At 44.7% G+C, this 72,089-nt stretch overlaps 4 protein-coding genes across 4 annotated transcripts; all 4 read left to right on the forward strand.

The window, feature by feature from the left end:
- The first annotated feature begins 6,944 nt into the window (after window positions 1–6,944).
- On the forward strand, window positions 6,945–7,876 carry LOC123346188 (olfactory receptor 8S1-like). The gene is given in 2 exon segments (XM_044983443.1): window positions 6,945–7,848; window positions 7,851–7,876. Coding segments are annotated over 2 exon segments (930 nt in total).
- A 19,107-nt stretch (window positions 7,877–26,983) lies between these two features.
- Window positions 26,984–27,772, forward strand: LOC123346753 (olfactory receptor 14A16-like). Its single transcript, XM_044984215.1, has one exon. The coding sequence runs from the start codon at window positions 26,984–26,986 to the stop codon at window positions 27,770–27,772; it is 789 nt and encodes a 262-aa protein (XP_044840150.1).
- Window positions 27,773–37,712: 9,940 nt separating this feature from the next.
- Window positions 37,713–39,358, forward strand: LOC123346169 (olfactory receptor 14A16-like). Its single transcript, XM_044983418.1, has one exon. It carries the CDS (start codon window positions 37,713–37,715, stop codon window positions 38,694–38,696), a length of 984 nt encoding a protein of 327 aa, XP_044839353.1. The 3' UTR covers window positions 38,697–39,358.
- A 24,421-nt stretch (window positions 39,359–63,779) lies between these two features.
- On the forward strand, window positions 63,780–64,715 carry LOC123346344 (olfactory receptor 14A16-like). Its single transcript, XM_044983677.1, has one exon. It carries the CDS (start codon window positions 63,780–63,782, stop codon window positions 64,713–64,715), a length of 936 nt encoding a protein of 311 aa, XP_044839612.1.
- The last annotated feature ends 7,374 nt before the right edge of the window (window positions 64,716–72,089 follow it).

The raw sequence follows: 72,089 nt of genomic DNA on the forward strand, positions 1-72,089 counted from the left end.
TCCAGGGGGAGAAGAGAAGCCCTGGGATCCTGGCTCCGAAGGAAGGGTGTACCCAGAAGGGTGATGGAGCGGAAGCCTGAAAGAGGCAAAGTAGGAAAAGGCTCAGGGAAATGGCAGCAAGGTTTGGGACAGAGCAGCCCCTGGCTGCTGATGAGAGGGTCCCTGAGCAGGAACCTGGAGTAGAGGGCAGGCCCGGGTTCCCCTACCACCCCCGGGGGAAGTGGCATTGCCTTGGATTGCAATTTTGAGGGATTTAAGAAATCAAAATCCCCCTATACTGACTCTTGTTGACTCTTGTCCTCAACAAGGACAAGTGTAGAGTCCTGCACTTAGGACGGAATAATCCCATTCATTGTTACAGACTTGGGACCGAATGACTAGGAAGCAGTTCTGCAGAAAAGGACCTAGGGGTTGCAGTGGACGAGAAGCTGGATATGAGTGTGCCCTTGTTACCAAGAAGGCTAGTGGCATTTTGGGCTGTATAAGTAGGGGCATTGCCAGCAGATCAAGAGACGTGATAATTCTCCTCTATTCGACTTTGGTGAGGCCTCATCTGGAGTACTGTGTCCAGGTTTGGGCCCCACACTACAAGAAGGATGTGGAAAAATTGGAAAGAGTCCAGCGGAGGGCAACAGAAATGATTAGGGGGCTGGAGCACATGATTTACGAGAAGAGGCTGAGGAAACTGGGATTATTTAGTCTGCAGAAGAGAAGACTGAGGGGGGATTTAATAGCTGCTTTCCACTACCTGAAAGGGGGTTCCAAGAAGATGGATCTAGACTGTTCTCAGTGGTACCTGATGACAGAACAAGAAGTAATAGCCTCAAGTTGCAGTGGGGGAGGTTTAGGTTGGATATTAGGAAAAACTTTTTCACTAGGAGGGTGGTGAAGCTCTGGAATGGGTTACCTAGGGAGGTGGTGGAATCTCCTTTCTTAGAGGTTTTTAAGGTCAGGCTTGACAAAGCCCTGGCTGGGATGATTTAGTTGGGGATTGGTCCTGCTTTGAGCAGGGGGTTAGACTAAATGACCTCCTGAGGTCCCTTCCAACCCTGATATTCTATGATTCTATGATTCTATGACCATTCAAGCTGTAAATTCATTCTAGATGTGGCTATGGCAGTATTATAGCCATAGGTATCTCCAGCTGCCGATGTGCCTCTGATTTATACAATGTGAAAGAGCTTCATCAGGAGACAAGGAGACAGGCCTGCTCCAAAAGTGAAGGCCAAAATATAAGTGGGCTCAAAAAAGAACTAGATAGGTTCATGGAGGATACAACCATCAATGGCTATTAGCCAAGATGGTTAGGGATGTAACCCCATGCTCTGGGTGTTCCTAGCCTCTTACTGCCAGAAGCTGGGACTGGATGACAGAGGGTGGATCATTCAGAATGTCCCTGTTCTGTTCATTTCTTCTGAAGCATGTGGCAGTGGCTAAAGTCAGAGACAGAATACTGGGCTAGATGGACCATTGGCCTGACCCAGTATGGCCATTCTTATGCTCAAAATACCTTAAAACCCAGAGATTAAATCACTTTCCTTAGAGATGGGAGACCTAACTTCCCATCTCTGCTCCCCGTCAGGCAGAGAGGGAAACTAATCAACGGTCTCCCACATTCCAGGTGAATGCCCTCACTGCTAAGTTAAAGGTACTGGGGAGGCACTAAGGTTCCCTGAGCTGCTTTGTGAATTTACACTTTTGTTCACCTCCGGGTGAAACCATTTGTTGAATTTCTGTCCAATTCACAAATAGTATGGGGTTGACCAAAGCTGCAATTTTCGGCTATTGTCTGAAAAATGTCTCCCAGCTCTATACAGGGTAGCTACTCCTTTGTCTCATCTCCAATTCTGTCCTGACATCTTACAGAGTCTATCTGCTCTTTTCACATCCCTTAACCTGTGTATCCACCTATCAGTGATGCCTAAGGATGGCCTGGTATTTCCCATGCTGTCTCCTCTGCTGCCCTCTAGTGGTTATTAGATAGTATGGTTAGGCTCTTCAAAGGAGTGTCAGGGAGATGAAATGATTTGCTATTTGGGTTTCTAGCTCCTTAGGCTGCTTTGAAAATCTGAGCCTAAATACCTGCCTTTGTATTGACTGTCCCTGAGATTTGAATACCCAATTCACTCTGGCTCTTTTGAGACTCCAAGCCTCAGTGATCTCATTCTTATGCATTACAGAGTGTTGCTTAAGGGCTGACACAGTGCAATGTTACTAGGAGCTTTTTACAGTGAGTGAACTTCAGGGATCTTGTCCCCGGGGAACAGGACAACATTTAATCAGCTCTCAAGAAATCAGCTTTTTGTCTTGGAGCCAGCCAAAGAAAGGCTCTTTGCTTCACTCTCACTGATAAACTTACACACCCTGAAGGGTTTCGCTGCTCTGGGTAAAGAATATTGGATCTCCTTGGATGCTGTATGCAGAGGCAGAGAGAGAGAGACAGAGAAAGAGATTAGACAGAGAGATCAGTAAGAAGGTAGAAAACAGACTAAGAAAACAGAAAGAGGAGATCACAGGTCAAAATGATCTCACCAGATTTATAATCCACTTTTAAAGGGAGGTGAGTTGATTCACATCTTATTCCTTCTTAATCTTTTTTTTTTACCCTTTCCATTTGAAAGGGTAAGATTCTGCTCTCCTTATCCAGGGTGAGTCTCTCTGCAGAGTCCCATTGACTCTATGAGTCTATGAGACTTCTGCCTGGATGCAGCAATGTGTTCACAGGACAGGGAGTCAGTTGCCGCACAGGGGCCCTGGTTGGCAACACATTGATTTGAATCATCCATCTCTCTCTCGGCAGCACTGAGACAATTGGGATAGGTTGGTGCATGTAGCAGTATTATCCATTTGTGTGTGTGTGTGTGTGTGTGTGTGTGTGTGTGTGTGTGTGTGTGTGTGTGTGTGTGTGTGTGTGTGTGTGTGAAGGTAGTGTTTCTCAACCTGTTTGATATGAGGGACCAGCTTGCTACCTTCCTAAACTGTGTCAGGGGGATCTTAGGGACCAGCGCAGGCCCACAGACTGGTCATTGAGAAATACTGTTAGGAGGGGGCAAGGTTAGGGGCAGGACATTCTCTGGAGCAGGGGTTTAGCTTTAGAATTCACTTTGCACAGAATCTGCCTCTGTTGACATTCAGGTTTTAGCACAAGGTCCGTCGCTCTGCTTAGGCATTTGTTTGATTGGCTTCATTGCCATTTTCACTAAAAATCAAGTTCAAAATAGCCACTCACTTCCATGGGGACAGGATAGAATCTCTTCTGTATGAACAACCTGATATTCAGACGTGCAGGATACTGAGTCAAAAGTCCCATTGGGTGAGATTTTCAAAGGAGCTGAACTGATTTAGTTACAAAAGTCCCATTAATTTTCAAACAGACCCCACTTTCCAATTTAGGTCACTGTACCCAGAGGATGTTTGCTAGACACACACACTTATTATGATTTTTATTATTCTCCTTCACTATTACATAATGGGGATTTTCAAAAATAAAATAGATTTCAAAACATACAAGATCTTTAAGCTTAAAAAGGGGAAGCTACTGTCTAAAATGTATCCCCAGGAGTCATCAATAAATCCTGATGCCAAACTGACTCTGTAGGTTTGGATAGTCTGGAGTTTTGTTAAACCCTCCGCAGAATTTCTGCTTTTTAGATGCTCAAATACATTTGTTCTCTTTGACATTCCTTAAAATCCTCACAATGCCGGTGATTGCTGTCTGCTGGAGGTCACTGACCATGATGTCTCGCATTCCTAACATGTTCTTGTGCTGCTCATTCAAACCCTGAGGGGTCACTTCAAGTGCTCCAATAATCACTGGGAACATTTTTGTTCTACTTTTCCAAAATATTTCCTCTTCATGGCAAAGTTCTTGATACTTTGACATGTTCTCTCCTTGTTTCTTTTTTATGTGTCTGTCTGCTGGTCTGGCAATATGAGTCAGCATGGGCTTCTTTGTCTTCTTTTCCACAACTATGTCCAGCCTCTTTGCTTGCACTGTTCGGTCTGTGACAATTGCCAGATCTCTTCATTCTCTAGAGCATTTTCAATTCGGTGGTTGTAATAGCGCATGATTTGTTTAAATCCATACATGCTACCGAGGCTCCAAGGGAGACACTTGGCAACCGCATTGTATCCTTTCATATCTTCTCTCCCAGCCAGGCTCCTGCAAGTGCTCAGCACAGTCTCCTCTGTCTCTTAATTTTGGAACACATTCTGCAGTTTTGTCATTCAATTTTGCTTTGTGCATCATTAAGCCATACGCATGTGCTCTCCTAATCATGTTCTCTGTCTCTCTTTTGAGGTATTTTTTTTCAAGCCGCGAGTTTGTTAATCTTCTCTCACTAACGGGTTTGATCCCTCTCTACCACTGGCTGTCCATTCATTTCTTTGTAAATCTTTCAAACCTTTCTTTGGCAATTAGCTTTCTCCTTTCTTTCATGCTTTCTTGGGCTGCGATGCAGCTCAGTCATCGCTTGTTATCGCGACCAGATGATCTTTAAACTGGTTGACTCTGCATATAATTTGATGTTATATTCTTCATTGTCAATTGCTTGCTCCACAGATAGCAGACCATTTCCTCCATCACATCATCAGATGTGAATCCTGTCCAAGTCTTGATTGATATTCAATGCTCTGTGCATCACCAAGAGCTTGGTTCTCCCTGTCACAATCTATCCTGGACATCTGTTCTTCAAACTTTTACTAAGGTGTTCAAGTGTTCTTAGACCTTTCAGACAGAATCTAGTCTGGGTGCTTTCCAAGTTTTCATTCCTCTCTGTACTTCATCTATTTCTTCCTTTGCTATACCTATGTATTCCTCTATTGTGTGCTTTCAAAGTTTTTCTCTCACATTTTTATCCAGTCTGCTGTCTGATTATGCTGTACATCCTCAGACCTGATATCATTCCAATAGCTCTGAAACTCCTTCACATTATTCATTGACTCTCTATTTTTTCCTGATCTGCTTTTTAACTTTCATCAGATCAAAGAATCTCCTAGAGTCTCTCATGAAGAGTATGTTCTCTTGCTACTGACAAATTTGTTCTGAATATCTTCAAGCCGATGACTCTGAGCAATCAGCTTCTGTTTACATTGTTCCCTCACAACTCTCACATCCCTTTCATTCAGCTGATATTTCACCTCCAGGGCTATTCGCTTGTCTTTTCCCTTCAAAAATCAACACGAATACTTATTTTTTCTGGTTTATCCTTCATTTCCATGGAGCTTCTTGAATATAGGAAGTTTTCTGGTGGTTCATATCCTCAGATGCTTGATGTTAAAAGGAAGAGCTGCTATTGGCAGCTGTAGCATAAATGATAGAATTCAGTTGGCTAGTACTTGTTGGCCTTACTCCTTCCTTGAGCGCTTCATTCAATACATGCATGATATCAACCAGTCTTTGCTGGTCTACAGATTTCATCCTTGGTAGCGTTGCTCAGTGCTCCATGTCTCTTACATTCTGTATGATCTCAATCAACAAATCATTTATATTTCCTGTACTTTCTTCAGGTGCTGTTTCACTCATATTTGTCTTCAATATTTCTTTCATTTGTGGCTGCTATTTGTCCTGTATCATTGCTTCTACCAAATGTTACACACCACTAATCTCCTTTTTCAGGCTTTCAGTCTCCATTTGTGTAGATTCTCCTATTTGGAAAAAGCTCTCCGCTGTCTGCTGAATCTATGTTTGGTCATTTCTTTTTTCTGTATTGTTATTGTTTCTCTCATTCCAGGTTGGAACATTCATTTTCTCCAGCTTCTCTCTTTCAGTTTTGCAAAAATCCATCACGATCGTCTTTCTTTAAAAAAATAATAATAATAAAAAAAATTAAAATATCTGCTCTAGGAACAATTTTGTGGATGTTCTATGGCCTGTGTTATCCAGGAGGTCCGACTAGAGGATCACATGTATCCCTTCTGGCCTTAGAGTCTATAAATCTATGAGCCATCGGATCCCTTCTTGCTTTACACTACTAGGCCATTTCACTTTTGTTGACAATGATCTCCTATTTCTTAGGTTGTTTTGGCCATTGTATGACATTGACTTGGGGTAACCCACCACCACACAACAAACCCTGCTGGGTAACAAGCATGTGGACGAGCTAAGTTCTGATGATGTCCCTCTTTATGCTGTTCATAAAAATGATTGATTTGCCTGTATTCTTCATATTGGCTTCGTTTGGCAGGCTATACCAGCTGGGTGCCAAACCAGTATGTCTAGGCCTTGGGTTTATTATTAATTAATTATTGTTATTAATTAATATTATTATTGAAATCCTACACATTTTAATAGGGATAAATCAAATAAAACAAAACAGATCTTCAATAGGATTTTCAACAAAATCCTCTAAACAACCCCTACAAAATCTAACAGACAAAGAGATTGTTTTTATAGAATTGGTCAGATCCCCAGATTGTGCAAATTGGCCATAGCTATGCTGGAGTCAAAGGTCCAGGTCCCCAGATGGTGTAAATCAGCTGTAGATCCACTGCAGTTAGGGGGGCAGATTACAGAGCTAGCAGGCCAGAGAGAGAGAGAATGACTTTATAGCCTGATAGCAAAAGCACTTTCCCCCAATACCGGAGACCCAGAATCCAGTCCCCCTGCTACAGTGCCTCTTTAATTATTTAACCCCAGGGGAACAGCTTCAAAAGGAGAGACTGAGGGAGCCCCATATCACACTGTTCCATTCTCCCTGCTGAGCAGGGTTTTTGTGAATCCCAGTGGGGCCTGATTCTGGGATTTAGTCACCTAAAGTGGCAGTTAGGGGCCTAAATCCATTGTGACTCTAGTCTATGTTGTCCATTGAAAACATGCATTTGGAGTAGGGCCCTCTTTACATTCATCCTACTAATCGGATATTCACCACAGGCCACTTCAATTTACCTTTATGATATGTGTTCCTTTCATTCTTGCAGGTCACAGTTTTCCTGAAAAAATATTAATGGAAAATCAAACCACAGTGAGTGAATTTATCCTCCTGGGACTTTCCAGTGACCCACAGATGCAGATTTTCCTCTTCCTGCTGTTTTTAGTTATTTACCTAGTCACCCTAATGGGGAATGTAATGATCATGCTGGTCATAAGGGCTGATCCTCACCTACACACCCCCATGCACTTCTTCCTCTTCCATTTATCCTTTGTTGATATCTGCTATTCCTCAGTCACGGTGCCTAATATGCTGATGAACTTCCGAGCAAAGCAAAAAACTATTTCTGTTGATGGATGCATTGCCCAGATGTTCTTCTTTTTCCTCTCAGCTGGTACAGAAATTTTCATTCTCTCAGCCATGGCGTATGACCGCTACGCTGCCATCTGTGACCCATTGCATTATGTTCAGACAATGAGCAAAGCGATCTGTGTTCAGCTGGTGATTGGTGCATGGACCATGGCCTTCTTAGGTGCCACAATTAACACAGTTTTTGCCCTCAAGTTGCATTTCTGTGGGCCAAATCAAATCAGCCATTTCAGCTGTGAGCTCCCTCTACTATTACAACTGTCCTGCACTGAGATTCTTATCAATCAAGTGCTGCTTCTCACTTCTACTGTGATACTTGGGTTGAGCTCCTTCCTCCTCACACTGATCTCCTACATTCACATCATATCCACCATCTTAAGGATACGCTCTGCGGAGGGCAGGCATAAAGCTTTCTCCACCTGCAGCTCCCACCTGATTGTGGTCAGCTTGTTGTATCTGACAGCTCTTTTCCAGTACATAAAACCCAGCTCAGTCTCCTCTGTGGTTCTGGATGAAATATTTTCCATCCAGTACAGCGTCTTGACCCCCATGTTAAACCCCATCATCTACAGCCTGAAAAACAAGGAGGTGAAAAGGGCTCTAGGAAAAATGTGGGGAAATTCAAGTTTCTCAAGTAGCGATGATGTTTTTATTTTTTATAAATAAGAACGCATGGAATGATGGATAACCATTTTTCTGGACGTTTTTCTGCTCTGATATCTCACTGACACTTTGGACCAAATCCTCAGTTGGGTCTCCTTCATCCAGGGTGAATGCTATAAACACCAGACTATACAGTCATTCACGCCTTCTCGCTCTTTCTTTCTTCTTCCCATCCCAATCTCTCTTTAATCTGGGACACTGACCACAATAGAGGTATGACTGATTGACACCAGCTGAGGATCTGGCCAAATCTGTACATAGAAGATCTTTGTCTATTACACTCTGTAGTTCTTCTAGGATATTTTCTTAAAAACCCTTATTTAATATCTGTAGCATCTTATTGGATTGATCGCTGTTAAAATCTCTAGGGTTTTCTAATAATACTAATCACTGGAGCCAATGGGTGTAATCCCTAGCTAGGTCTATATTCATAAAGGGATTTAGGCTTGAACAGGAGAGATTGAGAGAGATCCACATCAGGTATCCTATATCCCAGTGGGGAGGTCACCCACATGGGAAGGGGCATATCCCAGGCGACTACCCTAACCACTGGGATAAAAATTATGAACGGTCTCCTCCTCCTAATTCTTTCTTGTTCTCTCCCACCCCCTGCTTCTTGTAACAACACCTTAGATCGGGTTAGAGGGTTCCCAGCTGAGAATCCCAAGCAGGAGGTGCCTCCCCCCAGAGGATACAGGAACTGAACTCTATGACAGCAGCAGGGTTTTCAATACACCTCTCTCCTCACCATCTCTCATTGGCTAGGGAACCACTTCTCAAGCTGGTTTTTTAAAATCCCATTCTTAGGTACTTACCTCTCCCCATTCATTGTGCAGGGAGTCCGGGCACTGAACTCAGGTTTTGTGCATCTCAGTGATTTTCTAGGCACACAAAATTAGCTGATTTAATGCTCAGCATCACAATACCTACATCCCTTTGGGAATCTAGCCCTTGGTATAAATTGACTGAGACCCATTCAGGCAATGAAGCTAGATGGATTTACATCAAGTGGAACTCTGGCTTGTAGTGTTCATATTCTAAAGTGATTTTGTTCTCCTCAAATTTCACTCACTGTTGAGCTGGAAAGACCTTAAATTTAACTTAAGCACTAAACACAGTAGGAAATGGTGCTGGAGCTCTGCACACAGCTGAAATTCACCCTTAGAGGCAGATCTCCAGCTGGCAGAAAGCAGCATAACTCCACTGAAATAAACAGGGCAACACTGAGGTATGCCAGCTCAGGATCTTGCCTAAGCAAATAAAGATATGATATGACTCAGAATCCATCTCTTGTGAAAGTTTGACTTAAAAAGATATGGGCTGGGCTAAATGAAGAGTCAACCAATAGGCTGAGATTCTTAAAAGAGCTTAGGGAGTTAGGTACCCAACTCCTATTTGATAGGGAAAACTTAGCCCCAGCAATGTGCCAAAGGTGAGCCAGAAAGTCTGTGGAGAGGAAGACAGTGAAGCCTGATCTCTTCTGTCCCTGTCCAATGCTTTTAACCACAATACCGTCCATGTGTCCACTGGGAGTCCCATATCTCTGCCCATACCAGCCTAGTATTGACAAAATGCACTGCCGGCCCCAGTTAACAAAGACACCACCCTCTTCACCCATTTTCACTGGGATGATTTCTTTTCACATGCTTCACATAAAACGAATAGAGCTGGTTGAAAAATGGGAATATTTTCATGACATGTCCCTCTTTCTCATAAAAATTCAAATCCTTTGCAATCAGATCAGTGAATGAAAAATAGCATGACCTAATTACTTTCACCTCCTGGTTTTGCAGAGTATCCTGCCTACTACGCATCACTCCATTGGACTCTAATTTCTTTAGGACAGGAACCATGAATACTTCCATGTTTGTTAGTTCTGGTGATTTTTTTCCACATAACATCTTTTTCCAATCTGAAAGTGTGGTTACATAACAACAGACAATTTCTGTCGGAGAATCTGTATTTTAACGAAAAATATTTTTCTATGGGGGTGGAGAGCTTTGATTTCAAATTGACCTCTCAAAATGAAAGGAAAGTTTTTGTTTTAAAATGTCAAACAGAAATGAAGTGTTGTTATAGCCCTGTCACAGGGCCGTTGTGTGGGTAAAATCCATTAATGTTTGGGAGGAGCTCAGATAGCACATGAGGGCTGCAACCCAAAGACAGTGCTCTGCACTCCATTGTATTCCACAATATAGCTCTGAGGCTGGGACGTTTCAGCACTGAGCTGGATACATACAAGAGTGCGATTTTCCAAAAGCCACTAAGCTATTTAAGAGCCCAAGTCCCAGTGACTCTAGCAATGAGAGTTATGCTGCTAAATCACTTAGGTGCTTTTGAAAATCCCACCCTAAGGGCCAGATTTCCAACAACCTGGCACCCACAACTGAGGACAGATTTTCCCAAAAAGCTCCCCTCCCATTTAGGCAATGAAAAGAGCCACTTTTTCAAAAACGTTCATCAGCCAGCAACTCTTAAGTGGCACTTAGAGACAGATTTTTGACACAGCTCATCACCTACTGTGCTGAACTGTTTTGAAAACATGGTCCTTAGTTTGTGCCCTCCCTTGGCCATCAGCCCTCAGTTCATGAGAACTAGCTGCTCTCTTTCTTCCTCTGCTCTGCCTCTCCATCCTGGCCTGAGCATTCAGGCCTAAATATACACATTATCCATTCACCAGCTCCCTCAGCTCTATGGGAAGACACATTTGTCCTCTCTGCCTGAGCCTGCAGACAGCCTGAGACAATAACTCTGAGAGACAGGAGTTGCCCTGAGAATTACCAATACCACAACGCTTGACTGAGTCTGCACAGAGCCAGAGACAATCATGCTCAGAGGGGACATCTGCCTTGAGTGTAATCGACGCAGCAACATCTGCCTGAATCCGCAGAGAGCCCGAGATAGTAGCTCTTAGCGGAGAGAACTGCACCATTCATCTTAATGGAGTGTTGCATCCACTGGTTATGGGCGGACCCCACCACCCCCACCTCAGCAGGGGACACTGTGCTGCATTACAAGAGTGTTCTATAAATGAGAGATGTCTGTATCTACGTCAATAGTTAATGACTGAGGCGTCAGTAGGTGGCGCTCCTGAATATGCACCTTTGTAGGAGTGAACAAACTTCTTGTTGTGGGTGTACTGCAAATGGCTTCCTCTCTGCAGCTCTCTCCAGGCAGCTCTTAACAGCCATCACAGCCGAGGGTCTCCAGTTGATTGTAATGTGGACTTGGATAAACCACTAGCAAGCGATTGGCCATGAGTTAAGCCCAGGATTGGCTGGGTACGCAAGCGGTAGGCAGTGCAAACTGGTGGTCCATTTCCTCATTGCACGTAACATTGCAAGTCCTAGGGGAGTGCCCCCCACCCAGGCATGTGACGTACATGCTTTCGAATAGCACAAAGTCTCCAACCAATAAGGCCGGCATATGTGTGTAACTTAAGACCGCACGGTAAAAAAAAAAGAGGGGGGAGATGTCCTCATAAAACTTAAATCTGTGTAGAGTTGAGACCATAGCATAAAAAAGTGGGAAAAGTAACTCCTCATAAAAGGCTGACAGGTATTTGGGGGGGAAGACATAATTTCTCCTCAAGGTCAGCAACCAGGGTGACTAAAAACCCATGGCATCAAAAGGAGAGGCAATAATCAGGCCTCGAAAGTACTTGGAATATAAACTTGTTAAAACTCGGCAGGCAACAGCTAAAAAAGCAAACTACTCTGCAGCCGGACCAGAGACAGATCTGGTTACTTGGTGGAATCATCAGAAAAGTGACAAAACAGACAAAGCAGTAATAGTTATACTGGATATTCTTAACATAAATAAGAAAAAATTGCAACTTTAAGATCTCAAAACCAAGCTCTGAAAGATAAGAGCCTGTGCTCTAAAATATGTAACTGTCTGGAAACTGGAAAAAATCCCAAAGCAAAAGAATCACCATGCCTGGGACACACCTCCAGACTGGGAGGAGGAGAGCACACTCCTGGCATTTGCCAGCCAACTGCTCCACCAATTAACTATCTGTGGGAAAACTCAGCAGCACAAAACAAAGGGGAGGAATCAGAACCCCTTGCATACATTTCTTCGCATAACAGGCCAAATTTGAGCACCCACAGAAATAATAAAGAAGCACCACAAGAATTAATTGCCCCAGGGAAGCAAGTACAGCATATCGCTTCAATCAAAACACAGCTAAGAAGGTTCAGAAATGTTAATGCGGAGGGTGAACCAGTAAGGGGACTTAAAACAGAAACAACTGAAATTTACCATCCCTTCACCCCCAGGAAAAACAGGCACTACTGTCTGATTTACCCGAACTCAAGCATAATAACAAGAATACTAAGTTCTGGGACAAGCTGGATGGCCTGATTGAAATACATGGCATCCATAGGAAGGTAGCAGCAACCACACCCTCCAAGGAAATTGTAGCAGTTCATGCAGTCAGAACCACTACCTGCTTCACTTGCAATAAGCCTGGACATCTGGCACTTGACTGTAAAAATAAAAATAAAATCAAAATATGCAGTAATTGTAAAAGGAGCTCGGGGAAGTAATCAACCCCAGAGCAAGCTGCATTGAATGGGCCAAAGGGTCCAAACAGGAAAGATCATCTCAAAATATAGCCATGACTGCCAGTAATAGGGTAATAATATCAGAGTGGGGGTGAGGGGGGAAGACCAGTAAAAACCCTGTGTTCCCTTCAACCTGAAGTGTGAGCAACAGATAAAAAAATTTGTGGGCTAGTAAACATGAAGCCTATATCTGTAGAAGGACCAACTCACAAAGCCCACAGGCAGTACCCAATTAAACCAGAAGCCTTGAAGGCAGTTAAAGATATAGTCACTAATTTGAAATCTAGAGGGATAATTAAAAAAAACCACCTCCACAACTAACTCCCCAATTTAGCCCGTCAGGAAGCCAGACAGGACCTAAAAATTAACTATAGACTACACCCACCTTAACTGGGTGACTCCAAAGGCATATCCTATTGTGGCAAGCCCTGCCACTATTCTGAATTTGCTCACACCAGGACACTCGGTATTTTCCATCCTGGATGTAGCTAATGGATTTTGGAGAATTCCCCTTGCAAAAGAGAGTCAGGAGAAATTTGCATTTACAGTAGGAGACCAGCAGTACACTTGAACCTGAGTACCTCAGGGGTTCCATAATTCTCCCTCCATATTCCACAGGGCTATGGTAGAAGTAATAGCACGAGTACCTTTGGAAGGGGATACTGTGATACTGCAGTATGCAAATAATTTGCTAATTGCCAGTTCAAATGAAAAGGACCATCTAAAAACCCTAAACAGACTGTTCATGTATCTTTGTAAGGCAGGATTTAAATTAAGCCCTAAGAAAGCTCAATTGCAACAGCAGCAAGTTTTATACCTAGAGTATAACATTTCCAAGGAAAAAAAAGCACTCACAGTAGACAGAAAGCAGGCAATTAGAGGGTTAAAAAAACCACAGACAGTTAAGGAAGTCGAGAAGGTCCTGGAACTCCTTAATTTCTGTAGAACATATATAGCGGAGTACTCAGAAATGGTGGAACCAATTCAACCCTCAATAGAGGGGGAAAGCCTGCAAATAAGTTAGTAATATGGGGCACAAAGCAAAAAATGGCATTTATAAAAATAAAACAGGCTTTAGCCTCTGCCCCCAGCCTGGGCTTACCGGATATGGGAAAGCCGTTCCACCTTTACTGCAGACACAGCGGGACCCAGTACTCAGCTGTTCTAACCCAGCTTCAGGGAGACAGACAGCGTCTGGTACCATATACCTATATACTATAAAACCCCCTGTATTCCAGGGATTACCGGTGTGCGTAGCAGCTCTAGATTGTGCTACATGATCTGTGAAAGCGTGTGAATCATACACTCTCACAGGGAAATTAGTGCTCCATACACCCCATACACTTATTAATCCCCTCAACACCAGGTGACTAAGATCTGTAAGAGATGCCCGCAGAAGTCAGTGAAAATCAACATTGTGCTTGCAAAACCCTAACTTCTCCATAGTAAAAAATAAGAAAATAAATGTAGCCAAATGTCTGAACACAGATGGAGAGGTACACAAATGTCTTATAAATAATAAAAAAAAAAGTATGAGGGTCCTTCTAACTACTAATACATGTGCAAAAATTGGGGGAAAATTGGGAACATTTTGGTGTCACCAAAATCAGTTAAAATTGTTTCAATCAGCATCTGTCAATACTAAGAAAGTTTCCACAGATGTCTCCACAGGTAAACAACAAAAGGTAAAAGAGAAAGGACTGAAGGGTGACCAGGACAACCAGAACGACCATGGGGAGGCTTCTGCTGTGGCTCCTGCTGTCCCTGTGGTGCATGAGGAAGGACACAAGTAGTGTGCCATGTGTGACGGGAACTACAAAGTCTTGAGCTATCACTCATTTGAACACAGTTACATGGCATATTGCCATGATGGCTTGAGAGGAAACACACAGACCTTGATACTGGAATTTGTGTGGGATTTTGTGAAAAAGAAACCAAACACTCATGAAAAATTATGTGCCAGTTATACTGACATAGTACCAGTTAAGGTTGGGCCTGCTGAATCAGGATGGGGCTTACCACTTAAAGCATGGATGGAGGTAACCCCAAAGGCATGGCATACATTTGTTAAACGATGGCCCAAATTAGAATGTCCACGACTGGTAACAATTAACCGGGTTATCAGGCACAGAGTGGAACCACCCGACTGTGTGTCATGCCCTGAACAAATCCCTGTTCCAAAACCAGGATTGATAATGATAGGACCAGTACTACTGGTCCTCACTACAGGGTAGAGGTGCATATTCCTTTAAAGGAAGTGAACAGAAAATGTGCAAAGATCAGGCCTCCAATGAGTAGAAACATCACTAGCTTAACAAACCAAATTGGCGAGCGCTTAACTAGACAGAAGAGGAGATTACTAAATACCCTTGCAGGAAGGATTGGTGCAGGAAATTCTGTGTACTTGCCCATATAATTTTCTAACAAATCTGTCTAGGTTCAAAGTGGCCATTACTGAGAAACTGGTGCACACGGAGCTGGTCCAGATGAACGGTACCTACTGGTGTGTGACTGCCCTGAACCACTCCATTGAGATAAATGGAAAGCCCTGCCTCTCGAGACATCCATCCATGTGCATGACGGTTCCCTGAAGGTCAACCCTGACTGTTGACGGGACGCGACTCCACTGTACTCCGCCAATGATGGGTGACCTAATATGGGATCCAGAATGGCACTACGGCAGTAAGTATCTAGAGGAGGGTCTACAGGGCCTGCAGGCGAAGATCAAGGAGTTGGTGGCCGAGGGCCAGAGGCATATTGGGGAAGGCCGTCTGAGGTACACTCAGATAGGGGAAACCATGGACAGGCCCGATGTGAAGTACTCGAAGGCAAGGAACCAGGCAGTGGAGGTTAAAGCGATGATTATGGGCAATGCCATCTCAGGTGACAAGGTCCCCTAGGGATAGATCTGGGTGCTATTTTGTCAAATTATGTGGGGAGTGTCTATCCTGACATGCTTGATGGTACTGGTGCTTTATCGGCAACTCAGCAGTAGGCTGGGTACATTAAAATTGGTATATTTAACCTGGCGGGTTAGGGAGCCCTAGGGTCAAGAGGAGGGACTGAAGGGTTAAAATCCATGTGCATTTTATATAACAACCTGGTATATGAATTGTGCGAGCTCTTTCTCAGACCCAAAGTCCAGAGTTTGGTCAAGAGACCAGAGGCCTAGCAAATAGTGATTAGCTAAGAGAAAACTGGGGTAAACACATAATCTTGTTTATCTGAAATAGGCCTGGTCAGCAAATTGCCAGGTGTTGGAGCTAAGAACTAAATAATTGTGTCTTATTCAGAGTTGCAAATTAAACAAAGGATCCCTGTTCCTATTGTGTCAGTCTCTTCTGTAGGGAATGTTCTTCCCACAGATCCAACCTTGAGTTTATGAAAAGTTGGCACGTCAGTATAAGACATGGCAGCCTTCCACCTCCCTTCCCAGGGACCAATGCCTGCCTTAAGACATAAAGGGGACAATCTTTATTGCCATATACTTTCACTGTTTCTTTGCTTTAACCCCTAGGAATGTACCTGTTGGACAATCAAAGGAATTGCTCCATTTTTATGGACCCCAAATCAGAATTCAACATATATATTTTATACTAATAACATTTCATCAAAGTATTAATTAAATGTTAACTTGCTAACTTAAGACCATGGGCGGAGACATTATGTAACCTTTTAACCATTGGTTAATGTGCTATCTTGTCTTGCTGCAAAACCTATCCCGGGGTGTGGAACTGCCTACCCTGTCACTTTCCCCAGCCCATGGAAAATCTATATATTCTATTGTAATCAATTGATTGACAGTGTCTCTGAGCCTAATAGGCCAGGTGACAGTCCGCCAGTGATGTGTGTAATAAACTCCTATGCTTGGCCTCTACACGGTGTGAATTTATGTCCTTCAGCTTGTACGGACATTATCACAATAGTGTGTAGAGTATGAACAAAGGGATATATTAAGAACATAAGAACGGCCATACTGGGACAGACCAAAGGTCCATCAAGCCCAGTATCCTGTCCTCTCACAGCGGCCAATGGGAATGAACAGACAGGTGATCAAGTGAGCCATGGCCTGTCACCCAATCTCAGCTTCGGGCAAGCACAGAGGCGAGGGATACCATTCCTACCCACCCTGGCTAATAGCCATTGATCGATCTATCTTCCATGAATCTATCTAGCTCCCTTTTGAACCCCCTTATAGTACTGGTCTTCACAACACCCTCTGGCAAGGTGTTCCAGAGGTTGACAGTTTGTTGCGTGAAAAAATACTTTCTTGTGTTTGTTTTTTTTAAACCAGCTACTGATTAATTTCATTTGGTGGCCCTTTGTTCTTGTATTATGAGAAGGAGTAAATAACACTTATGTACTTTCTCTACACCACTCATGATTTTCTAGACCTCTATCATATCCCCAATTAGTCACCTCTTTTCCAAGCTGAAAAGTCCCAGTCTTATTAATCTCCCCTCATACAGAATCCCTAATAATTTTTGTTGCCTTTTTCTGAAACTGTTACTATTCCAATATATCTTTTTTGAGATGGGGTGACCACATTTGCAAACAGTATTCAAGGTGTGGGTGTACCATGAATTTATATAGAGGCAATATGATATTTTCTGTCTTATTATCTATCTCCTATTTAATGATTCCCAAGATTCTGTTCACTGTTTTGACTGCTACTGCACATTGAGTGGAAGATTTCAGAAAACTATCCACAATGGCTCCAAAATTTCTTTCTTACGCTGTAACAGCTAATTGACACCCCATCATTGTATATTATATGTTTTCCAAGGTGCATTACTTTGCATTTATTGACATTAAATTCATTTCATTTTGTTGCCCAGTCATCCAGTTTTGTGAGATCCTTTTGTAGCTCTTCGCAGTCTGCTGGGACTTAAGTATGTCAGAGAAAAACACAGTTCTTGCTTTTTCTTTGGGTGCAGCAGTTTTCTTTGATTATCTGAAAGACAAAAACAGATGTCTACCCTTCTGGGCAGTCAATCATTGCTTAAAATATACAAATACCCTTGTTGATTTCAGGCAAAACAGAGGAATTACCCCATGTTTTCTTGTATTTGTTTCATAGGCAGCCCATGTTTCAGTGGCTTCTACCTTATCACTTAGATAATTTGCATTAATACAGTTGCTTTCTGGCTTGCTTCTGGATCCAAAGCTATTCACAGCTTAAAGATTCTTACCTTAAAAGGGACATAATTAACTTTACCAGTTTTCAAACACTGAAAGAAAAGGACTTCTTATAGTGCCCCTTAGAGCCTAATAGGATTTCAATTACGTAGCACTGTATACATTTCTTTAGCTAATTCGACTAAATTATTCATAGCCAAATAATTGCAATCTAATAATTTCTTTGCCTGGATTTATTTACAAACATTTCAAAGACACCAAGAACTTTCCTCTTTAGCGTTTTTACAAAGTTCAACTGCTGTTCCCTCCAGCAATACAGAGTTAACTTCTCACTTCTTCCTTAAATCACTTGCTTGTCTCCCAACAGCCACTTTTATCAACTCAAATCACCATTCCAAGTATTGTCCTAGGTGTTTGAAATCCCCATGCTTATACTTACTTACTTCTTCCTTCCACTACACCCTAAAAATTTTCCAACCTGTTTTCCAATCTCTCTGTCTGTTGCCTGCCCGCTTGGGCCCGATCCTGCTTTTCTCGCTGAACCGTCCCTTCCATGGGCACCGGCTTGTTCCAATACCAGTTTAGCTAGGAGGGTGGGCTTCTCAACTAGCCCCCACCCTTCCTGGTCTCTTCTCTTAAACATTCTTACTCACAAGGCTACCCGAGTCCTCCCTCGTGAGGCTTGCCACCTGGGCAAAAACGCATGGCCCATTGGCGTTTAACTATTCAATTTCCTCTTGTAGCAAACACACTGCTGTTACGGCATATGCTGAGCACAAATGGTTAAATTTTAACAAATCCCTGAAGGACCGGTACTTGCTTAGCCAGGGCTTCCTTTTCTAACTGGAAGTCCTGTCTCAAGGCCTGCAACTTGCCCTGGGCGCAGGTTTGAGTTGCTGCCTGGTTCATGATCTATGATCTTAATTGCTCAATTCTAGTTATCAAGTACACATCTCTTCCCTTTTCTCCAACTACTCTATTTCCCAGTCCTGCTACGACTGGGGGTAGATCCACCTGCCACCCTTCCCGGTCAACCAGGGTGGAGAGAGGAATTCTAAACCCTTTTCCAGTTCTCAGACCTACTGCGGCTGAGAGTGGGCACACCTTTAATCATGCAATCCTCAACATATAACACCAACAGTACCAAACAAAGCAAACATACAATAACAAGGGTAAACCAAATAGATGGTGTAAATTCTGCAGGGCTCCCCCATTCTCAATTGCTCACCAAAATGTGACAAATTTCTGTTACCAATCTATCCCTCATGTCAGGTGATCAGGCTGACACTGCAGGACATTGGGGGAAGATAAACAAAACACACCATATAACCGAATTTTAAAGCTTCATTAAAAATAATAAAACAACAATTGAGAGTGTTGGGAACGCTCCCACATCACTCAGGAAAAACATGAATGCCCCAAGCCCTAAGCCACTTTAATACTCACACATGTCTAGACTGGCCACGTCTATGTATAACATTCAGAGAAGGGGAATAGGTGGACGGGAGATTATCCTGTATACAGCTTGTCCAGAAATTCCAACATGCTTCCGCTCTTGGGAGGGCTGTTCTTTTACACCCTGGAATCTCCTGCGGTGTCTCTTTCAGAGATTCCAGTCCAGGTCAGCTGCCTGTGGCTTCTCCAGTGTCACCAAGCCACACCGGCTCCGGGGTCGCAAAGGCACACTGTTGGATCTCACTGGACAGTTAAGCTTTGCAAATGTAATCTCAGTTCTGTAACTTGTATTGCCTTTGGTTTGCATCTGTCTATATTTTTTCCACAGCCAGCTGGGGCCGAAAGCAGTTTTTTCTTTGTACTTAGCATAGTCTGCATTGATTCTTGACCTTGAACGCAGAGCAACTTTCTCTTTATCTCTGGGCCAAGCTGAATTTCAAATTAACCCATTCCTTTCCTCAATAGACAAATTGCTCACACTGTGTCAGAGGCTCTTCTTTGGTGATTAAAAGCTCCTCTGAGATGTATGATCTTATCTAGATTGAAGGTACCTTCTAATGGGCATTGTTTAGATTTTCACGCGTGTAAAGATTCCAATTCTCTAAATACCTGCAGGTTTTAGGACCATAATGTACATACATGTAATATGCTGGGGTACCCTTGGGGGTGAGGTTCAATGTTTAGACTGTCCCTCACCCATTTTCCACATACACACACGGGGGGGGGGGGTGCCCTGTCCGTGCTAGCGGCCCATAAACTAAGGATCTCTCCCTACAGGGTACTCACACAGGAGAGACTAACGAGGATGACCACGACTCTCCTACACTTCCCTTCAGCAAAGAGCATTGGCTAGTCTCTGGGAGACGGCGCTGCTTACTCTGATTGCGTCCAATTAGATGATCAGACTGTCAGTAGCCCACACAGAAAGGAAAGAGGAGGGAAGATGGGTTCACACGCTCCTAGACCCAGGTAGCTTCCTCACTGGACGATGCCAGGCCGAGTCAGCCCACCGTGGGTCGGATCTCCTAAAGATCCACTAGTTACCGGGTTTGTGTTAGAGTAGTCCTGGTCACGAGCTTTCACTTCACAGGGTACTATGGGCGTCTTCCAGTAACAGTCACTCACACTGGTGTACACACACACACACACCAAGGCCTTTATTTCCTATTACCCCGATGCATCTTTACCTTACGTCCGGACCCAATACCATGAGGCAGTATGACAACCCCTCTTGAGGCGGTAAAAACCCCTCAGCACCGGTGCATACCTAATGCATTTACCTATGCATTAACTTTGTTGGCCAACCCAGCAGTTCCCCAGTACTGCTATAAACTAACCTTGTTGGGGACTTTCCCCAATACCACTCTGCATTTGATCTTGCTGCACAGTCAATAAGTTCAGATGGCGTGAGCCCAACAGAGACAGACGTCCCCATGGACAGTCCTCCTCCGATATCCCAATAGAGATTTCAAAAGGTCTCATACCTCTCATGTGGCGCCATGGGGTTTGAAGGGGAATGATCCGTAGTAGCCATCTGTGGGTCCATGGGTGTTGCCACCCTGGACGAGCCCCCAAATTGTCGGAGAAAAACTCAGTTCTCACTTTTTCTTGGGTGCAGCAATATCAAATACTTTATTATTTCTCCAGTAATTACAATAGAGGGAGGGAGTGCCCTAGGACACAGGGTCGCCCCAGTCCCGGACAGGTCTCTCAACAGGTAAACAATTACAGCAAGCCTTTATACCTTTGTTACAGACAATAACAAGCAATAATACAGACAATAATGAGCAACAACTGCATTTTGTTTACACATAAGCCATCCTGCTATCTTATTTTTCTCACTTCTAGGAGACGCCAATCTACATATTTGGTTATCAGTTGCAAGGTCCTAATAACTTCTCACACAGTTTCTTTCCCTCTTGCCTCACACCATCCTCACTTCTACAAGTCTCACGTCATTAGGGTTACAGTGTGGCCTAACTCTTGCTAACTACTAGCCTGACTTTTGCTAACTGACTGACATGCATTAAGATCCCCTTCAAATCCTTGTTAATTCTTTCCCTACTTCCACAACTATCTTGAGTAGTTTTGTATCATCTGCAAATTTTGCCACCTTACTGTTTACCCCATTTATGAATATATTCAAAAGGACTGGTCTCAGTACAGATCTTTGGGGGACACCACTATTTTCCTCCCTTCGTTCTGAAAACTGACCATTTTCTCCTTTCTTTTGGTTCTTATCATTAAACCAGTTACCAATCCATGAGAGGACCTTCCCTCTTATCCCATAACCGATTACTTTGCTTAAAAGTCTTTGGTGAGGGATCTTGTCAAAGGCTTTCTGAAAATCTAAATACACTATATCCACTGGATCTTGTTTGTCCTCATACTTGTTGACCCACTCAAAGAATTCTAGTAGACTGATGAGGCATGATTTCTCTTTACAAAAACCATGTTGATTATTTCCCAAAAAATATGTTCATCTATGTGTCTGAAAATTTTGTTATTTACAATAGTTTTAACCCGTTTGCCTGGTAATGAAGTGAGGTTTACTCACCTGTAGTTGCCACGGTGACCTCTGCAGCCTTTTTTCAAAATTGGTGTCACATTAGCTACCCTCCAGTCATTTGGTACAGAAGCTGATTTAAATGATAGGTTACAGATGACAGTTAGTAGTCCTGCAATTTCACATTTGAGTTACTTCAGAACTCTTGGGTGAATACCATCAGGTCCTGGAGACTTATTACTGTTTAGTTTATCAATTTGTTCTAAAACCTCCTCTAATGACACCTCAGTTTGGGACAGTTCCTGAAATCTGTTAACCAAAAAGGCTCAGGTTTGGGAATCTCCCTCACATCCTCAACAGTGAAGATCGATGCAAAGAATTCATTTAGTTTCTCTGCAATGGCCTTATGATCTCTGAGTGCTCCTTTTGCATCTGGGTTGTCCAGTGGCCTCACTAGTTGTTTGCAGTCTTTCTGCAAGGTAGGTGAGGTAACATCTTTTATTGGAGCAACTTCTGCTGGTGGAAGCCGCAAGCTTTCACACTTCTCAGAGCTCTTCCTCAGGTCTTGAGAAGAGAACCAGAGTGTCCAAGCTAAATAGAAGATGGGACAGATTGTTACACTAAGGAGATCACACGTGTTGTAGGAGACCACTTAAAATGAAATGGATAATTAACGTGAAGTAGGTGATTAACACTCTGCAGAGTAGGCATCATGGACGCAGACTCCAAAGGAGCTACAGCCAATTTACACATGCTGGGCAACTAATACGAATTACAGGTGTTTAAAATGTCATGCAGCGTTGCATCTGCAGCCCAATGAGCCTTTTAGTTTAGTGCTGTCTGCAGTAAGAGGAAAAACAATGTAAATGTTGAGAAAGAAAGAAAGAAAGAAAGAAAGAAAGATTCTGGGCCATTCATCCCAACAGAAGTTGAAGATCAGATACAGAAAATCTTAGCAACGCTGAATTCCTCCAAAGTTCTACCCTGAGTAGAAATGAATCTGTCCATTGCCATTAAAAGTTTCACTAGTAATTAAACCCAATGGGCAAAGAGCTAAGAAAGCGCAGACAGGTTAGAACTTTGGAATCAGCTTTAGATCAACTTCACATGCAAAGAATATGGTTTTGAAACTATGTAGTGGGCCAGATCCCCAGCTGGTGTAAACAAGCATACCTCCATTCAAATCACAGGACCAGATTCCCAGTTGGAATAAATAGTCCCAACTACTCTGAAGTCAATGGAACTGTATCAATTTCCACTGGCTTTGTACCTGGCCCTTAGTTTTTAGTCTTTGCCTCTGGGTACCTCCTAGTGATCAGCTTCAGGTAACCAGGTCAGCCTGAGCAGCAGGTACCTCTGGTTGCAGCATCCCAGGAGATGCTGGTGCAATGCAAGAGAAAAAAAAATCTCTCTGTTGGCCCAGAGGTAATTATGTGGGGTTAATGAAGGAACAGGCTATTCTACGCCAACTGAGGCTCTGCTGCCACTGGGTTATTTAATTGTTGCAAGTCACATGTCTGTGCTGTATATTTTATTTCTGCAAACACCTTGGGATACCATTTCAGACTCTGCCCTGCCTTGTTTTTAGTGACGGGTTCTTCCAGGGTTGCTGTGATCATGCGAGATGCAGGGTGGATGCTGTTTCACCTCTGTGGGGTTAGGATTAGATAGGGCAGGTTGTCAGGATGATTTATTCCTGTGAGGAGATCAAAGCTGAGCTCACAGACCTGGAGCCTGGATTCAGCTATTTAGCCCAGAGCAGGGACATCCTGGGCTGTGACCATGTCTGAAGCCTGCACAAGCTGGGATCATCTCTAGAGCTGGGAGGGGCTTTCAGTCCCTGATCCCATTTAGTCCATCGCCTCTCAGCCGAGCCTACCCAGGGAGGGGAGTAGGGAGTGCCCATCTGTGGAGTAGATCCTGATCTGCTAGGAACTTCAGAGAGAGCCAGCAACTCAGGACTTACAGCAAGGGGACAGCAAAGGGCTGCTGGATAGACAGATAGACAGATAGATAGATAGATAGACAGATAGACAGATAGATAGTGTCCAAACTATTCTGATGCTTGAGAATCGACTGCATCACAAGCTGAAAAAAATTCCACAGACACCAGAACCATAAGTTTACTATTTCAGTTGCATATTTTGGGCTATTTTTATTTAAGAGCATAAATGTGAAATTACAATCTGATTTGTTTTAGGGATGGTCTACTGTGCTTAGTCAATCTGAGATACACTACTTATATTACGTAAACAATGTATCTGAAGTAAATGTAGCATAGATCTACTAACCACGGAGTCCACACTATGCTATATCGAAGGGAGATGCTCTCTCGTCAACATAGCTTCCACATCTCGTTGAGGTGGATCACTGACATCGATGGAAAAGTGCTCTCTCATTGACATAGTGTATCTTCACCAGACCCGGTAAATCGATGCCGCTGCATCACTTAGGAGTTTTGATAAATCCTGCTGGGTACCTGTCTCCATCTTTAGGTGCCTAAATCCCTTTGTAATCCTGGCCCACAGAAATAACAGAAGCTGGGCTTTAGTCAGGGTACCCTGCGGGAGATCCTAGGGCCTGTGCTATGCAGATATCAGACTGGAGAATCATACTGGGCTCTTTTGGCTTGAAAATCCATTAATTCATGATGTTTTGCCTCTGGGCCTCTGCTTCTGAGCTGTTTAGGCCTCGTGGAGTGAGTCCCTGCAAGCCCTCAGAGATGGCTAGACAGCCTTCTACAGCAGCAGCCCTCTAGTGGCACGGAAGCTCAAAGTCAGCTCATCTACAGACACCATCAGGTTTTCACCTAGTTCTGTCAATTTGTTCTCAGAGTGATGGCTGAAAGGGCTCTTATGGAGCTGTGTCCTTGGCGTCTAGATACTACAGCGGTAGGGAAATGGAGATAGAGAAATTATGATCAAAGAATCCTGGCGCTGGAAGATCAAACACATCTCAAGTTGGGGAAAAAATCCACAGTGGGCAGCACAGTTAATACACTATTTCAATTAAATACAGTTGTGGTTTAATATACAGAACAAATGTACGACCCTAAACATAAATTATTATTTGAACCCTTTAAGGCTTTAGCTATCAATTAAGTCAGAGAGCTAGAGCCAATCAGAAAAAAAACCAGTGTAAATCTTTGCCTTTGCCTTTGCCTTTGCATCAGATACCCAAAATCAGAAAAAGATTCGGGATTTGGCAACCAACCATGTATGTTTTTAGCAAAATACTAGTGTTAAGTGAAAATGTTACGTTGCCAACAAAAGAAAATTGAGGTTTTCAGTTTAAAAAAAGTATTGTTTCAAGTATAACAGAAACTTTCCTTGGACATTTTTGTTTAGATTTAAATCCCATTTTGTAAACAAAAATAGGCAGAAAATCTCCGACCGCCCCTAATTGGAAATTGAGCTTTAAACAAAGTTGGGAAGCATTATTCTTATATTTAATAATACAGCCATTTCAAACCGGTTTCTTCTATTGCAACTGTGTTTATTTCTGTTTCAAAGGAATAGTTATGGAAAGGTAAAAAAAATAACATAGCAGCAAAGCCTGCAGATTGTGTTTTGTACACTCTAGCACCTGTAAACTGTAAACTCAGAGTCAGCTTTGCACCAGCCACCTGAAGCCTGTCTATCTCAACCCTGCCCAAGGACACAGAGGAAATGAAGGGGAGAGCATCAAGACCTCCTGCTCTAGCCCCATATCCTCTGTCCCACACTGCTGCCACCTTAACACCAAAGCTGTAAACAGGTGCACAGAACATACACATAATAAAACACAGCCCCTCCCTAACCAAGATCATAGTCCTAGTAGACAAGGCAGTGAAAGTGGGGGAGAGGAAACAGAGGGACGGAAAGGGGAAGCGACTTGCCCAAGGTCACCCAGAAGGTCAGTGGCAAAGACGAGAACATAACCCAGGTCTCCTGATTGCCACTGACCTGCACAGCGCAGATATGAAGGTAGAGAGGGAAACGATAAACCATAGCAGTAACAGAGGGATGCTCCTGTCCCATAATTACACAGAGACACAAGTGCAGCAGGTATCAGGGGCCATGAATCAATCTGTGCCTGGGGGCACTCTGCCGGTTGTCGCAAGGGCGGCAGGCAGGTTGCCTTCGGCGGCATGCCTGCGGAGGGTCCGCTGGTCCCGCGGCTTCCTCGGACCTCCCGCAGGCGGGCTGCTGAATCCGCGGGACCGGGGACCTCCTGCAGGCAAGCCACCGAAGAGAGCCCGCCTACCGTGCTCGGGGCGGCAAAATACCTAGAGCTGCCCCTGCTAAGAAGATATGACTAGAAGGGACCTGGGTCACTGAGTCCAATCCCCTGCTCCCACTGGCAACCCAGTCATATAATCCCCATTCTAAACTGACACAGCTCAGTGTTAACACCAGTTAGGTTGTTTGTCCCCAATGGCTCCTATTGGGAGGCTGCTCTGTATCGTCCCTCCTCCGATGGGGACAAATTTTCTTCTCATTTCCAAGCTAAATTTACTCATGGACAATTTATCCCCATTACTTCTTGTGTCAACATTCTCCTTTAGCATCAATAGCTCTGCTCCCTTCCTCGTGTTTACCTCCTCGATGTGTTTATAGAGAGTGATCATAATCCCTCTCAGCCAGCATTTTGCTCAGTTAATTAGCCAAACACTTTTAGTCTACATCTACTCAGCAAGCTAGGGCTGTGATTCACCAGCTTGCACGGACGTGCTCGTGTGCTAGCTTTGTGAGCATAAATAGCAGTGTACCTGCGGTAGCCATGCAGAATACAAACCCACCTGAACTCTGGGGCTATGTACTGTATTCAGCACAGTTTCCCCTTCTGCCATGGCTATACTATTTTCAGACTTGTGCTAGCCACACTCAAGGTATTGCAAGTAGTGTATGTGATCTGGGAATCACTTCCCTAGCTCATAGTTTAGATGTAGCCTTATTCTTCTTTCCTAAACTAGCTCTCTATTGTCGCAATAGGATGACCACCATTCCTAAGATTGTTGGGTTTGGGTTGTAACTTGTTCCATATTTACATTGCATTTTATCAAGCTTCATCTTGGACCAGATCCTCAGATGGAGGAAACGGACGCCATCCATTGACTGTAAGGAAGCTGTGGCAATTTACACTGGTGTGACAATGCTCCTCAGTAGTGGTGTGATTGTCAGAGATGAGGAGGAGGGAGGACATTAGCCTGACCACTGCCCTTGCCCTTCTTTCCACAGACAGGCCATGATGTACTGAGAAAGAAAATGTCCAACCTAACCACCGTGACCGAGTTCCTTCTCCTGGGGTTCTCTGAGGACCGGGAGCTGCAGATTTTACACTTTGTGGTGTTTCTAGGGATTTATCTGGCAGCCCTGGTGGGAAATCTCCTTGTTATCATCCTTGTAGTGGTCGACCACCACCTTCACACCCCCATGTACTTCTTCCTGATGAATTTGTCCATACTAGACCTCGGTTCCATCTCCGTCACAATCCCCAAGTCCATGGCCAACTCCCTGTTGAACACCAGGTCGATTTCTTATTCTGGGTGCATTGCCCAAGTCTTTCTCTTCATTTTCTTTGCTGTTGTTGACTTTGCTTTTCTCACCATCATGGCATATGACCGGTACGTTGCCATCTGCCAACCACTGCACTATGAGACTATAACGAACAGGGGAGCTTGTGTCCAAATGGCAGCCAGTGCGTGGATCAGTGGAATTCCCATTTCTACTATGCAGACCGGGAACATATTTGCATTACCTTTTTGTGGTGGTAACAAAGTGGATCAGTTCTTCTGTGAAATTCCCCAACTGCTCAAGATCACTTGCAATTATGCATACCTCAGTGAAGTTGTTATTACTTCTTTTCTCTTGTTCTTAGGCTTAAGTTGCTTTGCTTTTATAATTGTGTCATATGTTCAGATCTTCAAAACCGTGCTGAGAATCCCCTCTGAGCAGGGCCGGAATAAAGCCTTCTCCACCTGCCTCCCTCACCTCACTGTGGTCTCCTTGTTAGTTTGCACTGCCACCTTTGCCTACGTGAAACCCACCTCCAGCTCAACATCAGGTCTGGATGTCATAGTGGCTGTTCTTTTTTCTGTGATGCCTCCAGTTATGAATCCAGCCATCTACAGCATGAGGAACAAGGAGATAAAAGGTGCTCTGAGGAAACTAACTGAGGGGAAGTTATCCAAAAAGAATAAAATTTCCAGATTTCTCCCATGACCATGTTTTCATTCTGTGCTTCTTTAAAGATATAATCAACTGATGACATTATTGTTTCCATGGGAATGTGATGTTCAGGCTTTTTAAGCAAAAATGTTGTGTTCACAGTAGTAATAATGCAGACTAAGTTCACTGAAGTCAGTGGAGTTACTCTACTGTGAATTAGATAAGAATCTATCTATCTATCTAAATTATGAGGGCATTTAATTCATTTCTGCATTTCCTTGTTAGAAGTGTGAGTTAGCTGAACTCGACCTTCTGGACAAGCACGAGCTGTCACTGGGAAATATTAACTCTGTGTTAATAATGTTTTTGACATTTTATTTCCTAGTTTTTCAACAGAAAGGAAGCTTGTTGGTCCGAGTTAGTGGTCATTGTGGCAGCTGTAGGTGGCCATGGATATGGATGATGAGTGAAGTAAAAGGCTCTTTTAAGAATCATCACATTGTTCTAGAAAAGAGCTGTATACTGTGCACTACTTGGTCATTCTGGGTTCCCCTCAGCTTCACACCCTCAGCGGCGGCACTTCCCCAGACCCTGGCACACATTGGGAGGGGTGATTAGGGAGAGGCTCAGTTCCCCCTCCTGTCAAAAGGGAAGGAGAAAGCCCCCAAGATCACAAAAGAGGGAGAGGGAGGGGTATCCGACACCATAGATGCATCGCGAGCCCCCTGATACTGGCACACACAAGGGAGGTGAATGTGGGGCTGTCAGGCGCCCTGCCCCTCGTTCTAGTTCTGGATCCACATAGGTGCAGAGAGCACTGATGGAAACACAGCTCGGTGCTGTGCTCGCTTTATTGTTCACGCTGCAAAACTGGACCTAACAGGAAAGTGAGGCTTTGCACTGGGGAGGGGAGAGAACATAGAGCCCTCTGAACATTGAAAGAGAGAGGATATCACACCCCTCTCTTCTCCCAGTCCCCCATCACTCACCCTCATGTCCCCTCTTCCCAGTGTCCCACCCCTCATCTCCTGACCCCCAACCCATCTCCTACCCACCCACCCTATTCGTCCCTTTCCCAATAACCTCCCTCCCCTCGCTGCCCCCCAAGCCCTACTCCCGCAATTCCCATCAGCTCTTCCACCCTCATCATCCTCCTCTCCCAGCAGGTAAGTGTATTTCAAAAATTGTTTCATTACCATCTAAATATTCTGCGGTGCGCCAGGTGACATTTCCCTACAGTTAGAAACCCTCAGACAGAGCCAGGTGCCTCCTTATTCTTAGGTTCAGATTTCAGCTCAGGGTTTGATCTGAACTCAAAGTGCCCAGATGGCATGCGGGTTTGTCAGCCACTACTGGACATTCCCCCTTCAAGGACTCACAGCCTGTGAGCCAGAGGTAGCTTTGAACCTGTTCATCCTCTCTCCATGCACGTGCCCACTGTAATCCATTCAGGGGCTGCTAACAGGGAGTTTCGCAAGGGAGTTTGGAAGGGGAGTGGGAAGGGAGTGGGAGCCCCTCGCCAGCCCTAACCCCATCCCCGTGGGCCCCCCCTAAAACCCATAAACCAAACCACAGTCCAAAACTACTTTCCGTAAACCACCCTTTCACTAACTAGGAGACAATGCAGGCAGAAGCCCAGCAGCAGAGTGGGGGCTATCCAGTTTATTGCACTGACTGTTGCATGTATGATTACCTGCCCTGTGGGCGGGTGGCGTATGTGTGCAGCCGGTGCAAGGAGCTCCTGGCCCTCAGAGACCATGTACGGGCTTTGGAGGCCAGGGTGGCGGAACTGGAGGAGCTGAGAGAGGCAGAGAGGTATGTTGATGAGGCTTTCCGGGACACTGTAGAATTGTCCCACCTCCGCTTAGACAGCTCCTGTGCTGTTGAGGAGGAAGAAGGGCCCAGGGAAGTAGAGCAGTCGATGGGAGCAGAGGGAAACCTTCCCGTAGTTGGGACCCTCCTTCCAGATGGTGCTGGGGTTGCCTCTCGCACTGAGGTTGCCTCTCCGGGGGAGGGAACTCCAGTTTCTAGGAAAAGGCAGGTGTTAGTAATGGGAGATTCGATTATTAGAAATGTAGATAGCTGGGTCTGTGATGACCGGGAGAACCGTATGGTGACTTGCCTGCCTGGTTCGAAGGTTGCGGATCTCTCGAGGCATCTAGATAGACTTATGTGTAGTGCTGGGGAGGAGCCGGTGGTCGTGGTACATGTAGGTACCAATGACATAGGGAAGGGTAGGAGAGATGTCCTGGAAGCCAAATTTAGGCTGCTAGGGAAGAGACTGAAATCCAGGACCTCTATGGTGGCATTTTCAGAAATGCTCCCAGTTCCACGCGCAGGGCCAGGTAGGCAAGCAGAGCTTCAGAGTCTCAATGCGTGGATGAGACGATGGTGTAGAGAGGAGGGGTTCACGTTCATTAGGAACTGGGGAAACTTCTGGGATGGGAGGAGCCTATACAGGAGAGATGGGCTCCACCTAAACCAAAGTGGAACCAGACTGCTGGCACTAAACATTAAAAAGGTTGTAGAGCAGTTTTTAAACTAGGAGATGGGGGAAAGCCGACTGCTGCAGAGGAGCGTGTGGATCGGACACAGACTCCTCTTAGGGGAGAGTCTGATGATAGAGAATCTCCAGGTTATAGTCGGGAGCAGAGGAATGAGAAGTATAATGTAAGGGCCGGATCAGATGATAAACAGTCACATAAAAAAGAAACTGGCACATCAGAAAAAGGCAGGCTAATAAACAGGGACAAGTTTTTAAAGTGCTTGTACACAAATGCCAGAAGTCTAAATAATAAGATGGGTGAACTAGAGTGCCTTGTGATAAAGGAGGATATAGATATAATAGGCATCACAGAAACCTGGTGGACTGAGAGCAATCAATGGGACACAATCATTCCGGGGTACAAAATATATCGGAAGGACAGGACAGGCCGTGCAGGGGGAGGAGTGGCACTATATGTTAAAGAAAGTGTAGATTCAAATGAAGAAAAATCTTAAGCAAATCCACAGGTTCCATAGAGTCTCTATGGATAGAAATTTCATGCTCTAGTAAAAATATAACAGTAGAGATCTATTATCGACCTCCTGACCAGGACAGTAATAGTGATGATGAAATGCTAAGGGAAATTAGAGAGGCTATCAAAATTAAGAACCCAATAATAGTGGGGGATTTCAATTATCCCCATATTGACTGGGAACATTTCACTTCAGGACGAAATGCAGAGATAAAATTTCTCAATACTTTAAATGACTGCTTCATGGAGCAGCTGGTACGGAAACCCACAAGGGGAGAGGCGACTCTTGATTTAATCCTGAGTGGAGCGCAGGAGCTGGTCCAAGAGGTAACTACAGCAGGACCGCTTGGAAATAGTGACCATAATACAATAGCATTCAACATCCCTGTGGTGGGAAGAACATCTCAACTGCCCAACACTGTGGCCTTTAATTTCAAAAGGGGGAACTATACAAAAATGAGGGGGTTAGTTAGACAAAAGTTACAAGGTACAGTGACTAAAGTGAAATCCCTGCAAGTTGCGTGGGCCCTTTTTAAAGACACCATAATAGAGGCACAACTTCAATGTATACCCCAAATTAAGAAAAACAGTAAAAGAACTAAAAAAGGGCCACCGTGGCTTAACAACCATGTAAAAGAAGCAGTGAGAGATAAAAAGACTTCCTTTAAAAAGTGGAAGTCAAATCCTAGTGAGGCAAATAGAAAGGAGCACAAACACTGCCAACTTAAGTGCAAGAGTGTAATAAGAAAAGCCAAAGAGGAGTTTGAAGAACGGCTAGCCAAAAACTCCAAAGGTAATAACAAAATGTTTTTTAAGTACATCAGAAGCAGGAAGCCTGCTAAACAACCAGTGGGGCCCCTTGACGATGAAAATACAAAAGGAGTGCTTAAAGATGATAAAGTCATTGCGGAGAAACTAAATGGATTCTTTGCTTCAGTCTTCACGGCTGAGGATGTTAGGGAGATTCCCAAACCTGAGCTGGCTTTTGTAGGTGACAAATCTGAGGAACTGTCACAGATTGAAGTGTCACTAGAGGAGGTTTTGGAATTAATTGATAAACTCAACATTAACAAGTCACCGGGACCAGATGGCATTCACCCAAGAGTTCTGAAAGAACTCAAATGTGAAGTTGTGGAACTATTAACTAAGGTTTGTAACCTGTCCTTTAAATCGGCTTCGGTACCCAATGACTGGAAGTTAGCTAATGTAACGCCAATATTTAAAAAGGGCTCTAGGGGTGATCATGGAAATTACAGACCAGTAAGTCTAACGTCGGTACCGGCCAAATTAGTTGAAACAATAGTAAAGAATAAAATTGTCAGACACATAGAAAAACATAAACTCTTGAGCAATAGTCAACATGGTTTCTGTAAAGGGAAATCGTGTCTTACTAATCTATTAGAGTTCTTTGAAGGGGTCAACAAACATGTGGACAAGGGGGATCCGGTGGACATAGTGTACTTAGATTTCCAGAAAGCCTTTGACAAGGTCCCTCACCAAAGGCTCTTACGTAAATGAAGCTGTCATGGGATAAAAGGAAAGGTCCTTTCATGGATTGAGAACTGGTTAAAGGACAGGGAACAAAGGGTAGGAATTAATGGTAAATTCTCAGAATGGAGAGGGGTAACTAGTGGTGTTCCCCAAGGGTCAGTCCTGGGACCAATCCTATTCAATTTATTCATAAATGATCTGGAGAAAGGGGTAAACAGTGAGGTGGCAAAGTTTGCAGATGATACTAAACTACTCAAGATAGTTAAGACCAATTCAGATTGTGAAGAACTTCAAAAAGATCTCACAAAACTAAGTGATCGGGCAACAAAATGGCAAATGAAATTTAATGTGGATAAATGTAAAGTAATGCACATTGGAAAAAATAACCCCAACTATACATACAACATGATGGGGGCTAATTTAGCTACAACGAGTCAGGAAAAAGATCTTGGAGTTATCGTGGATAGTTCTCTGAAGATGTCCACGCAGTGTGCAGAGGCGGTCAAAAAAGCAAACAGGATGTTAGGAATCATTAAAAAGGGAATAGAGAATAAGACTGAGAATATATTATTGCCCTTATATAAATCCATGGTACGCCCACATCTCGAATACTGTGTACAGATGTGGTCTCCTCACCTCAAAAAAGATATTCTAGCACTAGAAAAGGTTCAGAAAAGAGCAACTAAAATGATTAGGGGTTTAGAGAGGGTCCCATATGAGGAAAGATTAAAGAGGCTAGGACTCTTCAGTTTGGAAGAGAGAAGACTAAGGGGGGACATGATAGAGGTATATAAAATCATGAGTGATGTTGAGAAAGTGGATAAGGAAAAGTTATTTACTTATTCCCATAATACAAGAACTAGGGGTCACCAAATGAAATTAATAGGCAGCAGGTTTAAAACAAATAAAAGGAAGTTCTTCTTCACGCAGCGCACAGTCAACTTGTGGAGCGCCTTACCTGAGGAGGTTGTGAAGGCTAGGACTATAACAATGTTTAAAAGGGGACTGGATAAATTCATGGTGGCTAAGTCCATAAATGGCTATTAGCCAGGATGGGTAAGAATGGTGTCCCTAGCCTCTGTTCGTCAGAGGATGGAGATGGATGGCAGGAGAGAGATCACTTGATCATTGCCTGTTAGGTTCACTCCCTCAGGGGCACCTGGCATTGGCCACTGTCGGTAGACAGATACTGGGCTAGATGGACCTTTGGTCTGACCCGGTACGGCTGTTCTTATGTTCTTATGTTCAGTGCGTCTCCAAGCCCTTCGAAGGCTGATGGGCCTAACTGAAAGCTAAACCCTTTGGCTAATAACCCTGTCACTTTTTTTCCTCCAAAGAGCTGGTGAGTGGCCCTTGAGCACTGGAAACACTCCCTGCTGTGCGGATCTGAGCCCTGGTTTGATCTCTGTCTGTGCACAATAAATCAGCACCAAAACACACCAACGTAAAGAAAAGTTAGAAGTGACTCCTTTGGAGTCGATAGGGCTGATTCCCTCTCATTCACACTGATGTAAATCAGGAGTAACTCATTTGTACTGAATGGGGCTCATTTCCCCCTCACTCACCCCAGGGTTTTACAATGGAGTATGTCTGGTCTAAGGAAGAGGAGATTCAGGTCCTTTGACTCCAGTCCCTGCTGAGGTGTGGCCCTTCTTTGTGGTCCTGGGCCCTTCAACCCCAGAATCCCCTGGGGCATGGCCCTTCTCTATGAGGTGCTCTGCCCTTCAGCCCCCCCGCACTAATCACAGCGTCTCCTACCTCATTTCACTATTCCTCTGCCCCTCCCGTAAACTCCCCATCTGGTGAATCTCAAGGAGCACCCACTGATATCAGAGTGCCTGCTGTACCGCATCAAGGACTGCATGACTAGATACCAGGAACGGGACATGCTGGGGTACGATGGGTGGGGGTGTCCAGTGCCCTGGGTCTGACTGGGGCCAGCAACAGATGCTGCATTACCCACAGCCTGGAACAATACGGGTAGAATGGGGAGATCTGTCCCCAGTGCAGCAGCTGCCGCATTGTCTGCCTGAGTCTGAAGAGGGTCTGAGACAATGGCTCTGGGAGAAGGGAACTGCCCCAGGCATCTCCATGGCATTTGAATTCCCAGCACCAGTGCTCTGGAGCACTCCAACAACTCCACCAATGCAGGGGGCTCTCTGAGCAGGAGAGGGGAAGAGCACAGCAGTCCTGACCGCCTCACCCGAGCAGACACATCCTGGCTGGGGAGGTAAGGATTGTGGGGACCATGACTGCCCTCTGCCTGTCTGTGGGCACCTAGCTGATCTCGAGGGGTTGGGGGACAGTCACCTGCTCCTCTTCTGGGACAGAGCAGAGTCCCATGCCATTGTCCCAGCCTTTCTGTGAAGCCCTCTCCACCTCCATACATGGCCCTGGAGTGTCTGAATCCAGCCCTGGGAGTCAGCAGAGCTTTATGGGAGTAAATGTGCCTCTTTCCACAGGCTCCTGGGAACAGCCCAGCTCAGAGCTGTGACTCTTGGAGGGACCACCACCAGCTGCTGAAAATAGAGGGACAGGGACCCCCCGCCCAGTGGACAATTCTGCACTGATCTCCATTTCAGGGAGGTTCCCTGTGACTTAATGGCTGGTTGGAGACCTGCACCATGGCAGTTTAATTCATTCTCTGATCTAATGTAACCACGAAGGCTCTTGTGATCCATGCCAATGTCTCACCCCGCTGACCTTTTTGTCTCAGCAATACCTTGTGGAAGTGAGTTCCCCAGGTTAGCTGTGTGCTGGTTGGCAGTGGGCAGAGGCCACCCTGGAAATACTGTTCAGAAAAGGGGCTTGGCCAGGAAGAGGAAGGAGTAGAGTGGGGAAGGAAGGAAGTGGTGGCCAGGGCTTGCCAATGGGGAGAAGGAGGAGAGAATGGGCAGGTGTTTGGAGTCAGGGGTGAGTGGCTGTTCCCTGGAGCTGGGACCATGTCAGGGTAGTGGGGCTAAGCAAAGGAGAGAACTGGTGGGCAGAGGGGTTAAGCAGGGATCTCTGAGGAAGCTGAGTCAGGAACTCTGGGTGAGAATTGACTCGGCCATGGGAGGGGGAATCTCAAAGAACAGTGGCTGGCAGGGTCTGTGGGGGGGGGGTTTGAGAGGGGTGGGAGAAGATTAAGGGCTGTGGGTGTTTGCTTGGGGGTCTGGGTTAGGTGAGGGAGAGGGAGAGAAACACTCAGAGTCTAGGGTAAGATGGGTTAAGTGCGTGAATCATGGATCATCTCTAAATAAACGTTTCTTTATAAAATTTTCATCCAGTCTCAATTATTATCCCCCAGATTTTGGTAAAGTGAGGCACAGAGAGTTGAGGTAACATAGCTGCATAGCTGGGCTTCCATCACAGGAGTTCTTCGCATCTCGACCTTCTTTCTCTAGACACCAGGCTGTCCTAGTTATCATTACAGGCTGGGATTCTCAAGGGTGTCTAAGGGATTTACGAGCCCAAGATGTACACGCCTTACAGCCATAGGCTCCTTTGCAAATCCCAGGCACCATTTTCAGCAATTCAGGGGAAGCCCAGGCCTTGGAAGTTAACGAGAGACACAGGGCCAGGATTACAAAGGGGTCTAGGGACCTAAAGGAGGAGATAGCTGCCTATTGGGATTTACAATAGCATCTAAGCAGGTTAAGCTCCTCACTCCCACTGAATAACCATGGGACTTATTCCCCTAGCTCATTTAGGAGCATTGATAAATCCCCGTAGGTGCCTGTCTTCATCTTTGTGATCCTGGCCCACAGGTAACACAGAAGCTGGGCTGGAATCAGGGAATGCTGGGGGAGATCATAGCCCTGTGCTATGTTAGGGGCAGACTAGAGGATCAGAATGGTTCTTTTGGCTTTATCACCTAGTCACCTATGCACTTGCCTGTGGGCCTGTGCTGCTGAGCTGTGCAGGGCTCCAGAGAGTGAGTCCCGCTAGCCCTTAGAAAATAGACATGAATAAATCACCTTCCCGCAGCATCTGTTCTTTAATGCCGATGATGCTCAGCGCCAGCTACACACAGCTCATCTGCAGAGCCAAGAGGTTTGAGTCAAGTTCTGGCTGAGCAGTCTCAAAATGAAGGGGGAAAGAAATCTCAGATGCCTGTGCCTTTAGCTTCTAGATTCTGGTAGATATTGACCAAAGAATCCTGGTGCTGGATGGCTGAATGGATCATACGTTGGGAAAAAAATCTACACAGATCAGCACAGTAAGTTTTCTATGTCAATTAAATATGTTGGGGGATCAACATAGAAGGGAAAATTAAGATGATAAATATGAATTACAATATGAACTTGTTAAGACTTTTACTCTCAATTTAATCAAATACCTACTGCTGATTGGAATTTTTCCATCCTTCAGGAAAATTTTGACTTTTAACTGAAAACCTCAAATCCATTTTTGTTTCAATTTTTGGCAAATGAAAACTTTTTGCTGAAAACTGGATTATTTTTATTACAAAACCAAAAATGTTTGGGTTTTGAGTTTTCAATTTCTTTAAAAACCCGATTGCAAAATGTTTGGAGAAAAGCAGACAGATTCTGAGATTTGTTGTTGTTTAGCTGAAAACCCGCTTTCCATTAGAAAGAACACAGTTGAAAATTTCCTACCTGCCTTAAACTTCAAATAAATTGGGGAACATTAATATTGCCTGATAAAACCTTAATTTCAAACCATTTATTCTACTGCATCTATGTGATTTCTCTTCCAAAGGGATAGTTGTCCTAGTAGACAGAGCAGAGAAAAGGAGGGAGGGAGGGGAAACAGAGGCAGAAAGGGGGGAAATGACTGGCCTAAGGTCACACAGCAGGTCACTGGCAGAGACAAGAGTAGAGCCCGTGTCCTGACAACTCCTGCACTGCACAGCGCAGAGTAAATGATACAACATAGTGGTGACAGAGGGCTGCTGCTAGTCCATTGTTACACACAGGCCGAAGTGCAGCTAGGAGTTGGTGCTATAAATCAGTTTGGAAGCAGAAAGCAGGCCGTCTAGGCATAGAGCTTCGGGTAGAAAAATCACAGATGAGCTGCTACTTATGATGCTGGGTGAGTCTACATGAGAATCAGGCTGTGTTGCCATTTTAGTCTATCCATTTCATGGCCAACCTGTGAGCTTGGTGATGGTTGCAGCAGAGGGATCTTCTTTAGAAGAATTGTTGGGTTTGGATTGTACTCTGTTCCATCCTTCATAAAGCATGTTCATAGGCCACAACTTGGGCCAAATCCTCAAAAGAGGTAAAGTAACGAAGCTCCATTGACTTTAAATGAACCGACCCAATTTACACTAATGTGATAACGTGACTGATTGATTGTCAGAGGTGAGGAGCACTAACAATACCTCATCATTGCAAGTGACGAGTGCTGTGCACCTTTGACATTCATATAATGAGATATTACATGAAAGGGAATCAGGGCCATTCCCCCTGTCACTCTAACTCTGATCATTGTCCTTCTCATTCCCCCTACAGCCATCACATGATGTACTGAGGAAGAAAATGTCCAACCAAACCGCCATGACCGAATTCCTTCTCCTGGGATTCTCTGATGTTCGGGAGCTGCAGATTTTATACTTTGTGGTGTTTCTAGTGCTTTACCTCGCATCCCTACTGGGGAACCTTCTCATCATCACAGCCATAGCCCTCAAACACCAACTTCACCCCCCCATGTACTTCTTCCTGATGAATCTGTCCATCCTAGACCTCGGATCCATCTCTGTCACCATCCCCAAATCCATGGCCAACTCCCTCATGAACACAAGATTGATTTCTTACTCTGGATGTGTTGCCCAAGTCTTTCTTGTCTTCTTCTTCGCTTCAGCAGATTTTGCCATACTGACCATCATGGCGTATGACCGATATGTCGCCATCTGCCAACCACTGCGCTATGAGACAGTGATGAACAGGAGAGCTTGTATCCAAATGGCAGCCAGGGCCTGGATCAGTGTTATTCTCTACTCTGCAGTGCACACTGGAAACACATTTGCAATATCTTTCTGTGGAGGCAACATGGTGGATCAATTCTTCTGTGAAGTCCCCCAGCTTCTCAAGCTTGCTTGCTCTAACTCAGACCTCAGTGAAGTTGGGTTTCTCATCTTTAGTGTGTGCTTAGCCTCAAGCTGCTTTATTTTCATAATTGTGTCATATATTCAGATCTTCACCACAGTGTTGAGAATCCCCTCTGAGCAGGGCCGGCATAAAGCCTTCTCCACCTGCCTCCCTCACCTCATTGTGGTCTCCTTGTTTATTTGCACTGGGACCTTTGCCTACTTGAAACCCACCTCCAGCTCAACCTCAGGTCTGGATCTCATGGTGGCTGTTCTCTATTCTGTGTTGCCACCAATGACGAATCCGATCATCTACAGCATAAGAAACAAAGAGCTCAAAGGTGCACTGAGTAAACTGGTAGGTTGGAGGTCTCTAAGAATAAAATGTCCATATTTCTCCGTCAGTAACAATTTCATTCTGTGTTTCTTTATATAATCAGCTGATGACATTATTGCCTCCCTGAGAAAATACTGTTCAATCTGTTTATGCAGAATTGGGTATTTACACTAGGAAAAATCCAGACAAACATGACTCAAGAAAAAAGTAGTTATTACAGTTTTACACCAATGTAAATAAGATCGGAATCTATCTTCATATACTGCTATCCACCACCATACTATCTGAGCACCTTACCCATAAAATCAGTAGCCATAGCAAAGTACATAGTGAGGTCTCAGGCTTTTCTTATTTTGGGGGGATAATCTCTGATTGAGGTATCAATCCAATTGTTCTTTGTGTTTTTTGTTTACTTGTTTGTCAGATTTTTTTTTTTGTTGCTTAACTTGTTGGCTGGTTTGGTTTGTTTCTTTGGAGGTGGGAAAGCCTGGGGAGGTGGTGAGTGTTTGGTTACACAGGATTTTCGATATTTGCTCTCTCTTGGAAGTGCCATAATGTCATCTCTCTGATGGGGTTTTCTTAGCGAGATGAAGATTTGCTCCCCACAGTGACAACCTCATTAATCATAATGATCGATTTTTATTTGATTGTGAATTATGTTAACTAGCTAGCTAGATAATGAATAATCTATGGAGATTATTGTGCAAATTATTGTGCTTCTTTTCCTGTTAATGGCTGTCTATGTCCAGAACATGATTTTCTTATAAATACTCCTTATTAAACAAAGCGTTTTATGGCTATATCTTACTCTCTCATTTACAAACAGTTCATCCTAAAATACTTGGTGTTTGAACTTTGAGCTGTTTTGACAGGATACATTTTTAACATGCTCTCTTTCATTTCTCTGAACAAATGGAAGTATCACACTCGGGATCCTTAAAAACCAAGGAGGCAATCCTCAGCTAGTTTAAATTGTCATAGCTCCATTGAAGTCAATAGATCTCGGAGACTTTTCACCACTTGAGGATCTGCTCCAAACACTCATGATTATGAATTTCAAACTCACTCCCCTTGAATACTCTGTACACAGGCCCTGATTCCACAGCCACTTCAGCACATTCTTTACTTTAATTGTAGGTTTAAAGGGAAACTCATGCTTAATTTTCTGTTGGAATGATGTTGACCAACGTGGTGTGCAGTTAGAAGACCAGTTTCTCCCCTAGCTTCCATGCAAGTGCCATTGCGTGCACTGACCAAACCCCCATCCCATTTCCCTAAATGTCACTGTTTCCATAAATGTTCCTGTCTGCATGGCTGGAATGTTCAGCTGAATCACATTCCCCGAAAAAGCAAAATTATTATTCATACAAAAAGATTTGGCTGTATTCATTCTGTTTTGCCAGTGATATAGAGTAGGAGCTCACTTCATCGTCCGGCAGAGATAAATCACAGGGTAGCTCACAAGTAGAGCTGGATGGAAAATTTCTGATTGAAACAGAGTTTTGTCCAAAAATGCTGATTCATAGAGCCCAAAATGATTCGCAGAAACATCTCAGGTTTGATGAACTTTCAGGGAAGCAAGGGCAGATTGGCAATGGATTGCCTAACTGCCAAGCTGAGCTGCTAAGGAGCAGGAAGTTTGAAGACCTTGGTATGGGATCCCAGAGGCCGTGGCTCTAGGGCAATCTCAGCATGCAGACGACCCTGGCCCAGGAACACCAGGGCTTCCAGACTTCCAGGCCAGCTGGCTTCCCAAAATGGCCACTGAGTCACATAATATGGACAACCAGCTGGCTTGGAGCCTGGAATCAGCTGTTGAGCGAAACTCACATTCTGCTCCTATTAGCAGCCATGAAACTGACAAGAAAGTCCATTTCACTCAGCAGATGCTGGGGTCCTGTGGAGAAAATTTTGTTTCTGAAGCACCACGTGTTGGTGTTTCTAAAACACCTCCGCCCCCCAGTTTTCAGTTAGAGGGAAAATTTGAAATAGCAACATTTCCCACAAAGCTGAAATTCCATGTTTTGGCCAGCTCTGCTTTCAAGCTTTGTTTGTTCTTATGGCCTCATTAGAAAACATCAAGGTAAAGTGTCCCTTCTCTCATCTTAAGGTAGACACCAGGGCAACAGTAATCTGCTGAGACACGTGAATAAACCAGTGGTGCTTCATTGACAGTGGAATTGTCTTCTGAAGCTGCAAACCAAGTCTGTTAACCTTCAGGATGGGCTGCTGGCTTACCTGTTCTCCCAAGCTTTCCTTGAGGGCTTGGCTGGGTTGACGAGAAAATTATATGGAAGTTTCATTGGTTGAGGAGGGAGAATGTTAAAGTGAATGAATGGGGAATAGTATCAGAGGGGTAGCCGTGTTAGTCTGGTTCTGTAGACGCAGCAAAGAATCCTGTGGCACCTTATAGACTAACAGACGTTTTGCAGCATGAGCTTTCGTGGGTGAATACCCACTTCTGACTTGCATCTGAAGAAGTGGGTATTCACCCACGAAAGCTCATGCTGCAAAACGTCTGTTAGTCTATAAGGTGCCACAGGATTCTTTGCTGCGTGAATGGGGAATGATCTCCTGGTCAGTGAAAAGGGAAGAAGTTTAGTTTGGTTAAGGAAATTGTACGGATTGTGAATAGGGAATAAGGAGGAGGGAAGGTCTGTGATTGTTGTCAAGTGCAGAAGACTCTGTGTGGTGAAGGGTAAAAAGGTCTATGGCTGGTTCTGCTGGAGAATGTTTTGGTGGGTGAATGGAGGATAATCTTATCATTAGTAGAGAGTAGATGAGTCTACGGCTGGGGAAGGACAGATTTGTCTGATTAGTGGAGAGCACAGGAGTCTATGGGTGGTTGAAGGAGGCGAAAGTTCTAGTTGACTTATGGGGGAAATTTTGCCATTGGTTAATGGAGAAAAATTACAGTCGGTTAATGGGAGAGTTTAATACTGAAGGAAGGAGAATGTTACCCATGATTTGGTGGACCAAGTCAGTGTATTTTGCATATATTCTTACAATACAGAGCAGAGGTCTAGCGTTTGGGCTTTCTTACCAGTCCAAATGAACAAATAATACAAATATTGCTGTCAGTTGATTTTACGGCATTTCACATCTGAGAACTTGCAAGAAGTGTCCAGACTTGGAGCTGTGGGTCTCACGAGGAACAGCACAAATTCAGCTCTTATGTAAACTGTCAGGGCAATGTTATCTACATTAATGTTGTGCCCTCTGACACCATTCTGCCACTCTTGCCGCCTTCTTTCAAAAATTAGGATTCTGTGACCTGGTGTGTCAGTGACTTTAGACACCACACTGATGAATGGAGTAGAGAGAGAGATCATAATTGACAAGGGCTTGCATAGAGAAAGGATCCAGTGTCCCGTCCATGTCATCAGTGTTAGGGGTATTCTGATGTGAGGCTCTGTAGATGGGTCAGACTCACCCCTGCGGCGCCTCCTGCTGGTGACTCCGGGAATTAGCTCTGTTCCAGTTCGGAGCGCCCTCTGCAGGCTGGTGATCCGCCTGTCTTCAGGCCCCCCGTGTCCCTCCCTGGACCCGGTGCCCTCTTACATGGGGTGCTGCCCCCTAGCAGTAACCCCTTTCTCTTAGGGAACCCCCACCCTCTATCCCCACCTTGCCTCAGTATATGGCTACTGCCAGTCATTGTCTAGCCCCACATCCTGGGGCAGACTGCAGTATCAGCCTACTCATCACTGGCAAGGTTGGGTTTGGACCTGCTGCCTTGGCCTACCCCTGGGCTGCCCTCTGCAACACCCAGTACCTGTTAGCCCTCTGCTAGGTCGCAGCCTGGGGCTTTCCAGGCAGGAGCTCCCTAGCTCTTCAGCCTTTCCCCAGCCCTGCTTCACTCAGGTATTCAGTCTCTAGCTCCCTGCAGCCACGCCCTTCTCTCTCTGAAGGCAGAGAGAGACTGCCTGGCTTCTGGCTTCCCTGGCCTTCTTATAAGGCCCTGTGGCTCATTTTGGGGCGTGGCCCCAGCTGCAGCCACTGCCCCACTCAGCCCAGCCTAAAGGCTGTTTTCTTGAGCCTCGGCCCCCTTCCCAGGGCTGTTTTTAACCCCTTCAGGGCCAGAGCAGGGGTCCACCCTGCTACAGGCTCCCACAATCACTCCATTTGAAGCTGTTCCACTCTGGTTAAATAATTGTTAGGGTTTTTTTTTTCTGATTTCTTTATGGTAGCCCGTATGAAATAAACAGGGGATCTTTGTCCAATTCCCAGAAGATGTCTCCCCATAATACTTATATCAACATTACTGGCAATAATTTGCCACAATCATTCTTGTGGTCCATTACTAAGGAAGCATGCAGGGATATGGAGAAGAGAATCTCCTTTTATGTACAGAAAGGGTCCTTCCAGGAAAGGGTAGAGGGGGAAGATTCCACAGCTGCCACTTTGGCTTCTGTGTGCTCTGTTTTGTTCTATGAATGGAGGAGTGTTAACGGGACATTTCATCTTGAATAGTCTCTTGGAATATGTGTGAACTACTTATGCTAAACTATGTTTTCTACCTCATATTTAGCTGTAACATTGTGGCCTTGTCTACACTACACAGTTTTGTCGACAAAAGGCAGCTTCTGTTGACAAAACAGTGGCTGTGTACACACTGCAATGCTCCACCCGCCATTTTAACTCTCCTGCTACGCTGACTTAATAAAAACACCTTGGCAAGAGACGTAGAGCTTTTTGCAACATAGATAGTGTGACACAACGTCAGTGTAGACACTGCATTCCTCACATCACTGGAATGGGCCTCCAGGAGGTACCCTACAATGCCCACCGTTACTGCTCTGGTCACCGTTTTTGAACTCAGCTGCCCTGCATCCAGCTACGCAGGCATACTCCCCTCCTCTTTCAAAGCCACAGGAAGATTTAAATTGTTCTTCCTGTTTGGTTGGTGTGGAGAGCTCATATAGCTGAGCATGCTGGCTTCCTGTAGCAAACAGGCACCTGCCTGGACTACATGGGAGTGGGTGGATCTCCTACATCTGTGGGGAGAGGAGGCTGTGGGTTTCCCTAACTGTGGGGGGGCGACAGATGGAACGCATATCCCTATCTTGGTACCGGAGCACCAAGGCAGTGAGTACATAAACCGCAAGGGGTATTTTTCAATGGTGCTGCAAGCACTGGTGGATCACAAGGGACGTTTCACCGATATCAACGTGGGATGGCTGGGAAGGTTTCATGACGCTCACATCTTTAGGAACTCCGGTCTGTTTGAACAGTTGCAGGAAGGAAGTTACTTCCCAGACCAGAAACTTACCGTTGGGGATGTTGAAATGCCTATAGTTATCCTTGGGGACCCAGCCTACCCCTTAATGCCATGGCTCATGAATCCATACACAGGCAACCAGGACAGTAGTAAGGAGTAGTTCAACTATAGGCTGAGCAAGTGCAGAATGGTGGTAGAATGTGCATTTGGATGTTTAAAAGTGCGCTGGGGCAGTTTACTGACATAGTTAGACCTCAATGAAACCAATATTCCCATTTCCATTGCTGCTTGCTGTGTGCACCACAATATCTGTGAGAGTAAGGGGGAGATATTTATGGTGGGGTGGGAGGTTGAGGCAAATCACTTGGCCACTGATTTTGCACAGCCAGACACCAGGGCAATTAGAAGAGCAAAGCTGGGCATGAAGTGTATCAGAGAAGCTTTGAAAACCAGGCTACACTGTGACAGTTCTATTTGTTTTTCCTTGATGAAAACCCACCCCCCTTGGTTGACTCTACTTCCCTGTAACCCAACCGACCTCCCCCCTTTGATTACTGCTTTCAGAGGCAATAAAGGCATTATTGTTTCAAAATCATGCATTCTTTATTAATTCATCACACAAATAGGGGGAAAAGTCGCAAAGTAGCCTGGGAGGGGTGGGTGAGGGGAGGAGGGAAGGACAAGGCCACACTGCACTTCAAAACTTACTGAATGCCAGCCTTCTGTTGCTTGGGCATTCCTCTGGGGTGGAGAGGTTGGGTCCCCAGAGCCCCCCACCACGTTCTTGGCATCTGAGTGAGGAGGCTATGGAACATGGGGAGGGGGGAGAGCAGTTACACAAGGGTTGCAGCATTGGTCTGTGCTCCGGCTGCCTTTCCTGCAGCTCCACCACATGCCAGTAGCCTCAGCATTGGATCTTGCCTCCTTTCATCGCGCTGCCGCCACCTCTCATCTTGTTCCCACCACCTCCTATCTCACTCGTCCCTCCTGTCCTTGCGTTCATTATCTGCTTTCCTGCCTCCACGCATTCTGCTGAGCTCTTTCAGTGCGGGAGAACTGCAAGAGCTTAGAGAACATTTAGTGGGGGCCATGTACTACATTGGGTAAAACTCAACAGCTTGAGACCATTTTGTCCCACATCACATCCGTAGTTTGAGCTCAAGCTCTGAGCAAAATAAACAAACCTAGAAACTTGTAACTGGGCTTATATCTATACAACCCTTTGCTCAAATGACCCCAAATTTAGGTCACTAACCGTACCCTGCACTGGGTAAGCATTTATATGACTAAGCATATCATTTTTTTAAGGAGAGGTGGAACTTTAAACAGAAGTCATGGCACAACCTTCACTATCGGGGTGTTGCTGTGTAGTTATAATATTCATCTGTTCATTTACTGGCTGGGTACCCATCTCATAGGTTTCTATTAACCACGTTACTGGAATATTCTATGAGCATTGAGATGGGATTGTGATGTCCAGCAATGAGAATCTCAGATACAGGAACAAGCAAAAAGCTAGACATCAGGGCACAGATATTCAGCTCATGTCATTTGGCCTGGTTCCATAGCACTAAGCCAATTTACAGCTGCTGAGGAACTAATCGACTTCAGTGGGGCTGGGACTGATTTACACAAGAGCTGTTTGGGGATCTGGACCTTTTGACACCAAGGCAGCTAGAGGTGATTTACAAAAACTGGGGCTCTGACCCATTCACTCCAGTGGTGCTACCCTGATTTGAACTTGCTGAGGATCTGAACCATTGATTCCAATAGATCTAGGGCTGATTTGTACCTGCTGGGGATCTGGCCCTTTGTCTTTCATTCTCTGACATGGATGTCTAGTGTAGATTTCACATTTTTAAACAGTGCATCTGCAGCCAAAGGAGCCTTTTATTTTAGTGTTGTCTGCAGAAAGGATAAATATTACTACTGAGAAAGAAAGAAAGAAAGAAAGAAAGAAAGAAAAGCTGGGCCATTCATCCCAGTAGAAGTTGAAGATCAGATAAAGAAAATCTCCACAACACAGAATTCCTCCAAAGTTCTGTCCCCAGGGGCAGTGATGAGCTGCTAAAATCTTAACAACCGGTTTCCTGTAAAAAGTTCTGATTTAAGGGATGTGCCACAGCATGTATTTTTTGTACCAATAGGGCTACCATGCGTCCGTATTTTCCTGGGAGGAATTTTTAAGAACTGAAAACTGAGTCTTTTTCATATATAGGCTCCTATTACCCCTCACCCCCGTCCTGATTTTTCACACTTGCTGTCTGGTCACCCTAGGGTGTACATGTGTGGGTCCCAGCTGCTCCCTGCCCCCCCCCTCATTGAAGCAGGTGTGCAGGGTTACTGCCCTGAGAACTGCAGGGCACCAGTGGCCATGGGAATGGCTGCAGACAAGGGCGTGGGGCAGGGCTAGCTGGAGGCAGGGAGTGTGACACGGGCTGGCTGCAAAAGGGGCTGGCTGTGGGCAGGTGATGCAGACAGGGGCTGGCTGTGGGTGACTGCGTGCAGGGGGTGGCTGAAGGAGGCTGTGGGCAGGGGGCGGCTGCGGGCAGGGGGTGGCAGGGCAGGTGGTGTGGCAGGGGCTGGCTGCTGAGGGCAGAGGCTGGCTGCAGGAGGCTGCGGGCAGGGGCTGGCTGCAGGCAAGGGCTGGCTGCGGGTGGCTGCAGGCAGGGGGTGGCTGTGGCAGGGGTTGGCTGCAGGTGGTTGCAGGCAGGGGTTGGCTGTGGGCAGGGAAGGTGGGGGGGCAGGTACTCACACGGGGAGAGCGGCTGGGAGCAGCCCGAGCAGCAGGACACAGCCGGGGACTCATCCGGCAGCAGCAGGAGCCCCACGGCCAGAGGTCCAAGGAGCAGCAGCAACAGGGACAGGAGGCAGCCCACATGGCTCCTGCAGCACAGTGCAGCACCCCCCGGAGAAATTACAGGCTTCCTGGCCAGAGCCCATCAAAGCTTCTGTCATAGGTTTGTTCCCCACTTTGAACTTTAGCGTCCAAAAGATGGGGACCTGCATGGATCCTTCTAAGCTTAAATCATAGCTTAGATCTGGTAACACTGCCACCAGCCAAAAATATACTGTTTTGGCACACTCTCTGTTCCCCCAAACCTTTCCCGGGGGGAACCCGATCCAAACTCCTGGGATCTTAACACAAAGGGAAATAAACCATTCCCACTCTCAGACTTTCCCTCCCTTGGTCGTCAGGGAAGACTACCTTGATTCAAACTCCTTGAATCTAAAACAAAGAGGGATTCACCTTTCCCCTCCTCTTTCCCCCCCACCTATCCCTGGTGAGTCAGACTAATCCCCTGAGGTCTTAAACAAAGGAAAAATCAATCAGGTTCTTAAAAAGAAAAGCTTTTAATTAAAGAAAAAGATAAAAACTATCTCTGTAAAATCAGGATAGAAGTTTACAGGGTACAGCTGATGAAACTAGAGAGCTAGCATCAGTACAAATACAGCAAACAGAGGTAAAAACCCTACCAGCAAAATATACATTTGCAAATACAGAAATTAATCAAAAGACTAATCCGCCTTTCTAATACTCACTATACTGAATAGAAGAGACTATTTCAGGAAGATTGGAGAGCCTGGATATACGTCTGGCCCTTCTTAGATCCAAAGAGAGAACACCCCCCAAAACAAAGAACCCAAACAAAGGCTTCCCTCCACCGAGGTTTGAAAGTATCTTGTCTCCTGATTGGTCCTCTGGTCAGGTGTTAGCCAGGTTCACTGAGCTTGTTAACCCTTTACAGGTAAAAAAGACCTTAACCCTTAACTATCTGTTTATGACAGCTTCCCTTGCAGGGAAGCCAGTTAACAAGAGGTTCTAAAACCACTTCTAAATTTAACAACCGGTTCCTGCAAACCGGTGGAACCGGCTCCAGCTCACCCCTGCCCAGGGGGAATGAATCACTCTGTCACCCTTATAAATTACATTTGTAACTAATCTCAATGGACAAAGCGCTAGGAAAGAGCAGACTGCTTACAAACTTTTGGCTCTTCTTTGGTTCAGTTTCACAGGCAAAGAATATGGATTGGAAACTGCCGCATGGGCCAGATCCCCAGATGGTGTAAATCGATGTAGCTCCATGGCAGCCAGTGATCCAGATCCCAACTGGTGTAAACAGCCCTTGCTACTCTGAAGTCAATAGAACTTTACACTATCAATTTACACCAGCTCAGGACCTGGTCCTTAGTTTTTAGCGTTTGCCTCTGGGTACCTCCTAGTTACCAACTTCATGCAGCAAGGACAGCCTGAGCTCTGGGTTCCTCTGGTGACTGCATCCCAAGAGTGGCTGGTGCAATGCAGAAGACCATCTCTGCTCACTCAGAGGTGATTATGTGGAGTTAATGAAGGAACAGGCCATTCCAGGCCAGCTGAGACTCTGGTGCCACTAGGCTCTCAGCTATAGTAGGTCACATCTCTGTGCTACTAATTTATATTTTATTTTGCCATCCTGTGGGGACCCCCTTTGTGACTCACCCTTGTCTTGTTTTTAGCCAAGGGTCCTTCCAGGGATGCTGCCATCGTGTGAGATCCAGGGCAGGTGCTGTTCCCCCTCTGGCGGCTTAGGATCAGCTAATGCAGGTTGTCAGGGTGGTTTGCTCCAGAGGTGAGATCAGATCTGGGCTCACATCTCTGGAGACCAGATTCAGCTATTTAGCCCCAGAGCAGGGACATCCTGGGCTGTGACTGTGTCTGAAGCCTGCACAAGATGGGATCATCTCTAGAGCTGGGAGGGACTTTCAGTCCCTGATCCCAATTAGTCCATAGCCTCTCACCCAAGCCTGCCCTAGGAGGAAACCAGGAAGCACCCATCGGTGCTAGGAAGTGCAGAGAGACGCTGCAACTCAGAACATCCAGTGAAGGGGCACAACAACAGCTGTTGGATAATACAGTGATGGAGGCATGGGAGAGAGAGAGAACCAAACCATCCTGGCAGTGGGTGGATAGATAGATAGATAATGACCAACGATTCCTAACACTGCAAGATCAAATGCACTGCAAATTGGGATAAAGAAGAAGGGCAAGAGCATATCTGGATACAGACTGGCTAACCTAGTGAGGAGCGCTTTAAACTAGGTTCAACGGGGCCAAGTGAATAAAGCCCACAGGTAAGTCAAAAACATGGAGACCTGGGAGAAGGGTTGGAATCTGGGGTGAGCATGGGCTGCTATAGCAGAAATAAAGGAGATACAAGACAGAGCTGCTGGGGTGGGAAGGGGATCAAGTCAGTATCTTAGATGTCTGTATATTAATGTGGGAAGTATGGGGAATAATCAGCAAGAACTCGAAATGCTAGTAAATAAACACAACTGTGACATAGTTGGCATCATGGAGACTTGCTGCGATAATACACATGACTGGAATTTTGGTATAGAAGGTTACAGTTTAGTCAGGAAGGACAGGCAGGGAAAAAATGGAGGAGGTGTTGCCTTATATATTAAAAATGTATACACTTGGACTGAGATTGAGATAGAAATAGGAGACAGACTTGTTGAAAGTCTCTGGGTAAGGATAAAAGGGGTAAAAAAAAAGGGTGATGTCATGGTAGGGGTTTACTGCAGACCACCTAACCAGGTGAAGAAAGGGGTAAAGAGTGAGGTGGCAAAGTTTGCAGATGATACTAAACTGCTCAAGATAGTTAAGAGCAAAGCAGACTGTGACAAACTTCAAAAAGATTACACAAAACTAAGTGATTGGGCAACAAAATGGCAAATGCAATTTAATGTGGATAAATGTAAAGTAATGCACATTGGAAAATATAACCCCAACTATACATACAATATGATGGGGGCTAATTTAGCTACAACATGTAAGGAAAAAGATCTTGGAGTCACCTGAAGAGGTCCACGCAGTGTGCAGAGGCGGTGAAAAAAGCAAACAGGATGTTAGGAATCATTAAAAAGGGGATAGAGAATATGACTGAGAATATATTATTGTCCTTATATAAATCGATGGTAACCCCATATCTCGAATACTGCGTACAGATGTGGTTGCTCATCTCAAAAAAGATATACTGGCACTAGAAAAGGTTCAGAAAAGGGCAATGAAAATGATTAGGGGTTTGGAACGGGTTCCATATGAGGAGAGATTAAAGAGGCTAGGACTCTTCAGCTTGGAAAAGAGGAGACTAAGGGGGACTATGATAGAGGTATATAAAATCATGAGTGATGTGGAGAAAGTGAATAAGGAAAAGTTATTTACTTATTCCCATAATACAAGAACTAGGGGTCACCAAATGAAATTAATAGGCAGCAGGTTTAAAACAAATACAAGGAAGTTCTTCTTCACGCAGCACACAGTCAACTTGTGGAACTCTTTACCTGAGGAGGATGTGAAGGCTGTTCCAGATTTTATTTGACAAATAGGGAGGAATTGGTTGAGAACTTGAAAGTGGAAGGTGGCTTGGATGAAAGTGATTACAAAATGATAAGAGTTCTTGATTCTAAGCAATGGTAGGAGGGAAAACAGCAGAATAAAGATAATGGATTTCAGGAAGGCAGACTTTTTAGCAAACTCAGAGTTGGTAGGCAAAATCCCATGGGAAGCAAGCCTAAGGGGAAAAACGATTGAAGATGTTGGTAGTTTTTCAAAGAGACATTACCAAGGGCACAAAAGCAAAGTATCCTACTGCATAAAAAAGATAGGAAGTATGGCAAGAGACCACCCTGGATTAACCAGGAGATCTTCGGTGATCAAAAAATCAAAAAAGAGTCCTACAAAACGTGGAAACTAGGTCAAATTACAGAGGATGAATATGAAGAAATATCACAAGTGTGTAGGGACAAAATTAGAAAAGTCAAGGCATAAAAGGAGGTCAAACTTGCTGGGGACATAAAAGGTAACAAGAAAACATTCTACAAATACATTAGAAGAAAGAGGAAAACTAAGGACAGGGTAGGCCCATTACTAATGAGGAGGGGGGAAACAATAACAGAAAATGTGGAAATGGCAAAGGTGCTTAATGACTTCTTTGTTTTGGTTTTCACCAAGAAGGTGGGTGGCGATTGAACCTCTGACATAGTGAATGCCAGTGAAAATGAGGTAGGATCAGAGGCTAAGATAGGGAAAGAATTACTTAAACATGTTAGATGTCTTCAAGTGACCAGGGCCTGATGAAATACATTCTAGAATACTCAAGGAGCTGACTGAGGAGATATCTGAGCCATTAGCGATTATCTTTGAAAAGTCATGGAAGATGGGAGAGATTCCAGACAAATCCAGAATAAGGGCAAATATAGTGCCAATCCATAAAAAGGGAAATAAGGACAACCCAGGAAATTACAGACAAGTCAGCTTAACTTCTGTACCCGGAAAGATAATGGAGCAAATAATTAAGAAATTAATTTGCAAACATCTAGAAGCTAATGAGGTGATAAGTAACAGTCAGCATGGATTTGTCAAGAACAAATCATGTCAACCCAACCTGACAGCTTCCTTTGACAGGGTAAAAAGCCTTATGGATAGGAAAGAAGTGATAGATGTGGTAAATATTGACTTTAGTAAGGCTTTTGATACTGTCTGGCATGACCTTCTCATAAACAAACTAGGGAAAAACAACCTAGAAGGTGGATGCATAACTGGGTGGAAAACTGTTCCCGGAGAGTAGTTATCAGTGGTTCACACTCATGCAGGAGGGACATAACAGGTATCGGTTCTTGGTCCAGTTCTGTTCAATATCTTTATCAATGATTTAGATAATGGCATAGAGAGTACACTTATAAAGTTTGCAGACGATATCAAGCTGGCAGGGGTTGCAAGTGCTTTGGAGAATAGGATTATCAGTCAAAATTATCTGGACAAATGGGAGAAATGGTCAGATGTAAATAGGATGAAATTCAATGAGGACAAATGCAAAGTACTCCACTTAGGAAGGAACAATCAGTTGCACACATACAAAATGGGAAAAGAACAGCCTATGAAAGTTTACTGTGGAAAGGGATCTGGGGGTCATAGTGGATCACAAGCTAAATATTAGTCAACAGTGCAACACTGTTGCAAAAAAAAGCAAACCTCATTCTGGGATGCATTAGTAGGAGTGTTGTAAGCAAGAAACGAGATGTAATTCTTCCACTCTACCCTGCGCCGATTAGACCTCAACTGGAGTGTTGTGTCCAGTTCTGGGAACCACATTTCAGGGAAGTTGTGGACAAATTGGAGAAAGTCCAGAGAAAAGCAACAAAAATGATTAAATGTCGAGAAAACATGACATAGGAGGGAAAATTGAAAAAATTTGGTTTGTTTAGTCTGGAGAAGAGAAAACTGAGAGGGGACATGATAACAGTTTTCAAGTATATAAAAGGTTGTTACAAGGTTGGGGGAAAACCGTTCTTAACCTATGAGAATAGTACAAGAAGCAAGGGGTTTAAACTGCAACAAGGAAGGTTTAGGTTGGACTTTGGAAAAAACTTCCTAACCCTCAGACTGGTTAAGCACTGGAATAAATTGCCTAGGGAGGTTGTGGAATCTCCATCATTGGAGATGTTTAAGAACAGGTTAGACAAACACCTGTGAGGGATAGTCTAGATAATACTTAGTCCTGCCAGGAGTGCAGGGGACTGGACTAGATGACCTCTTGAGGTCCCTTCCAGTCCTATGATTCTAAAGTCTATGAAAGTAAGTTTTCTATTTCAATTAAATATGTTAGAGTATTAATGCACAGGGAAAATTTAATATCAGAAATATGAATTGCCATTAGAACTCTTTAAGACTTTAACTATCAAATTATGCAGACATCTAGAGATGATCAGATTATTTAAAAAAAAATTCATCAGCAAAAATTGACTTTTCATTGAGGTTGTGAGATCCAAACAATTTCATGCTAAAATTGTTGGAAACTGTAAAATCTTAGTCATCACAAAAAACTGTTTTCATTTTTACAGCTAGCAGAGACTTTCCATGAAAATGTATTCAACTGAAAACTCAATTTTCCTTTGAAATAAAGCAGAAATTGTCTAAGTACTCCTAAGTGGAAATTTAGCTTTAAGGCAGGGTGGGGAACATGAATATTGTCCAATGACACCACAGTTTCCAACCCATTCCCTCTATTGCAACTGTGTTTATGTCTTTCAAAGGGGTAGCTGCAGGATGGTGAAACTAAGTAAGTAGCGAAGTTGGTATCCCACAGAATACGTTTTAAACATACTAACCTCTCTAAACTGAAGCCCAGAGAGCTGAAGCCCCCAGACAAAGCTTGTCTATCTTGATCCTACTCAAAGACATGTAGGAGGTTGATGGAACTAGAACCCAGCTCTCCTCTTCTACCATCACTGTCTCTGTCCCACACTGCTGCCCGCTAAACAAAAATACTGTCCACACATTCATACAACATACAACTAGGAAGAAACAGTCCATCCCCAAAAGAGTTTACATTCAAAGTAGACAAGACAGACAAATGGAGGGAGGGGAAAGAGAGGCAGAAGTGACTGCCCCAAGGTCACAATGAAAGTCAGTGGCAGAGCCAGAGTAGGACCCAAGTCTCCTGACTACCACTGACCTGCACAGTACAGACATAAAGTCGCAGAGGGAAACAATATAACCTAGCAGTAACTGAACAATGCTACTAGCCCATCATCGCCCAGAGATGGAAATGCAACTACGATTTGGTCTCATAAATCAATGTGTAAACAAGCAGTTGGCTGGCTGTGTGCTGTTGGGGGGAGGGATAGTTCAGTGGTTTGAGCATTGATCTGCTAAACCCAGCATTATGAGTTCAATCCTTGAGAGGGCCACTAAGGGATCTGGGCCTGAATTGGTCCTGCTAGTGAAGGCAGGGGGCTAAACTCAATGATCTTTCAAGGTCCCTTTACAGTTCTAGGAGGTTGGTGTATTTTTAATTATTACCTAATAGATGAGCTGCCATGTGGGACTCCAGATAAGAGTGCATTTCCCAGGCAGTGTGGGCATTTTAGATTCATGGCCAAGTTATGAGCCTGGTCTCTGTAGCAAAAGGGGCAAAACTTTGGCTAACATTGTTGGATTTGGGTTGTACTTTGTTCCATCCTCCATGCTACATTTGATCAAGCCACATATTGGGCCAGATCCTCAGATGATGTAAATGGACCAAGCTACATTGAATTTAAGGGAGCAATGCCAATTTACACTCCTGTGATAACACACCAGAGTAGTGCTCTGTTTGTTAGCGGTGAGGAACACGAGCTACTGCAGTCAATAGAAGTGACAAATGCTGTGCACCTTTGACATTCACATCATGAGAGATTATGGAAAGGAGAATCAGGGTCACTCTGTCTCTCACTATAGTCCTGACCATTGCCCTTGTCTTTCCCTCCACAGGCAGGACATGATGAATAAGAAAGAAAATATCCAACCAAACCAGCATAACTGAGTTCCTTCTCCTGGGATTCTCTGACATTCGGGAGCTGCAGATTTTACACTTTGTGGTGTTTCTAGTGATTTACCTGGCAGCCATGATGGGGAATCTTCTCATCATCATGGTTGTAGCCCTAGACCACCACCTTCACAGCCACATGTACTTCTTCCTGATGAATTTGTCCATCCTAGATCTTTGCACCATCTCTGTCACTGTCCCCAAATCTATGGCAAATTCCCTCATGAACACCAGGTCCATTTCCTATTCTGGATGTGTGGCCCAAGTCTTTTTCTTCATCTTCTTTGCTCTTTCTGATTTCGCCTTACTCACCGTCATGGCGTATGATCGATATGTCGCCATCTGCAAACCACTGCACTATGAGACTATAATGAACAAGAGAGCTTGTGTCCAAATGGCAGCCAGTGCCTGTATCAGTGTAATTGTCTATTCTTCATTGCACACCAGGAACACATTTGCAATCTCCTTCTGTGGCGGCCACGAGGCGAATCATTCTTCTGTGAAATTCCCCAGCTACTCAAGCTCGCCTGCTCTGACACGTACCTTGGTGAAGTTGAGGTACTCATCTTGGGTGCATGCTTAGGCTTAAGCTCTTTTGTTTTTATAATTCTGTCATACACTCAGATCTTCCAAACAGTGCTGAGAATACCCACTGAGCAGGGTCGGCATAAAGCCCTATTCACCTGCCTCCCTCACCTCATTGTTGTCTCCTTGTTTGTTTCCACTGGCATCTTTGCCTACCTGAAACCCACCTCCAGCTCTCCATCAGGTCTGGATCTCATGGTGGCTGTTCTTTATTCCGTGCTGCCACCAGTGATGAATCCGATCATCTACAGCATGAGCAACAAGGAAATCAAAGCTTCCCTGAGGAAACTCATAGGGTGGAGGTTATTCAGCAAGAATAAAATGTCTATATTTCTCTTATGAACATGGATTTTATCTGTATTTCTTTACAAACACAATCCATTGAAGATACTTTATTATTGTTATTGTCGTCAACAGGCCAATTCACCTTGAATGGTCCCTTGAAATATGTGTTAACTATTTACACTAAACAATCTATTCCGATTTGTATTTAGCTGTAACACTCTATTTGCATTTCCCACACCTGAAGAAGAGCTCTGTGTAAGCTCAAAAGCTTGTCTCGCTCTTACCAACAGAAGTTGAGGAATAAAAGATCTTACCTCATTCACCTTGTCTCCCTAATATCCTGAGACCAACATGGCGACAACACCACTGCATAAATCAGTTTTGTGTTATTCTTGATGATGTTGAAAGGCTTATTTAAGAGGAAGTTTTTGCAATGTTTCCTAAAGACAATCAGACTCTGGATAATGAGGCCAAATTTTGATCCCATTGATGTAACTGGAATTTAGCCACTCACTTCAAAGGAATCATGATTTGATCAGTGGACAATACACACAAGGATCCAAGTGAGGATAAAGGGAGCCTGGAGAAAATTACAAACCTCTTAGGAAGGAGATTCCACCACCTCCTTAGGGAACACATTCCAGTGCTTCACCACCCTTCTAGTGAAAAAGCTTTTCCCAATATCCAACCTAAACCTCCCGCTCTGCAATTTGAGACCATTACTCCTTGTTCTCACATCTGGTACCACTGAGAACAGTCTAGATCCATCCTCTTTGGAACCCCCTTTCAGGTAGTTGAAATCAGCTATCAAATCCCCCCTCATTCTTCTCTTTGGCAGACTAAACAATCCCAGTTCCCTCAGCTTCTCCTCATAAGTCATGTTCTCCAGGCCCCTAATCATTTTTGTTGCCCTCCGCTGGACACTTTCCAATGTTTCCACATCCTTCTTGTAGTGTGGAAGAAGCTCTATTTTATAGAAGTCGATTTTTAGAAATAGATTTCATAAAGTCCACACTAAGCATATAAGTCGGTGGAGTGTGTCCTCACTACCGTGGCTAGTGTTGAATTTCAGAGCATTGCACGCTGGACACTTTCCAATTTTTCCACATCCTTCTTGTAGCGTGGAAGAAGCTCTATTTTATAGAAGTTGATATTTAGAAATAGATTTTGTATGTCCACACTCAGCATTTTAAGTCGGTGGAGTGTGTCCTCACTACCGTGGCTAGTGTCGAATTTCAGAGCATTGCACTGTGGGCAGCTATCTCACAGTTTCCACAGTCTTCGCTGCCCATTGCAATTCTGGATTGAGCTCCCAATGCCTGATGGGGCAAAAACATTGTCGCGGGTGGTTTTGGGTACATGTCATCAGTCACCCCTCCCTCCATGAAAGCAGTGGCAGACAATCGTTTTGCACCTTTTTCCATGCAGATCATAGAATCATAGAATCATAGAACTTAAGATCAGAAGGGACCATTATGATCATCTAGTCTGACCTCCCGCAAGATGCAGGCCACAAAAGCTGACCCACCCACTCCTGAAATAATTCTCTCCCTTGACTCAGCTGTTGAAGTCCCCAAATCCTGATTTAAAGACTTCAAGTAGCAGATAATCCTCCAGCAAGCGACCCCTGCCCCATGCTGTGGAGGAAGGCGAAAAACCTCCAGGGCCACTGCCAATCTACACTGGAGGAAAATTCCTTCCCGACCCCAAATATGGCGATCAGCTGAACCCCGAGAAACCCCAGATGCCATACTGCTGCCAGCAGATGATGCAGTAGGACTGCTGACCATCATCATCCACCTCTTCCATTGCATCTCTGCTCTACTGCTCTCCTGCAGACACCATACCACAACAAGCATGGAGCCCACTCAGCTCACCGCTGCTGTTGTGAGCATTGTGAACACCTCACGCATTATCCTGCAGTATATGCGGAACCTGCAACAGCAGGCAAGGAGGCGACAACAGCAGGATCACGATAGTGATGTGGACATGGACACAGACTTCCCTCAAAGCACGGCCCTGGCAATTTGGGCATCATGATGGTAATCGGGCAGGTTCATGTCATGGAATGCCGATTCTGGGCCTGGGAAACAAGCACAGACTGGTGGGACCGCATAGTGTTGCAGGTCTGGCTATCAAGGGTAGTGACTCTGGGAAATGTGCAGGTCATAATGGATGGCTTTGCTACAATGGGATTCCCTAACTGTGGTGGGGTGATAGACGGAACACATATCCCTATCTTGGGACCAGACCACCTTGGCAGCCAGTACGTAAACTGCAAGAGGTACTTTTCAATGGTGCTGCAAGCACTGGTGGATCACAAGGAATGTTTCACCGACATCAACGTGGGATGGCTGGGAAAGTTGCATGACGCTCGCACCTTCAGGAACTCTGATCTGTTTGAACAGCTGCAGAAAGGAAGTTACTTTCCAGATCATAAACTTACTGTTGGGGATGTAGAAATGCCAATAATTATCCTTGGGGACCCAGCCTACCCCTTAATGCCATGGCTCATGAAGCCATACACAGGCAACCTGTACAGTAGTAAGGAGTAGTTCAACTACAGGCCGAGCAAGTGAAGAATGGTGGTAGAATGTGCATTTGGATGTTTAAAAGTGCGCTGGGGCAGTTTACTGACTTAGTTAGACCTCAGTGAAACCAATATTCCCATTTTTATTGCTGCTTGCTGTGTGCTCCACAATATCTGTGAGAGTAAGAGGGAGATGTTTATGGTGGGCTGGGAGGTTGAGGCAAATCGCTGGGCCACTGATTACGCGCAGCCAGACACCAGGGCGATTAGAAGAGCATAGCTGGGCATGCTGCGCATCAGAGAAGCTTTGAAAACCAGTTTCATGGCTGGCCAGGCTACTCTGTGACAGTTCTCTTTGTTTTTCCTTGATGAAAAGCCACTCCCCTTGGTTGACTCTACTTCCCTGTAAGCCAACCAACCTCGCCCCTTCGATCAACGCTTGCAGGGGCAATAAAGTCATTATTGTTTCAAAATCATGCATTCTTTATTAATTCATCACACAAATAGTGGGAAAAGTCACAAGGTTGCCTGGGAGGGGTGAGTGAGGAGGAAAGCACCAGGTGGGGTGGTGGATTAGGGCAGGAGGGAAGGGCAAGGCCACACTACACTTCAAAACGTATTGAATGCCAGCCTTCTGTTGCTTGGGCAGTCCTCTGGGGTGGAGGGGTTGGGTCGCCGGAGCCCCACACCTCCGTGTTCTTGGGCGTCTGGGTGAGGAGGCTATGGAACTTGGGGAGGGGGGAGGCCAGTTACACAGGGTCTGCAGTGGTGGTCAGAGCTCCAGCTGCCTTTACTGCACCTCCACCAGGTGCCGGAGCATATCAGTTTGATTCCCCCAGTAGCATCAGCATTGGATCCTGCCTCCTTTCATTGTGCTGCCGCCACCTCTCATCATGCTCCCGCCACCTCTCATCTTGCTCATTGCTCCTGTCCTTGCGTTCATTATCTGCTTTCCTGGATTCTGACACTGTTTGACCAACTTCAAGCAGCCAGGACAGCCTGAGCTGAGGGTTCCTCTGTTGGTTGCATCACAAGAGTTGCTGGTGCAATGGAGGAGAAGACCATCTCTACTCACTCAGAGGTAATTATAGCAAAGAGTCCTGTGGCACCTTATAGACTAACAGACGTTTTGGAGCATGAGCTTTCGTGGGTGAATACCCACTTCATCGGATGACATGCATCCGACGAAGTGGGTATTCACCCACGAAAGCTCATACTTCAAAACGTCTGTTAGTCTATAAGGTGCCACAAGACTCTTTGCTGCTTTTACAGAACAAGACTAACACGGCTACCCCTCTAATATCAGAGGTAATTATGTGAAGTTAATGAAGGAACAGGCTATTCCAGGCCAGCTGAGACTCTGGTGCCATTAGGCTCTTAGCTATTGTAGATACCATGTCTGGCTACTAATTTATATTTTATTTTGCCATCCTGTGTGGACTCTCTTTGTGACTCAGCCCTGCCTTGATTTTAGCCAAGGGTCCTTCCAGGGATGCTGCCATCGTGTAAGATCCTGTGCAGGTGCTGTTCCCCTTCTGGGGGGTTAGGATCAGCTAGTGCAGATTGTCAGGGTGATTTGCTCCAGAGGTGAGATCAGAGCTGGGATCACATCCCTGGAGACCAGATTCAGCTATTTAGCCCCAACAGGAACGTCCTGGGCTGCGACTGTGTCTGAAGTATGCACAAGGTGGGATCATCTCTAGAGCTGGGAGGGACTTTCAGTCCCTGATCCCAATTAGTCCATCACCTCTCACCCAAGCCTGCCCTAGGAGGGAAGCAGGGAGCACCTGTCTGTGCTAGGAAATGCAGAGAGACGCTGGAACTCAGAACATGCAGTGAAGGGGCACAACAACAGCTGTTGGATAATACAGTGATGGAGGCATGGGAGAGAGAGAAAACCAAACCATCCTGGCAGTGGGTGGATAGATAGATAGATAGATAGATAGATAGATAGATAGATAGATAGATAGATAGATAGATAGATAGATAGATAATGACCAACGATTCCTAACACTGCAAGATCAAATGCACTGCAAATTGGGATAAAGAAGAAGGGCAAGAGCATATCTGGATACACACTGGCTAACCTAGTGAGGAGGGCTTTAAACTAGGTTCAACAGGGCCAAGTGACTAAAGCCCACAGGTAAGTCAAAAACATGGAGACCTGGGAGAAGGGTTGGAATCTGGGGTGAGCATGGGCTGCTATAGCAGAAATAAGGGAGAGACAAGACAGAGCTGCGGGGGCGGGAGTGGAATCAAATCAGTATCTTAGATGTCTGCGTACTGATGTGAGAAGTATGGGGAATAATCAGGAAGAACTCGAAATGCTAGTAAATAAACACAACTGTGACATAGTTGGCATCATGGAGACTTGGACTATTGGTATAGAAGGGTACAGTTTAGTCAGGAAGGACAGGCAGGGAAAAAATGGAGGAGGTGTTGCCTTATATATTAAAAATGTATACACTTGGACTGAGGTTGAGATAGAAATAGGAGACAGACTTGTTGAAAGTCTCTGGGTAAGGATAAAAGGGGTAAAAAAAAAAGGGTGATATCATAATAGGGGTTTACTGCAGACCACCTAACCAGGTGAAGAAAGGTGTAAAGAGTGAGGTGGCAAAGTTTGCAGATGATACTAAACTGCTCAAATAGTTAAGAGCAAAGAAGACTGTGACAAACTTCAAAAAGATTTCACAAAACTAAGTGATTGGGCAACAGAATGGCAAATGCAATTTAATGTGGATAAATGTAAAGTAATGCACATTGGAAAAAATAACCCCAATTATACATACAATATGATGGGGGCTAATTTAGCTACAAGTCAGTAAAAAGATCTTGGAGTAATCGTGTATTGTTCTCTGAAGTCGTCCACGCAGTGTGGAGAGGCGGTCAAAAAAGCAAACAGGATGTTAGGAATCATAAAAAAGGGGATAGAGAAAAGAATGAGAATATATTATTGTCCTTATATAAATTGATGGTAACCCCATATCTCGAATACTGCGTACAGATGTGATGTCCTCATCTCAAAAAAGATATACTGGCACTAGAAAAGGTTCAGAAAAGGGCAACGATTATGGGTTTGGAATGGGTCTCATATGAGGAGAGATTAAAGAGGCTAGGACTCTTCAGCTTGGAAAAGAGGAGACTAAGGGGGATTATGATAGAGGTGTATAAAATCATGAGTGATGAGAAGAAAGTGGATAAGGAAAAGTTATTTACTTATTCCCATAATACAAGAACTAAGGATCACTAAATGAAATTAATAGGCAGCAGGTTTAAAACAAATACAAGGAAGTTCTTCTTCACACAACGCACAGTCAACTTGTGGAACTCCTTACCTGAGGAAGTTGTAAAAGCTGGGACTATAACAGCGTTGAAAGAGAACTGGATTAATTCATGGTGGTTAAATCCATAAATGGCTATTAGCTAGGATGGGTAAGGAATTGTGTCCCTAGCCTCTGTTTGTCAGAGGATGGAGATGGATGGCAGGAGAGACATCACTTGACCATTGCCTGTTAGGTCCACTCCCCCTGGGGCACCTGGCACTGGCCACTGTCGGTAGACAGGATACTGGGCTAGATGGATATTTGGTCTGACCTGGTACATCCGTTCTTATGTTTTTATGTTATGTTATGTTCAGGTAGAAGAGGTGGATTAAGCTTTTTTTAAACAACTAACGAAATCATCCAAGGCACAGGAGTTGATGGTGATGGGGGACTTCAACTACCCAGACATCTTTTGGGGAAAAAAACACAGCAGAGCACAGATTATCCAAGAAGTTCTTGGAATGCATTGGAAACATTTTTTTTATTTCAGAAGGTGGAGAAAGCTACTATAAGGTGGATGCATAACTGGGTGGAAAACTTCCCAGAGAGTAGTTGTTATCAGTGGTTCACACTCACGCTGGAGGGACATAACAGGGATCGGTTCTGGGTCCAGTTCTATTCAATATCTTCATCAATGATTTAGGTAATGACATAGAGAATACACTTATAAAGTTTGCAGATGATATCAAGCTGGCAGGGGTTGCAAGTGCTTTGGAGGATAGGATTATCATTCAGAATGATCTGGACAAACGCAAACCTCATTCTGGTATGTGTTAGTAGGAGTGTTGTAAGCAAGAAACGAGAAGTAATTCTTCCACTCCACTCTGCGCTGATTAGACCTCAACTGGAGTGTTGTGTCCAGTTCTGGGCACCACATTTCAGGAAAGATGTGGACAAACTGGAGAATATCCAGAGAAAAACAACAAGAATGATTAAAGGTCGAGAAAACATGACCTAGGAGGGAAGATTGAAAAAATTGGGTTTGTTTAGTCTGGAGAAGAGAGGGGATATGATAACAGTTTTCAAGTATATAAAAGGTTGTTAGAAGGTGCGGGGAGAAAAACTGTTCTTAACCTATGAGGATAGGACAATAAGCAACGGGTTTAAACTGCAACAAGGAAGGTTTAGGTTGGACATTAGGAAATACTTCCTAACTGTCAGACTGGTTAAGCACTGGAATAAATTGCCTAGGGAGGTTGTGGAATCTCCATCATTGGAGATTTTTAAGAGCAGGTTAGACTAACGCCTGTGAGGGATAGTCTAGATAATACCTAGTCCTGCCAGGAGTGCAGGGGACTGGACTAGATGACCTCTCGTGGTCCCTTCCAGTTCTATGATTCTATGAAAGTAAGTTTTCTATTTCAATTAAATATGTTACAGTATTAATGTACAGGGAAAATTTAATATCAGAAATAAGAATTGCAATTAGAACTCTTTAAGACTTTAACTATCAAATTATGCAGACATCTAGAGATGATAAGATTTTTTTTAAAAAATTCATCACCAAAAATTGACTTTTCATTGAGGTTGTGAGATCCAAACAATTTCATCCTAAAACAGTTGGAAACTGAAAAATTTTGGTCATCACAAAAAACTGTTTTCATTTTTATGGCTAGCAGAGACTTTCCATGAAAATGTATGCAACTGAAAACTCAATTTTCCTTTGAAATAAAGCAGAAATTGTCTAATTACTCCTAAGTGGAAATTTAGCTTTAAGGCAGGGTGGGTAACATGAATATTGTCCAATGACACCACTGTTTCCAACCCATTCCCTCTATTGCAACTGTGTTTATGTCTTTCAAAGGAGTAGCTGCAGGATGGTGAAACTAAGTAAGTAGCGAAGTTGGTATCCCACAGAATATGTTTTAAACATACTAACCTCTCTAAACTGAAGCCCAGAGAGTTGAAGCCCCCAGACAAAGCTTGTCTATCTTGATCCTACCCAAGGACATACAGGAGGTTAATGGAACTAGAACCCAGCTCTCCTCTTCTATCATCACTGTCTCTGTCCCACACTGCTGCCCGCTAAACAAAAATACTGTCCACACGTGCATAGAACATACAACTAGGAAGAAACGGTCCATCCCCAAAAGAGTTTACATTCAAAATAGACAAGACAGACAAATGGAGGGAGGGGAAAGAGAGGCAGAAGTGACTGCCCCAAGGTCACAGTGAAGGTCAGTGGCAGAGCCAAGAGTAGAAACCAAGTCGCCTGCTACTGACCTGCACAGTACAGACATAAAGTCGCAGAGGGAAACAATACAACCTAGCAGTAACTGAACAATGCTACTAGCCCATCATCGCCCAGAGATGGAAATGCAGCTACGATTTGGTGCCATAAATTAATGTGAAAACAGGCATCTGGCTGTCTGTGTGGTGTCAGGATGAAATAATCACAGATGAGCTGCCATGTAGGACTCCGGATAAGTCTTCGCTGCATTTCCCAGGAAAGTGGGAATCAGGCTGTGTGGGCATTTTAGATTCATGGCCAAGTTATGAGCATGGTCTCTGTAGCAAAAGGGGCAAAACATTGGCTAACATTGTTGGATTTGGGTTGTACTTTGTTCCATCCTCCATGCTGCATTTGATCAAGCCACATATTGGGCCAGATCCTCAGATGGTGTAAACTGACCAAGCTACATTGACTTTAATGGAGTGATGCCAATTTAGACTCCTGTGATAACACACCAGAGTTGTGCTCTGTTTGTGAGCTGTGAGGAACACTAGCTACTCCAGTCAATAGAAGTGACGAATGCAGTTCACCTTTGACATTCACATCATGAGAGATTATGGAGAGAGGAATCAGGATCACTCTGTCTCTCACTATAATCCTGACCATTGCTCTTCTCTTTCCCTCCACGGGCAGGACACGATGAACTAAGAAAGAAAATGTCCAACCAAACCAACATAACTGAGTTCCTTCTCCTGGGATTCTCTGACATTCGGGAGCTACAGATTTTGCACTTTGTGGTGTTTCTATTGATTTACCTGTCAGCCATGATGGGGAATCTTCTCATCATCATGGTTGTAGCCCTAGACCACCACCTTCACAGCCCCATGTACTTCTTCCTGATGAATTTGTCCATCCTAGACCTCGGCACCATCTCTGTCACTATCCCCAAATCCATGGCTAATTCCCTCATGAACACCAGGTCCATTTCCTATTTTGGATGCGTGGCCCAAGTCTTTTTCCTCGTCTTCTTTGCTGTATCTGACTTTGCCTTACTCACCATCATGGCGTACGATCGATATGTCGCCATCTGCAAACCACTGCACTATGAGACTATAATGAACAGGAGAGCTTGTGTCCAAATGGTAGCCAGTGCCTGGATCAGTGTAATTGTCTATTCTTCATTGCACACCAGGAACACATTTGCAATCTCCTACTGTGGCGGCAATGAGGTGAATCAGTTCTTCTGTGAAATTCCCCAGCTACTCAAGCTCGCCTGCTCTGACATGTACCTTGGTGAAGTTGAGTTACTCATCTTTAGTGCATGTTTAGCCTTAAGCTGTTTTGTTTTTATAATCCTGTCATACACTCAGATCTTCCAAACAGTGCTGAGAATCCCCACTGAGCAGGGTCGGCATAAAGCCCTATCCACCTGCCTCCCTCACCTCATTGTGGTCTCCTTGTTTGTTTCCACTGTCATCTTCGCCTACCTGAAACCCACCTCCAGTTCTACATCAAATCTGGATCTCCTGGTGGCTCTTCTTTATTCTGTGCTGCCACCAGTGATGAATCCAATCATCTACAGCATGAGGAACAAGGAAATCAAAGCTTCCCTGAGAAAACTCATTGGGTGGAGGTTATTCAGCAAGAATTAAATGTCTATATTTCTCTTATGAACATGGATTTTATCTGTGTTTCTTTACAAACACAATCCATTGAAGATACTTTGTTATTGTTATTGTAGTCAAAAGGCCAATTCACCTTGAATGGTCCCTTGAAATATGTGTTAACTATTTACACCAAACAATCTGATCCAATTTGTATTTAGCTGTAACACTCCATTTGCATTTCCTAGACCTGAAGATGATCTCTGTGTAAGCTCAAAAGCTTGTCTGTCTCTTACCAACAGAAGTTGAGGAATAAAAGATCTTACCTCATTCACCTTGTCTCCCTATTATCCTGGGACCAACATGGTGACAACACCACTGCATAAATCAGTGTTGTGCTATTCTTGATGTTGTTGAAAGGCTTATTTAAGAGGAAGCTTTTGCAATGTTTCCTAAAGACAATCAGACTCTGGATAATGAGGCCAAATTTTGATCCCGTTGAAGTAACTGGAATTTAGCCACTCACTTCAAAGGAATCATGATTTGATCAGTGGCCAATACACACAAGGATCCAAGTGAGGATAAAGGGAGCCTGGAGAAAATGAATTCAACAGAGATATAAGGGTGAGATTCCCATCTCAGCTAAACCAGAGCGGATGCAGAGTAGCTCCACTGACACCAGCAGTTTAATACAGACAAGATCTTGGACCAAAGACACGGATTAAGTTCAGTAGTAACATAAACTCTGGTACAAGTTATTTGTCAGGGGTCATTTGGTTATAATATTGGTGTGAATGGGAAAATGCCATCACATGCACCGATCTGGTATTCCATATGCCGTCCAGTGTAAATCTAGTCACATCCAAACTGAGAGAAAGAAATTGGGCTGTTATTAGTATTAGAATGCTATCTTTGTGCATGGTTGTGTACACTTCATATATGACAGACAAAGGAAGAGTCTGAAATTAGATAGAAAGAGAGAAAGGACCATTCTTTGTCCGAACACACAACCTAATTGTGTCATAATGATAGATTTCTATTTGATTGTGAATTGTTAGATAGATAGATAGATAGATAGATAGATAGATAGATAGATAATGACTAGTTTATGCAAATTATTGAGACTCATTTCCTATCCAAGACTATGCCCAGATCATGATTTTCTTATAAAAATTAATTATTAAACATTTTTTACCAAAGAATTTCTCTCACAATACCTTACTCCACAGCTCATCTACAAACAGTTCATCCTAAGTACTTGGTGTTTGAACTTTAAGCTGTTTCAACTGGATACATTTTTAACGTGCTCTTCTTCCCTTCCCTGAGTGGACCAGTTCATAGAATCATAGAATATCAGGGTTGGAAGGGACCTCAGGAGGTCATCTAGTCCAACCCCCTGCTCAAAACAAGACCAATCCCAAACTAAATCATCCCAGTCAGGGCTTTGTCAAGCCTGACCTTACAAACCTCTAAGGAAGGAGATTCCACCACCTCCTTAGGGAACACATTCCAGTGCTTCACCACCCTTCTAGTGAAAAAGTTTTTCCTAATATCCAACCCAAACCTCCCCCTCTGCAACTTGAGACCATTACTCCTTGTTTTTTCATCTGGTATCACTGAGAACAGTCTATATCCATTATCTATGGAACCCCCTTTGAGGTAGTTGAAAGCAGCTATCAAATATCCCCTCCTTCTTCTCTTCTGCAGACTAAACAATCCCAGTTCCCTCAGCCTCTCCTCATAAGTCATGTGCTCCAGTCCCCTAATCATTTTTGTTGCCCTCCTCTGGACACTTTCCAATTTTTCCACATCCTTCTTGTAGTGTGGAAGAAGGTCTATTTTATAGAAGTCAATTTTTAGAATAGATTTTATAAAGTCAATTGAATATGTCCACACTCAGCACATTAAGTCGGTGGAGTGTGTCCTCACTACCGTGGCTAGTGTCGACTTTCAGGTCGTTGCACTGTGGTCACCTATCCCACAGTTCCCACAGTCTCTGCTGCCCATTGGAATTCTGGATTGAGCTCCCAGTGCTTGATGGGGCAAAAACAGTGTCGCATGTGGTTTTGGGTACATGTCATCAGTCACGCCTCCCTCCGTGAAAGCAGTGGCAGACAATCGTTTTGCATCTTTTTTCATGCAGACGCCATACTGCTGTCAGCAGATGGTGCAGTAGGACTGCTAACCATCGTCATCCACCTCTTCCATTGCATCTCTGCTCTCCTGCTCTCCTGCAGACAACATACCACAACAAGCACGGAGCCCTCTCAGCTCACTGCTGCTGTTGTGAGCATTGCGAACACCTCACGCATTATCCTGCAGTACGTGCAGAACCTGCAACAGTAGGTGAGGAGGCGACAACAGCCGGATCAAGATAGTGATGAGGACATGGAAACAGACTTCCCTCAAAGAATGAGCCATGGCAATTTGGACATCATGGTGGTAATGGGGCAGGTTCATGCCCTGGAATGCCATTTCTGGGCTTGGGAAACAAGCACAGACTGGTGGGACTGCATAGTGTTGCAGGTCTGGCTATCAAGGGTAGTGACTCTGGGAAATGTGCAGGTCATAGTGGATGGCTTTACTGCAATGGGATTCTCTAACTCTGGTGGGGTGATAGACAGAACTCATATTCCTATCTTGTGATTGGACCACCTTGGCAGCCAGTACATAAACTGCAAGGGGTACTTTTCAATGGTGCTGCAAGCACTGGTGGATCACAAGGAACGTTTCTCCGACATCAGTGTGGGATGGCTGGGAAAGGTGCATGACGTGTGCATCTTCAGGAACTTTGATCTGTTTGAACAGCTGCAGGAAGGAACTTACTTCCCAGACCAGAAAATTACTGTTGGGGATGTAGAAATGCCAATAATTATCCTTTGGGACCCAGCCTACCCCTTAATGCCATGGCTCATGAAGCTATACACAGGCAGCCTGGACAGTAGTAAGGATCAGTGCAACTATAGGCTGAGCAAGTGCAGAATGGTGGTATAATGTGCATTTGGATGTTTAAAAGTGCGCTGGGGCAGTTTACTGACTCAGTTAGACCTCAGCAAAACCAATATTCCCATTTTTATTGCTGCTTGCTGTGTGCACCACAATATCTGTGAGAGTAAGGGGGACATGTTTATGGTGGGGTGAGAGGTTGAGGCAAATCACTTGGCCACTGATTTTGCACAGCCAGACACCAGGGCGATTAGAAGAGCACAGCTGAGCATGCTGCACATAAGAGAAGCTTTGAAAACCAGTTTCATGGCTGGCCAGGCTACACTGTGACAGTTCTATTTGTTTTTCCTTGATGAAAACCCACCCCCATTGGTTGACTCTACTTCCCTGTAACCCAACCGACCTCCCCGCTTTGATTACTGCTTTCAGAGGCAATAAAGGCATTATTGTTTCAAAATCATGCATTCTTTATTAATTCAACACACAAATAGGGGGAAAAGTCGCAAGGTAGCCTGGGAGGGGTGGGTGAGGAGGGAAGGACCAGGTGGGGTGGTGGATGAGGGGAGGAGGGAAGGACAAGGCCACACTGCACTTCAAAACTTATTGAATGCCAGCCTTCTGTTGCTTGGGCAGTCCTCTGGTGTGGAGAGGTTGGGTCCCCAGAGGGGCCCCCCACGTTCTTGGGCATCTGGGTGAGGAGGCTATGGAACACGGGGAGGAGGGAGGGGAGAGGGCAGTTACACAGGGGCTGCAGCATTGGTCTGTGCTCCGGCTTCCTTTCCTGCAGCTCCACCACATGCCAGAACATATCAGTTTGATTCCCCCAGTAGCCTCAGCTTTGGATCCAGCCTCCATTCATCGCGCTGCCGCCACCTCTCATCTTGCTCCCACCACCTCTTATCTCGCTCGTCCGTCCTGTCCTTGCGTTCATTATCTGCTTTCCTGCCTCCACGCATTCTGCTGAGCTCTTTCAGTGCGGGAGAACTGCAAGAGCTTAGAGAACATTTAGTGGGGGCCATGTACTACATTGGGTAAAACTCAACAGCTTGAGACCATTTTGACCAACATCACATCAGTAGTTTGAGCTCTAGCTCTGAGCAAAATAAACAAACCTAGAAACTTGTAACTGGGCTTATATCTACATAACCCTTAGCTCAAATGACCCCAAATTAAGGTCACTAACCCTACCCTGCACCCTCCTAAGGCACATTAAATATCAAAGAAATTTGACTAAGCATATCATTTTTTTAAGGAGAGGTGGAACTTTAAACAGAAGTCATGGCACAACCTTCACTATCGGGGTGTTGCTGTGTAGTTATAATATTCATCTGTTCATTTACTGGCTGGGTACCCATCTCATAGGTTTCTATTAACCACGTTACTGGAATATTCTATGAGCATTAAGATGGGATTGTGATGTCCAGCAATGAGAATCTCAGATACAGAAACAAGCAAAAAGCTAGACATCAGGGCATAGATATTCAGCTCATGTCACTTGGCCTGGTTCCATAGCACTATGCCAATGTACAGCTGCTGAGGAACTAATTGACTTCAGTGGGACTGGGACTGATTTACACAAGAGCTGTTTGGGGATCTGGACCCTTTGACACCAAGGCAGCTAGAGGTGATTTACAAAAACTGGAGCTGTGACCCATTCACTCCAGCGGTGCTACCCGGATTTGAACTTGCTGAGGATCTGAACCATTGATTCCAATAGATCTAGGGCTGATTTATACCCGCTGGGGATTTGGCCCCTCATCTTTCATTCTCTGACATGAATGTCTAGTGTAGATTTCACATTTTTAAACAGTGCATCTGCAGCCAAAGGAGCCTTTTATTTTAGTGCTGTCTGCAGAAAGGATAAAAGTTACTACTGAGAGAGAGAGAAAGAAAGAAAGAAAAGCTGGGCCATTCATCCCATTAGAAGTTGAAGATCAGATAAAGAAAATCTCCACAACACGGAATTCCTCCAAAGTTCTGTCCCCAGAGGCAGTGATGAGCTGCTAAAATCTTAACAACCGGTTCCCTATAAAAAGTTCTGATTTAAGGGATGTGCCACAGCATGTATTTTTTGTACCAATAGGGCTACCATGCGTCCGTATTTTCCTGGGAGGAATTTTTAAGAACTGAAAAGCGATTTAAGAACCGAAAAGCCTGACATGTCCAGGAAAATACATTTGTATGTTAACCCTACCTAAAAGTCTTTTTTTAAAAGATGGGCCTGAACTAGAAATGAGCTCCTTTTCACATGTGTGGGTCCCCGCCACTCCCTTGGGGTGTGCTAGGGTGACCAGATATCCCAATTTTATAGGGACAGTCTCGATTTTTGGGTCTTTTTCTTATATAGGCTCCTATTACCCCTCACCCCCATCCTGATTTTTCACAGTTGCTGTCTGGTCACCCTGGGGTGTGCATGTGTGGGTCCCAGCTGCTCCCTGCCCCCCCCCATTGAACCAGGTGTGCAGGGTTACTGCCCTGAGAACTGCAGGGCACCAGTGGCCATGGGGCTGGCTGCAGACAGGGGCGTGGGGCAGGGCTAGCTGGAGGCAGGGAGTGTGACACGGGCTGGCTGCAAAAGGGGCTGGCTGTGGGCAGGTGAAGCAGACAGGGGCTGGCTGAGGGTGACTGCGGGCAGGGGGTGGCTGCAGGAGGCTGTGGGCAGGGAGTGGCTGTGGCAGGGGTTGACTGCGGGTGGCTGCGGGAGGCTGTGGGCAGGGGGTTGCTGTTGGCAGGGAAGGCGGGGGGCAGGTACTCACCCAGAGGGAGCAGCCGGGGACTAACCAGGCAGCAGCAGGAGCCCTGCCAGAGGTCCAAGGAGCAGCAGCAACAGGGACAGGAGGCAGCCCACATGGCTCCTGCAGCACAGCACAGCACTCCCCATGGGGCCGGGAGGAGGAATTACAGGCTTCCCGGCCAGAGCCCATCAAAGCTTCTATCATAGGTTTGTTCCCCACTTTGAACTTTAGCTTCCAAAAGATGAGGACCTGCATGGATCCTTCTGAACTTAAATCCTAGCTTAGATCTAGTAACGCTGCCACCAGCCAAAAATATAGTGTTTTGTCACACTCTCTGTTCCCCCAAACCTTTCCCGGGGGGAACCCAGATCCAAACTCCTGGGATCTTAACACAAAGGGAAATAAACCATTCCCCCTCCCAGACTTTCCCTCCCTTGGTCATCAGGGAAGACTACTTTGATTCAAACTACTTGAATCTAAAACAAAGAGGGATTCACCTTTCCCCTTCTCTTTCCCCCCCACCTATCCCTGGTGAGTCAGACTAATCCCCTGAGGTCTTAAACAAAGGAAAAATCAATCAGGTTCTTAAAAAGAAAAGCTTTTAATTAAAGAAAAAGATAAAAACTATCTCTGTAAAATCAGGATGGAAGTTTACAGGGTACAGCTGATGAAACTAGAGAGCTAGCATCAGTACAAATACAGCAAACAGAGGTAAAAACCCTACCAGCAAAATATACATTTGCAAATACAAAAATTAATCAAAAGACTAATCCGCCTTTCTAATACTCACTATACTGAATAGAAGAGAATATTTCAGGAAGCTTGGAGAGCCTGGATATACGTCTGGCCCCTCTTAGATCCAAAGAGAGAACACCCCCCCAAAACAAAGAACCCAAACAAAGGCTTCCCTCTACCGAGGTTTGAAAGTGTCTTGTCTCCTGACTGGTCCTCTGGTCAGGTGTTAGCCAGGTTCACTGAGCTTGTTAACCCTTTACAGGTAAAAAAGATCTTAACCCGTAACTATCTGTTTATGACAGCTTCCCTTGCAGGGAAGCCAGTTAACAAGCAGTTCTAAAACTGCTTCTAAGGGTACGTCCACACTACAGGATTATTCCGAAATTACATAAACCGGTTTAGTAAAACAGATTGTATAAAATCAAGTGCATGCGGCCACACTAAGCAAATTAATTCGGTGGTGTGCGTCCACGGTCCGAGGCTAGCGTCGATTTCTGGAGCGTTGCACTGTGGGTAGCTATTCCATAGCTATCCCATAATTCCCGCAGTCTCCCCCGCCCCTTGGAATACTGGGTTGAGATCCCAGTGCCTGATGGAGCAAAAATCATTGTCACGGGTGGTTCTGGGTAAATGTCGTCAGTCATTCCTTCCTCCGGGAAAGCAACGGCAGACAATCATTTCGCGCCCTGTTTCCCTGGATTTCCCTGGCAGACGCCATAGCGTGGCAACCATGGAGCCTGTTTTGCCTTTTGTCACTGTCACCGTATGTGTACTAGATGCCGCGGACAGAGGCGATTCAGCAGCGCTACACAGCAGCATTCATTTGCTTTTTCATGACAGCAGAGATGGTTAGCAGCCGTTCTGTACCATCTACCATGCCATTGTAAATTGTAAATTGGCAATGAGATGATGGTTACCAGTCGTATTGCACTATACCTTCTGCTGCTGTCATAGGTGCCCCTGGCTGAGCTCAGCCGGGGGCGCAAAAGACAAAAATGGGAATGAC

Source organism: Mauremys mutica, chromosome 12 (genome assembly GCF_020497125.1).
Source record: "Mauremys mutica isolate MM-2020 ecotype Southern chromosome 12, ASM2049712v1, whole genome shotgun sequence".
Taxonomy (NCBI): domain Eukaryota; kingdom Metazoa; phylum Chordata; order Testudines; family Geoemydidae; genus Mauremys; species Mauremys mutica.

Excerpts from the sequence above, each read along its gene's own strand:
- LOC123346753 (XM_044984215.1), top strand. The coding sequence starts at position 26,984 with ATGTACTTCTTCCTGATGAATTTGTCCATACTAGACCTCGGTTCCATC.
- LOC123346169 (XM_044983418.1), top strand. The coding sequence starts at position 37,713 with ATGTCCAACCAAACCGCCATGACCGAATTCCTTCTCCTGGGATTCTCT.
- LOC123346344 (XM_044983677.1), top strand. The coding sequence starts at position 63,780 with ATGTCCAACCAAACCAACATAACTGAGTTCCTTCTCCTGGGATTCTCT.